This window comes from Aegilops tauschii, chromosome 7, assembly GCF_002575655.3.
Source record: "Aegilops tauschii subsp. strangulata cultivar AL8/78 chromosome 7, Aet v6.0, whole genome shotgun sequence".
Taxonomy (NCBI): domain Eukaryota; kingdom Viridiplantae; phylum Streptophyta; class Magnoliopsida; order Poales; family Poaceae; genus Aegilops; species Aegilops tauschii.
In genome coordinates this window covers 44738133-44810221 of record NC_053041.3, presented here as the reverse complement: position 1 = coordinate 44810221, position 72089 = coordinate 44738133, and the positions used below count along the sequence as shown (strand labels likewise).

The 72089-nt window shown below is 46.4% G+C and overlaps 1 protein-coding gene across 1 annotated transcript; it reads right to left on the bottom strand.

Moving 5' to 3' along the window:
* Positions 1-28151: 28151 nt before the first annotated feature.
* On the bottom strand, positions 28152-31899 carry LOC109735037 (ATP-dependent Clp protease proteolytic subunit-related protein 2, chloroplastic). The gene is made up of 9 exons (XM_020294229.4): positions 31729-31899; positions 31582-31628; positions 31413-31485; positions 30370-30490; positions 30158-30295; positions 29276-29392; positions 29110-29178; positions 28902-28997; positions 28152-28601 (listed from the first exon to the last, which is right to left on the bottom strand). The coding sequence occupies exons 1-9, from the start codon at positions 31806-31808 to the stop codon at positions 28446-28448; spliced, it is 897 nt and encodes a 298-aa protein (XP_020149818.1). The 5' UTR covers positions 31809-31899; the 3' UTR covers positions 28152-28445.
* Positions 31900-72089: the final 40190 nt, after the last annotated feature.

Sequence of the window (72089 nt, the reverse complement as noted above, 5' to 3'; positions counted from 1 at the left end):
TAAGACGCATAAAAGATAAACATCACATGCAATCAATATAAGTGATATGATATGGCCATCATCATCTTGTGCTTGTGATCTCCATCTCCGAAGCAACGTCATGATCACCATCGTCACCGGCGCGACACCTTGATCTCCAGCGTAGCATCGTTGTCGTCTCGCCAACTATTGCTTCTACGACTATCAGTACCGCTTAGTGATAAAGTAAAGCAATTACAGGGCGATTTCATTGCATACAATAAAGCGACAACCATATGGCTCCTGCCAGTTGCCGATAACTCGGTTACAAAACATGATCATCTCATACAATAAAATATAGCATCATGCCTTGACCATATCACATCACAACATGCCCTGCAAAAACAAGTTAGACGTCCTCTACTTTGTTGTTGCAAGTTTTTACGTGGCTGCTACGGGCTGAGCAAGAACCGTTCTTACCTACGCATCAAAACCACAATGATAGTTCGTCAAGTTAGTGTTGTTTTAACCTTCTCAAGGACCGGGCGTAGCCACACTCGGTACAACTAAAGTTGGAGAAACTGACACCCGCTAGTCACCTGTGTGCAAAGCATGGTGGTAAAACCAGTCTCGCGTAAGCGTACGCGTAATGTCGGTCCGGGCCGCTTCATCCAACAATACCGCCGAACCAAAGTGTGACATGCTGGTAAGCAGTATGACTTGAATCGCCCACAACTCACTTGTGTTCTACTCTTGCATATAACATCAACGCATAAAATCAGGCTCGGATGCCACTGTTGGGGAACGTAGTAATTTCAAAAAAAGTCCTACGCACACGCAAGATCATGGTGATGCATAGCAACGAGCGGGGAGAGTGTGTCCACATACCCTCGTAGACCGAAAGCCGAAGCGTTAGCACAACACGGTTGATGTAGTCGTACGTCTTCACGATCCGACCGATCTAGTACCGAACGCATGGCACCTCCGAGTTCAGCACACGTTCAACTCGATGACGTCCCTCGAACTCCGATCCAGCCGAGCTTTGAGGGAGAGTTCCGTCAGCACGACGGCGTGGTGACGATGATGATGTTGCTACCGACACAGGGCTTCGCCTAAGCACCGCTATGATATTATCGAGGTGGATTATGGTTGAGGGGGGCACCGCACAGGGCTAAGAGATCCAAGAGATCAATTGTTGTGTCTATGGGGTGCCCCCCTCCTCCTTATATAAAGGAGGGGAGGAGAGGGCCGGCCAAGGGGAGGAGGCGCGCCCAAGGGGGGAGTCCTACTCCCATCGGGAGTAGGACTCCTCCTTTTCCTATTTGGAGAGGGAGAGGGAAGGAAGAGGAAGGAGGGAGGAAGGAAAGGGTGGCCGGCCCCCCTCCCAATTCAAATTGGGCTTGGGGGGCCCCTCCCATGCTCCTTTCCCCTCCTTTCCACTAAAGCCCATTAAGGCCCATATACCACCCGGGGGGTTCCGATAACCTCCCGGTGCTCCGGTATTATCCCGATCTCACCCGGAACCATTCCGGTGTCCAAATATAGTCATCCAATATATCGATCTTTATGTCTCGACCATTTCGAGACTCCTCGTCATGTCTGTGATCATATCCGGGACTCCGAACTACCTTCGGTACATCAAAACACATAAACTCATAATATAATCGTCATCGAACTTTAAGCGTGCGGACCCTACGGGTTCGAGAACTATGTAGACATGACCGAGACACGTCTCCGGTCAATAACCAATAGCGGAACCTGGATGCTCATATTGGCTCCTACATATTCTACGAAGATCTTTATCGGTCAAACCGCATAACAACATACGTTGTTCCCTTTGTCATCGGTATGTTACTTGCCCGAGATTCGATCATCGGTATCTCAATACCTAGTTCAATCTCGTTACCGGCAAGTCTCTTTACTCGTTCCGTAATACATCATCCCGCAACTAACTCACTAGTTACAATGCTTGCAAGGCTTATAGTGATGTGCATTACCGAGTGGGCCCAGAGATACCTCTCCGACAATCGGAGTGACAAATCCTAATCTCGAAATACGCCAACCCAACAAGTACCTTCGGAGACACCTGTAGAGCACCTTTATAATCACCCAGTTACGTTGTGACGTTTGGTAGCACACAAAGTGTTCCTCCGGTAAACGTGAGTTGCATAATCTCATAGTCATAGGAACTTGTATAAGTCATGAAGAAAGCAATAGCAGAATACTAAACGATCAAGTGCTAAGCTAACGGGATGGGTCAAGTCAATCACATCATTCTCCTAATGATGTGATCCCGTTAATCAAATGACAACTCATGTCTATGGCTAGGAAACATAACCATCTTTGATCAACGAGCTAGTCTACGCATACTAGTGACACTCTGTTTGTCTATGTATTCACACAAGTATTATGTTTCCGGTTAATACAGTTCTAGCATGAATAATAAACATTTATCATGATATAAGGAAATAAATAATAACTTTATTATTGCCTCTAGGGCATATTTCCTTCATAGTATGCAATACGGTAGATGGCTTGATCTCACTAGCCATGAAGCATTGCATGCTAACCCGACAACATGGACTTGATCGGATACGAGTTCGGATAAGGGTAAACGGATCCGGGCTTGGATGGATATGAGGTCGGATAGACCCAACGATTAGATGCAGCGATAGGGCGCCTCTAAGTCTTTACTACAACATACGTTTTATGTCCTAAAACCCGATCAGCTGGCGCATGGACTAGGGGTGGTGACCGACCTAATTTGGGCAGACCAAACGTCGATTCATAACTGGTTAGTTACAAAGGTCAGTTTCGGGCTTGTCTAGATCCATGCCGCGAGACATGGTCGAGTAAGATAGCATTTTTGCCCCTATACTCTAGGCCCTTTGTGTGATCCGACCTGGATAAGCATGGGCATGCGATGAGATGACCCGATTTTGAGGGTCGGCATCACTGGAACGAGAAAGAGACCGGGCTGCAACAAGGATGACCAATTCGCCTTGAGCCTGACAACATATATCGTGATGCAAAACGAACAGAAGTGTGACACCTTGTACATGTTCGTCAAACCGGCCTCATTGTCTACTTGATGGTCGGCACACTTTCCTGGAGGCCGCTAGCAACCAAGCAGGTCGAATGTGACCGAACCTGCGGACCAAGCCGACTTGAACTTAAAAGGTCGCACGCTTAAGGCAAGGAACATGTGAGGTCAGCTCCGACTTCACTGGTCGAATGTTGTCCGACCTGAACTTTGATCTGCGCCGAGTAGACTTATGAAGCCAAAATTCGGAACTTATAGAAAATTTTATTTAGAAAATTAGATAGATAACTTAACCATATCTGATATGTTGTCGAAGGCGTAAACGGCCTATACGCCTCCAACGAAGCGGAGAGCTCGCACAGGTTATCCTCCTATGGGCAGCTGGAAGGTGGGGCTTGGCTAGTTTAAACGAAGGGTTATGCCTAACTAAAAATAGAACGGCGGCGGGAGCTCATCGGCGGGGCTTTTGCCGGTGGTGGAGGACGAGCGCGAGGTCAGGGACGTGCAAATAAAATTGAGGCGGGGGCGACGAGAGCTGCAGAACATTGGGTCGCACTGCACTGGAGCTTGACGGGAGGCTCGGCGGCTTCGTCACTGGCGTCGGTGGTGAAGGGTTTGGTCTGACGTTCTGATACACAAAGCAATAGCGGGGAAGAGGCCTCGCATCAGCTTCCTGGTGCCGGGAGGACCTCACGACTGGGCTGAATCAAAGAGGGAAGCAGTGGAGATCATCGCGGCATAGCTGAGCTCCCCTGGCTCGTTGCAGTGAAACCTCGGTACTCTCTCCTGTGTAGAACTTTGAGGAGATCATCGCGGCGTAGCCATGGCCGTGGAGAACCGACCGCGCAGGTGGTGCATTCAAGGCGTCGGAGCTGCCCCTGGGAGTAGCTTCTAATTAGGTAAGCTAGGCTACTGACGGTGCACTGTGGGAAAGCGACTGTGGACGTGCTGTTCAGACGCGTGTCCACGGCGGATCTCATGACATCGACGACGACGGCGGCCTGGGCGCAGGACTGGGAGGAGAGTGAGAGCGGAAGGGCATGGGGAGTCTCACGGGGTTAACCTCGCAGCGACGGCGTAGCTACATGCCTGGTACTTTTCAGGGTCTGAAGTAAACCCTTCAATCTTTCCATAGGCTGCCTTGATTTGCTGACATATGTTGCAACATTTGACAAATTCGGCGATCTCTCTGCCATCAGAAATCGGACTTGACATCGCGGTACATTTTTGACCCTCCTGGGTGGATGGAGTAGGAGGATTTACGAGCTTCTTTCAGTACTTTTTGTTTCAGCTTGGAGTGGTCAGGTATGCATAATTGGTTGCTGTACCACGGGTTTTTTTCTTCGTCAAGGGCAGGAGTATTTGACTGTTCCATCCCAAACCTTCTTCTTAGTCCCCTCTAAACTCACGTGGTTCACTTGTGCAACCTTGGCTTGACTTATTAGGGTGGGTTCCACCTTCAAGGTACCCAAATAACCGGGTGTGTGTCCAGGGTCATGTTGAGCTGGTCAAACTCAACGAGCAGGGTGGGTTTGTGTTGGATAAGAGTAGATTTAGAATATATTTTTTGCGAGAAAAACTTTCAATCTATTCATCAAACATAAAGATAGTACAGAGAACACCAGAAGCAACAAGAATTACACTCAGGTCTGCAGAGCACCTAACGACGACTACAAGCACTGGGCGGATCCGAAGGCGCGCCACCGTCATCGCCCCTCCGTTACCGGAGCCGGGCGAACCTTGCTGTAGTAGACAGTTAGAAAGTCGTCATGCTAAGGCCCTACAGTACCAGCACACCAGAACAGCAACCGTCGTCGATAATGAGAAGCGTAGATCAAAAAAATCCAACATGTAGACACACGAGCATAGACGGACGAAGATCGAATCCAATTGGATCCACCAAAGACAAACACTGAACGCATCCCTTGAGATCAGCCGGAGACACACCTCCACACGCCCTCCGACGATGCTAGACACACCACCGAAACAAACGTTAACCCATCTTCAGGGAGGCGCCACCGGTTCACCTTCCTGAGTAGGACACAAACCCTAATCAAATTCAGAAAACACCTGAAAACGGAGCCTTCCCGCCGCAGGGACCGAGATCAACCGCGCCTCCATGGCCCTAAGACCACAAAAGACGAGGTTAGATCGGTGGCGGCGCCGACGGGAGGCAGGGAAACCCTATCGCCTCTTGTCTCACCTCGCGAGGGATACAAGCGAAGGAGTAGAGTTAGAATTGATTGCTTTCTACTCAAGGCATCAGCTACCATGTTGGCTTTACTCAAGCTATAATGAATTCCCAAGTTATAGTCGTTGATTATCTCAATCCACCTCTGCCGTAGGTTGACGCGGGTCGGGTGAAAATATATTTCAGGCTCTTGGTGTAGGCTCCTTCCTCCCTCTGCCGCCAATCAAAACTCTTCAAGTTGCCCCACCACTTAAAAATCAAGGGGGCCAATTAGATTAGCCATGTTCTCTGCCCGTGAAAGTCCGTTGGAACTGGTCTGTGAATGTAGTAATGTCGTAAATATTATATTATATAGGTCTTGCATTATTCATGATGGAACCCGGTCCTGTCTTGGGATGGTGTGAAACTGTTTTAACCCACGGTGCCAATATTTTTAAAGATCTGAACGGTGGCAACTGATGTATCCTAAACCATAAAGTAGTTATTCGCTGGTTTACTTTAGACTCTATAAACGTCCAAAACGAACTGTCTCAAAGAAGAAAATGTCAGTCGGGACTGCCGTGCTGAAGAAAACGCATTCAAAAACATAACCATTTCCTTATGATGTATACGTACGTGACCAGTGACCAGTCAACCCAAGCTATCCGAGCCATCAAACATGCATGATCTACGCATCATCCTCTGACCCTCATATATATAATCACAATTACTTAAATATTGCTGGTGACAGTAGTACGTGTACGTGTTCCACCGTGATGTGAATCGCCTGTTGGCTAACTGTTTGCAGATGGATCTTAGCGGATGGATGCGTCCGCGTACACGTGCGTGTGTTGCAGATTCATATTCTCGAGATCTGAGCGTCTGAAGCTAGTTAAAGCTCAAGGACCAGGGAGCCCAAATCTAAGCCGTACGTACGTACAACTACTACGTACTGGACCACTTGTTATGTGGAGTATACCCTCGTTGCTTCGTGCACCAGAAACACAATTCAGCGGTCTATAAAATTTCCACAGGATTTTCTCAGTGTGTCTCTCTCTCAAGTCTCAAGTGAGGACGTTCTGGTCCGTAGCAACAAGCGAGATTACGGTGGTGACTTTGTGAGTGCGTCGGTATGATGATGTGCACTGGTGGAGCTTAGGCTAGGCAGAATGGGCTATGGCCCGCCCAACTCTGGAACTTCTCCTCTATTATATATAGTTGGGTCACAAAATACCAGTCAGTAGCAATCCTTACGGCCTCGCTTGCAAGCTCCACCATTGATGATGTGAATGTGTGTGCGCGCGCGCATCTAAGTTGAGCTCGACTCTAATTGAATACCGTTTTTCGGGCTAATCAGAAGAGTATGGCTTTACCAGCGTGTCCTTCGCCCCATCGAGCTCGACTTCACGGTATGATTTGGGTCATGTACTCCCTTCGTTTATTTTACTTGGTATATAAGATTTGTTTGAAGTCAAACTTTGCAAAGTTTAAAGAAATTTATACTGAAAAATATCAACGTTTACAATACTAAAGACATATAATAATGAAATTAATTTCATGATGCATCTAGTGATATTGATTTGGCATTGTGAATATTGATACTTTTGTCTATAAATTGGTCAAACATTATGGTGTTTGATTTTAGACAAATCTTATATTCGGAAAAAAGAAGAAGCGGGGAGAGTATGTATATCAGCAGCACAACCAATATGCCTATGCATGTATAAGTTCGCAGAGCACAACAAATATGCATGCATGCATCAGATCGCGGATGTGACTTGGGCAGCAAATCTGTAGGCCTACCAGTGACATATTTATATATCCTCCAGAATCGATATCGAGTAGGCGTAGCTACTTGGCCGGCCATGGCCGACCCCACGGTGAGTGATGGATCGACGGGGAGCACAGCATATGCATGAAGTGAAGTGAACCATTCCATCGGCGGCCCGGACCCCTACCCCTCCCTACCTGGCACAGGCACGCACGCACGTACCCAGGCCATGCATGCAACGCCACACGCTACCTAGCAGCTCTCCCATATCTACAGCGCCCGCTGCACGTACACTACAGTCTCAACTTTCGGGCGCCGGCCGGCCTGCCATAGTCCATAGAGACGACGATCGCTAGCTGCACACGGAAGAGGGAGAGCTAGCTGGAGCTATGTGGAGCAGTAGTAGCTACTAGCTGCTAGCTGCACTGGTCGATCGGTGGATGGAGACAGCGTGAGCGCGTCGTTCTCGAGCTTATATATAGGGTGCTACGTGCTTTCGTCAGTGGCCGGCCGGAACTGATAGATCAGATCAGACGGACGACGTGCGCGTCTGCGTTCGCCGCCGCCGGCAGGCCAGATGCGTGCATGCCTGCGTGCGGGCGTGCGGGCAGAGGCCTCGTGCTCCGCGCCGTATGTCGTCGGCGGCGTCGTCTTGTCGGTGCACCTGCAGCTGCATCCGCATGCATGCATGCATGCATGCCGCGAGGAGTATGTAATTTTGTTCCGGACCGGAGATGAACGCTGCCGCCGCGGATGCATGCAGATCCTCGCGGTCGATCGGTGCCGCCGCTGACCGGCCATTAAATGACCCGCCGTTGATTATGACCGACCGGCGGCAAGTACCACCATTAATCGTGTTTGGATGGATCAGCGAGGCCGTACAGCGAAATGCAGGCCAAATAGGGACGCCATTCATGCCACTGTCCACCGATCGGCACTGTTGCACGTAGAGACAACGATAAGCTGATGGCGATACATGTGGGACGCCGGGGCATGCATTTGATCCATCAGAGCATCGGCGCGCCGTGCCGGTGGCGCCGCCACTGAAGAGGAGCTGTGCACCATTTTGGGTATTGCATGCTCTAAAATAGTGCTTACTCAAATAATTGGCTATCGTACATCCCCCCTCCCTCTACAATGCTCCGGTCTTTGGGGTGGCAGCAACATTGTCTGGAGAGACTTCCTTCTCGCCGTGTAGGCAGCTCGGGAGAAACCCTAACCGCCACTGAAACCTCCCCCGCCACCCCTCCCCTCGCCGCCGCTGGAGGGCATCGTTGGGAAAGCCCACACGACAACAGTGTTGATGGGGACAGCTCTCCCTCCTCTTGTCCGGGCGGGGCGGCGGCGGGGCGCTTGTCTGGCGGAGGGGACTCATGCGAGCAGTGGCGGCGCCAGGAATTAGACAAGCCCCAGGCCGACCCAGGCAGCCTTCGTTCACTGCAGCTTACTATAGCATTATACGTACAATAATCGGTACAGTCAACGAAGCAAACAACCATCACACCCCAGGCAGCCGCCCGGGCTGCCTGGGGCCTATCTCCGCCACTGCGTGCGTGTCTAGGGGCACGCACCGGGCGGGGTCGCGCAGTGAAGCGTGCATGCGTCTTAGTCGTCCGGGAGATTCGACGCCACTCAGTCCGGGGGAACTCCAGCGCCAGATCTTGCTCCCTTCGGGTGACGGTTGACTCGCTCGGCCGGTGGTCCCCATGGTCGCGAGTGTGGGGGCTGGTGGTGCGGGGCGGAGGGAATGAACTGTCATGCCCGGTCTAGCACTAGTGCAGAAAACGTTAATGGTGGCGAGCCAAAAACAACGGTGGTGTGTGTCGGACCCACGCCATCAATATGGCACCATTGATAAAATTATACTGATGGCGTGTTGGCCCGACGCCATCAATAACAGATATAGTGGTGGTATGTCGTGTATGGGTTCACGCCACCAGTAATATTCATCAATATTGGCATGTCATGATGGAGTCACGCCACTAACTAGATTTTTACACATAATAAAAGCTGCACAGCAATGTTTTCCCGGCAAATGGCATCATTTTTCAGTTAATAGCAACAGTAAAATCATATAACACTTAAAGTTTGACATTACTAAATACAGCCAAATGAAAAAAAATCAACAAAGTACTAATTAAAATAATATGACTAGTACTTAGTGTATAACACGTCTTCAACAAATTTCAATGACACATTATGACTAGATATTATGCCTACTAACTAGATTCTTTGGCTATGCTAATCAGGGTCGTAGTCTGGATGATCGGAACCAAAGGTGCTGAACGAAATATGCCCTAGAGGCAATAATAAAGTTGTTATTTATATTTTCTTATATCATGATAAATGTTTATTACTCATGCTAGAATTGTATTAACCGGAAATTAGTACATGTGTGAATACATAGACAAACAGAGTGTCACTAGTATGCCTCTACTTGACTAGCTCGTTGAATCAAAGATGGTTAAGTTTCCTAGCCATAGACATGAGTTGTCATTTGATTAACGGGATCACATCATTAGAAAATGATGTGATTGACTTGACCCATTCCGTTAGCTTAGCACTTGATCGTTTAGTATGTTGCTATTGCTTTCTTCATGACTTATACATGTTCCTATGACTATGAGATTATGCAACTCCCGAATACCGGAGGAACACTTTGTGTGCTACCAAATGTCACAACGTAACTGAGTGGTTATAAAGGTGCTCTACAGGTGTCTCCGAAGGTACTTGTTGAGTTGGCATAGATCAAGATTAGGATTTGTCACTCCGATTGTCGGAGAGGTATCTCTGGGCCCTCTCGGTAATGCACATCACTATAAGCCTTGCAAGAATTGTAACTAATGAGTTAGTTGCGGGATGATGTATTACGGAACGAGTAAAGAGACTTGCCGGTAACGAGATTTAACTAGGTATTGAGATACCGACGATCGAATCTCGGGCAAGTAACATACCGATGACAAAGGGAACAACGTATGTTGTTATGCGGTTTGACCGATAAAGATCTTCGTAGAATATGTAGGAGCCAATATGAGCATCCAGGTTCCACTATTAGTTATTGACCGGAGACGTGTCTCGGTCATGTCTACATAGTTCTCGAACCCGTAGGGTCCGCACGCTTAAAGTTCGGTGACGATCGGTATTATGAGTTTTTGTCTTTTGATGTACCGAAGGTAGTTCGGAGTCCCGGATATGATCATGGACATGACGAGGAGTCTCGAAATGGTCGAGACGTAAAGATCGATATATTGGACGACTATGTTTGGACACCGGAAGGGTTCCGGGAGGTTTCGGGCATATACCGGAGTACCGGGGGGTTACCGGAACCCCCCGGGGAGTTTATTGGGCCTCATGGGCCCTAGTGGGAGAAGAGGAGGGGCGGCCAGGGCAGCCGCGCGCCCCCTCCCCCTCTAGTCCGAATTGGACAAGGAGGGGGGCGGCGCCCCCCCCCCTTTTTCCTTCTCTTCCTCTCTCCCTTCCTTCCCTTCTCCTACTCCTACTTGGAAGGGGGGAGTCCTACTCCTGGTGGGGGAGTAGGACTCCTCATGGGGAGCTCCTAGGGAGGCCCGCCTCCTCCCCCTCCTCCACTCCTTTATATATGGGGAGGGGGGCACCCCTTGAAGACAAAACAATTGATCTGTTGATCTCTTAGCCGTGTGCGGTGCCCCCCTCCACCATAATCCACCTCGATAATATCATAGCGGTGCTTAGGCGAAGCCCTGCGTCTGTAGCATCATCATCACCGTCATCAAGCCGTCGTGCTGGATCGGAGCTCGCGGGACGTCATCAAGTTGAACGTGTGTTGAACTCGGAGGTGCCGTGCGTTCGGTACTTGGATCGGTCGGATCGTGAAGACGTACGACTACATCAACCACGTTGTTCTAACGCTTCCGCTTTCGGTCTACAAGGGTACGTGGACACACTCTCCCCTCTTGTTGCTATGCATCACCATGATCTTGCGTGTGCGTAAGAATTTTTTTGAAATTACTATGTTCCCCTACAGTGGCATCAGAGCCAGGTTTATGCGTAGATGTTATATGCATGAGTAGAACACAAGTGAGTTGTGGGCGATACAAGTCATACTGCTTACCAGCATGTCATACTTTGATTCAGCGGTATTGTTGGATGAAGCGGCCCAGACCGACATTACGCGTACGCTTACGCGAGACTGGTTCTACCGACGTGCTTAGCACACAGGTGGCTGGCGGGTGTCAGTTTCTCCAACTTTAGTTGAATCGAGTGTGGCTACGCCCGGTCCTTGTGAATGTTAAAACATCACATACTTGACGAAATATCGTTGTGGTTTTGATGCGTAGGTAAGAACGGTTCTTGCTCAGCCCGTAGCATCCACGTAAACTTGCAACAACAAAGTAGAGGACGTCTAACTTGTTTTTGCTGGGCATATTGTGATGTGATATGGTCAAGACATGATGCTAAATTTTATTATATGAGATGATCATGTTTTGTAACCGAGTTATCGGCAACTGGCAGGAGCCATATGGTTGTCGCTTTATTGTATGAAATGCAATCGCCATGTAATTACTTTACTTTATCACTAAGCAGTAGCGATAGTCGTAGAAGCAATAGTTGGCGAGACGACAACGATGCTACGATGGAGATCAAGGTGTCGCGCCGGTGACGATGGTGATCATGATGGTGCTTTGGAGATGGAGATCAAAGGCACAAGATGATGATGGCCATAGCATAACACTTATATTGATTGCATGTGATGTTTATCTTTTATGCATCTTATTTTGCTTAGATCGACGGTAGCATTATAAGATGATCTCTCACTAAATTTCAAGATATAAGTGTTCTCCCTGAGTATGCACCGTTGCGAAAGTTCGTCGTGCCAAGACACCATGTGATGATCGGGTGTGATAAGCTCTACGTTCATATACAACGGGTGCAAGCCAGTTTTGCACACGCAGAATACTCGGGTTAAACTTGACGAGCCTTACATATGCAGATATGGCCTCGGAACACTGAGACTGAAAGGTCGAGCGTGAATCATATAGTAGATATGATCAACATAGTGATGTTCACCATTGAAAACTACTCCATCTCACGTGATGATCGGACATGGTTTAGTTGATATGGATCACGTGATCACTTAGATGATTAGAGGGATGTCTATCTAAGTGGGAGTTCTTAAGTAATATGATTATATTGAACTTTAATTTATCATGAACTTAGTCCTGATAGTATTTGCATAACTATGTTGTAGATCAATAGCTCGCGATATAGCTCCCCGTTTATTTTTGATATGTTCCTAGAGAAAACTAAGTTGAAAGATGATAGTAGCAAAGTTGCGTACTTGGTCCATGATCTAAGGATTATCCTCATTGTTTCACAGAAGAATTATGTCCTTGATGCACCGCTAGGTGACAGACCTATTGCAGGAGCAGATGCAGACCTTATGAACGTTTGACAAAGCTCGGTATGATGACTACTTGATAGTTTAATGCACCATGCTTTACGGCTTAGAACCGGGACTTCAAAAATGTTTTGAATGCCACGGAGCATGTAAGATGTTCCAAGAGTTGAAATTGGTATTTCATACTCATGCCCGTGTCGAGAGGTATGAGACCTCTCACAGTACTTTGCCTACAAGATGGAGGAGAATAGCTCAACCAGTGAGCATGTACTCAGATTGTCTGGGTACTACAATTGCTTGAATCAAGCGGGAGTTAATCTTCCAGATAAGATAGTAATTGACAAGTTTCACTATCACCAAGTTACTAGAACTTCGTGATGAACTATAATATGCAAGGGATGACGAAAACAATTCCCAAGCTCTTCGCGATGCTAAAATCAGCGAAGGTAGAAATAAAGAAAAACATCAAGTGTTGATGGTTGACAAGACCATTAGTTTCAAGAAAAAGGGCAAAGGGAAGAAGGGGAACTTCAAGAAGAACGGCAAGCAAGTTGCTGCTCAAGTGAAGAAGCCCAAGTCTTGACCTAAGCCTGAGACTAAGTGCTTCTACTGCAAAGGGACTGGTCACTGGAAGCGGAACTACCCCAAGTATTTGGCGGATAAGAAGGATGGCAAAGTGAACAAGCTATATTTGATATACATGTTATTGATGTGTACTTTACTAGTGTTTATAGCAACCCCTCGGTATTTGATACTGGTTCAGTTGCTAAGAGAAGTAACTCGAAACAGGAGTTGTAGAATGAACAGAGACTAGTTAAGGGTGAAGTGACGATGTGTGTTGGAAGTGGTTCCAAGATTGATATGATCATCATCGCACACTCCCTATACTTTCGGGATTAGTGTTGAACCTAAATAAATGTTATTTGGTGTTTGCGTTAAGCATGAATATGATTTGATCATGTTTATTGCAATACGGTTATTCATTTAAAGTCAGAGAATAATTGTCGTTCTGTTTACATGAATAAAACCTTCAATGGTCATACACCCAAGGTGAATGGTTTATTGGATCTCGATCGTAGTGATACACATATTCATAATATTGAAGCCAAAAGATGCAAAGTTAATAATGACAGTGCAACTTATTTGTGGCACTGTCGTTTAGGTCATATTGGTGTAAAGCGCATGAAGAAACTCCATGCTGATGGGCTTTTGGAATCACTTGATTATGAATCACTTGATGCTTGCGAACCATGCCTCATGGGCAAGATGACTAAGACTCCGTTCTCCGGAACAATGGAGCAAGCAACAAACTTGTTGGAAATAATACATACTGATGTATACGGTCCGATGAGTGTTGAGGCTCGCGGCGGGTATCGTTATTTTCTGACCTTCACAGATGATTTGAGCGGATATGGGCATATCTACTTGATGAAACATAAGTCTGAAACATTTGAAAAGTTCAAAGAAATTTCAGAGTGAAGTGGAAAATCATCGTAACAAGAAAATAAAGTTTCTACGATATGATCACAGAAACGAATATTTGAGTTACAAGTTTGGTCTTCAATTAAAACAATGTGGAATAGTTTCACAAACTCATGCCACCTGGAACGCCATAGCGTAATGGTGTGTCCGAACGTCATAACAGTACTTTATTAAGATATGGTACAATCTATGATGTCTCTTACCGATTTACCACTATCGTTTTGGGGTTATGCATTAGAGACAGCTACATTCACGATTAAATTGGGCACCGTCGAAATCCGTTGAGACGACACCGTATGAACTGTGGTTTGGCAACAAACTAAGTTGTCGTTTCTTAAAGTTTGGGGCTGCGATGCTTATGTGAAAAAAGCTTCAACCTGATAAGCTCGAACCCAAATCGGAGAAGTGCGTCTTCATAGGATACCCAAAGGAAACTGTTGGGTACACCTTCTATCACAGATCGGAAGGCAAAACATTTGTTCCTAAGAGTGGATCCTTTCTAGAGAAAGAGTTTTTTCTCGAAAGAAGTGAGTGGAAGGAAAGTAGAACTTGATGAGGTAATTGAACCTTCTCCCGAATTGGAAGTTCATCACAGAAATCAGTTTCAATGACACCTACACCAATTAGTGAGGAAGTTAATGATGATGATCATGAAACTTCAGATCAAGTTACAACCGAACCTCGTAGGTCAACCAGAGTACGTTCCGCACCAGAGTGGTACGGTAATCCTGTTCTGGAGGCCATGTTACTTGACCATGACGAACCTACGAACTATGAGGAAGCGATGATGAGCCCAGATTCCGCAAAATGGCTTGAGGCCATGAAATCTGAGATGGGATCCATGTATGAGAACAAAGTGTGGACTTTGGTTGACTTGCCCGATGATCGGCAAGCCATAGAAAATAAATGGATCTTCAAAAGGAAGACGAACACTGATAGTAGTGTTACTATCTACAAATCTAGACTTGTCGAAAAAGGTTTTTGACAAAGTTCAAGGTGTTGACTACGATGAGATTTTCTCACTCGTAGCGATGCTTAAGTCTGTCCGAATCATGTTAGCAAATTGCCATATTTTATGAAATCTGGCAAATGGATGTCAAAACTACATTCCTTAATGGATTTCTTAAAGAAGAGTTGTATATGATGCAACCAGAAGGTTTTGTCGATCCTAAAGGTGCTAACAAAATTTGCAAGCTCCAGCGATCCATCTATGGACTGGTGCAAGCATCTCGGAGTTGGAATATACGCTTTGATGAGTTGATCAAAGCATATAGTTTTATACAGACTTGCGGTGAAGCCTGTATTTACAAGAAAGTGAGTGGGAGCATACAACATTTCTGGTAAATATATGTAAATGACATATTGTTGATCGGAAATAATGTAGAATTTTCTGGAAAGCCTAAAGGAGTATTTGAAAGGAGTTTTTCAAAGAAAGACCTCGGTGAAGCTGCTTACATATTGAGCATCAAGATCTATAGAGATAGATCAAGACGCTTGATAATTTTTTTTCAATGAGTACATACCTTGACTAGATTTTGAAGTAGTTCAAAATGGAACAGTCAAAGAAAGAGTTCTTGCCTGTGTTGCAAGGTGTGAAATTGAGTAATACTCAAAGCCCGACCACGACAGAAGATAGAAAGAGAATGAAAGTCATTCCCTATGCCTCAGACATAGGTTCTATAAAGTATGCCATGCTGTGTACCAGATCTACTGTATACCCTACACTGAGTTTGGCAAGGGAGTACAATAGTGATCTAGGAGTAGATCACTGGACAGCGGTCAAAATTATCCTTAGTGGAATAAGGATATGTTTCTCGATTATGGAGGTGACAAAAAGTTCGTCGTAAAGAGTTACGTCGATGCAAGCTTTGACACAGATCTGGATAACTCCAAGTCTCGATCTAGATACATATTGAAAGTGGGAGCAATTAGCTAGAGTAGCTCCGTGCAGAGCATTGTTGACATAGAAATTTGCATAATACATACGGATCTGAATTTGGCAGACCCATTGACTAAATTTCTCTCACAAGCAAAACATGATCACACCTTAGTACTCTTTGGGTGTTAATCACATGGCGATGTGAACTAGATTACTGACTCTAGTAAATCCTTTGAGTGTTGGTCACATGACGATGTGAACTATGGGTGCTAATCACATGGTGATGTGAACTATTGGTGTTAAATCACATGGCGATGTGAACTAGATTATTGACTCTAGTGCAAGTGGGAGACTGAAGGAAATATGCCCTAGAGGCAATAATAAAGTTGTTATTTATATTTCCTTATATCATGATAAATGTTTATTATTCATGCTAGAATTGTATTAACCGGAAACTTAGTACATGTGTGAGTACATAGACAAACAGAGTGTCACTAGTATGTCTCTACTTGACTAGCTCGTTGAACCAAAGATGGTTAAGTTTCCTAGCCATAGACATGAGTTGTCATTTTATTAACGAGATCACATCATTAGAGAATGATGTGATTGACTTGACCCATTCCGTTAGCTTAGCACTTGATCGTTTAGTATGTTGCTATTGCTTTCTTCATGACTTATACATGTTCCTATGACTATGAGATTATGCAACTCCTGAATACCGGAGGAACACTTTGTGTGCTACCAAACGTCACAACGCCACTTACTAACTTATGCCTGGTCAGGACACTTAGTACCACATACTTGTGGCATGTGAAAATGCAGACACGCCATCAGTAACCTATTACTGGCATCTGCGGAGATAACCGGGATGTGATGCTTCGGCCGAAAGCCTAGTGCCAACCTCGATCGTCGACAACGATGATGGCGCAACATTTGGACCTTGTTTCCCTTCATGAAGATGTCATTGGGGAGCTACTATTGCCCACTATTTCTTGTGATTCCGGTGAAAGCCACGAATACTTGTCTGAATCGGACAACGACGACATATTCGATGTTGTATCTCCCCTTGGGGGAATTATTTTTAGAGTCGGAGGTCTGCGGTTGTTTGATGTCTGGGTTGAAGTGTTTTCCTGGGTTGTCGGAATATAGGGTGGTGGCGTGGAGGTGCGCTGTGGTAGCTACCATTGCCTTGGTCATCCTGCACTGAGGGTTGACCTCTCTTCTTGGGGCTCATGGCGGCGGTGGGGTCTTGGTGTTCGGTGCCCTTGGACGTCACCTTAGGTTAGGTTGCCTCTCATAGTGCTCTTGTTCTCTCTTTTTATGATGACGAGCATGGTGTGGCCCAGAGGAGGTGCAGGGCCATCTTGACGGAACATTGCCCTTCGCCACGATCTGTGGGCCCTCTGCCACGACGTAGCTAGGCAGTGGGATGCCCTTTGATAGTGGCTGTGACTTCCTAGCTCTTCAAGGTGCAGAGTGATGGTAGGGTAGCGGGCAACTTCTTCTCTACGTCGTCTCAGTGGCAGATGTCTTTTAGACTAGTCGAATAATGCTAGGCCTCACTCTTCTTGGACCGCATGGTGGTGATGAGCACTAAGTTCTCGGTGTTGGATGCTTGTCGTAGCTCACTTATGGTTCTCCTTCTGTTGTTTCTTGTTCCTTGTGCATGTCGGGTGCTTCCTACTGTAACTATTTTGTTGTATCTCGCTCTTACTTAAGATAATGAAGATGGTTCAGGCTGACATAAGCCTATTGTAGCATCATTAAAAACATTTGTTGGGTCAATCGATAATAGCTATCGGTTTCCGTTGCATGGCGGTAGACTTTGGGACAAAGTCGGAGAGCTCGGGGAAGTACATTCCTCATGTTCATTGCGACGGAGCTATGGTGCCAACTTCAGCCCTTGTCTGACAATAGTCGATTGTCAACCTTCGAATCCATGCGGGTGGCTCTTCTAGCTGACAGACGGCCTTGTGATTCATCCCAACCTCAGTTGCCAAAAGGTGGTAGTGTTTCCCCAATATATAGTCCCTGGTGTCCCTCTCTAGTGAGCTCGATTACTTGGGCGGCGGCAACAATGAAGGTTGCGTCAAACCAGGTTCGTCCCCCGCCACGGTGCAGTTGGTTCTAAGTTGGGTTGCTTTCCGACCTGATCTTTTACTTCTAGCAAAGATTCAGTTAATGATGATGGTACGGTGTGTTTTCCACCCTTCATTTCTTGCTATCAGATCTGCATCTAATGCATGGGAGTTATTTTGGTAAAAATACACCGCCACTCTTCTCTTGCAGAAAATACCTTAATCTCTTTAGACTAGATCGACCATCACTCCCCTGCCTCATCCAAACCAATAGAGGAATAAATTTGTGCAAAACCTAAGGTATTTCTAGTGATATAAACCCCAAAAAAGGTTATATAAACAAAATATTATTCTATTTTGGATATGTTGCAATGAATGGACACATTACTAATGTAATCTAGTTTCTCTATTATGAGTCCTTGATGAAAAGTTCTGGGAATGCGTTGTATTTTATCTTTATTCTGCGTCTTCTTGTGAGCATTGAACTACAACATTTTTTAATATATGTTTGCTATGGGTCCTTCTGGACCCTTCTTTTGTAAAAAAAAAAAAGAGTTGCTTCCACCAGCTGGTACAGTGAGGCTATTATGTGAAGGTGTCTATATAGTCTCTTCACCAAATTGATAATATAATAGGAAGATAGTTGAATTATTATTTCTGGTTTTAAATGAGTGTTTATGGTAGGGAGAGAAGTGCCGATATTATTCGATTTACAAATCGACACAAATCTAAGTGCTAAATTTAAAGATTTGAAGCCTCCCATACTTGTTGGGTTCCACCTTACACCTGATGCATCTTTGTAAGTGGAGAATGTCTCTTCACCAAATTGATAATATAATAGGTAGAGGGTTGAAATATCATTTATTTTGTTTTGGGAGTTTTTATGATAGGGACAGATGTGCAGATATTGTTCGATTTACAAATCCACTCAAATCTAAGTGCTAAAATTGAAGATTTGAAGCCTCCCATACTTGTTGGGTTCCACCTTACACCTGATGCATCTTTGTAAGTGGAGAATGTCTCTTCACCAAATTGATAATATAATAGGTAGAGAGTTGAAATATCATTTATTTTGTTTTGGGAGTTTTTATGATAGGGACAGATGTGCAGATATTGTTCGATTTACAAATCCACTCAAATCTAAGTGCTAAAATTGAAGATTTGAAGCCTCCCATACTTGTTGGCTTCCACCTTATATCTGATGCTTCTTTGTAATTGAAGAATGCTTATGGATGATTATTTTCCCTGCAAGGGGTTTCCACGTCAATTGGTGTGTCACCCCTTGATTTGCCATTCTACTTGTCATATGTGTTGCTCGCTTGTTGCTCAAGTTCCATATTTACCAGTGGCACCTATTGGCCAAGTTTGGTATTGTTAAATGCTGATGATTAGTGGGGAGGCGAGGGCATTGATGTTGTAATTTTTTAATTCATGCTCCAGCCAATTCATCGAAAAGTTTGAATTGATGGAGAGAGGTGGATAATATATTTCAGCACCCCACCCCATGCCTAGGCTATTTTAGTCATTGACGTGGGATTGACGTAGGCTGCAAATTTTTAATGTTGCGTTGGTAGGGACTTGAACTCGAGACCTCTTGGCTCTGTTATGATATTGGGTTCATGCTTCAGCCAATTCATCTAAAATTTTAAACTAATGAAGAGAGGCGGGCAATATATTTCAACAGTCATAAACTACTCTCACAAGTATATGGTCATTGTTGTGAAGATTGGACTTCTTGTAGCCTGTGAATTTCTTGCCAGGGGCAAAGGTTTGTCATGTTGCATGTGTCAATTTATTTATTTGTTGATATACTTGTGAAGAACTAGTTGGCATCAGCCACTTCTGCTAACCCTTTCGGCTCATATATCGAGTATTTTTCAATATGTATGTGTATATATACACATGGGGATGTAAACTTGTAGCATGCCCTGAGGTTAATCTAAGTAAAGAGGAGGGAAAGAGGCTGTTGGAAATATGCCCTAGAGGCAAAGTGATTATTATTATATTTTCTTCATCGTGCTAAAGGTTTATTATTCATGCTATAATTGTATTGATCGGAAACTTAAATACATGTGTGAATACATAAACAAATACCAAGTTCCTAGTAAGCCTCTACTAGACTAGCTCGTTGATCAAAAGATGGTTAAGGTTTCCTGACCATAGACATGAGTTGTCATTTGATAACGGGATCACATCATTAGGAGAATGATGTGATGGACAAGACCCATCCGTTAGCATAGCATATGATTGTTCAGTTTATTGCTACTCCTTTCTTAATGTCAAATACATGTTCCTTTGACCATGAGATCATGCAACTCCCGGACTCCGGAGGAATGCCTTGTGTGTATCAAACACCACTTCGTAACTGGGTGATCATAAAGGTGCTCTACTGGTATCTCCAAAGGTGTCTGTTGAGTTGGCATGGATCGAGATTGGGATTTTTCATTCCGTTTGATGGAAAGGTATCTCTGGGCCCTCTCGGTAATACAGCATCACAAGAAGCTTGCAAGCAAAGTGACTAAGGAGTTAGTTACAAGATGATGTATTACGGAACGAGTAAAGAGACTTACCGGTAACGAGATTGAACTAGGTATGGAGATACCGATGATCGAATCTCGGGTAAGTAATATTGGGGAACGTAGCGGAAATTCAAAATTTTCTGCGCATCACCAAGATCAATCTATGGAGTAATCTAGCAACGAGGGGAAGGGGAGTGCATCTACATACCCTTGTAGATCGCGATGCAGAAGCGTTGCAAGAACGCGGATGAAGGAGTCGTACTCGTAGCGATTCAGATCGCGGTTGATTCCGATCTAAGCGTCGAACCACGGCGCCTCCGCGTTCACACACGTGCAGCCCGGTGACGTCTCCCACGCCTTGATCCAGCAAGGAGAGAGGGAGAGGTTGGGGAAGACTCCGTCCAGCAGCAGCACAACGGCATGGTGGTGATGGAGGAGCGTGGCACTCCAGCAGGGCTTCGCCAAGCACCGCAAGAGACGAGGAGGGAGAGGGGTAGGGCTGCACCATGAGGGAGAGGTTCTCGTGTGTATGGCAGCCCCAAAACCTCAAGTATATATAGGGGAGGGGGAGGGGCTGGGCCCCCATCTAGGGTTTCCCCCCCAAGGGGTGCGGCCAGCCCTAGATGGGAGTTGGAGGGGCGGCCAAGGGGGGAGAGAGGGGGGCGCCCCACTAGATGGGCCTTAGGCCCATCTGAGCCTAGGGTTTCCCCTTTCCCCCCCTTCCTGCGCCCTGGGCCCCTTGTGGGAGGCGCACCAGCCCACCTAGGGGCTGGTCCCTTCCCACACTTAGCCCACGCAGCCCTCTGGGGCCGGTGGCCCCACTTGGTGGACCCCCGGGACCCTCCCGGTGGTCCCGGTACGTTACCGATAGCACCCGAAACTTTTCCGGTGACCAAAACAGGACTTCCCATATATAAATCTTTACCTCCGGACCATTCCGGAACTCCTCGTGACGTCCGGGATCTCATCCGGGACTCCGAGCAACATTCGGTAACCACGTATATCTATTCCCTATAACCCTAGCGTCATCGAACCTTAAGTGTGTAGACCCTACGGGTTCGGGAACCATGCAGACATGACCGAGACGTTCTCCGGTCAATAACCAACAGCGGGATCTGGATACCCATGTTGGCTCCCACATGTTCCACGATGATCTCATCGGATGAACCACGATGTCGGGGATTCAATCAATCCCGTATTCAATTCCCTTTGTCCAGCGGTATAGTACTTGCCCGAGATTCGATCGCCGGTATCCTGATACCTTGTTCAATCTCGTTACCGGCAAGTCTCTTTACTCGTTCCGTAACACATCATCCCGTGATCAACTCCTTGGTCACATTGTGCACATTATGATGATGTCCTACCGAGTGGGCCCAGAGATACCTCTCCGTTTACACGGAGTGACAAATCCCAATCTCGATTCGTGCCAACCCAACAGACACTTTCGGAGATACCTGTAGTGCACCTTTATAGCCACCCAGTTACGTTGTGACGTTTGGTACACCCAAAGCATTCCTACGGTATCCGGGAGTTGCACAATCTCATGGTCTAAGGAAATGTTACTTGACATTAGAAAAGCTCTTAGCAAACGAACTACACGATCTTGTGCTAGGCTTAGGATTGGGTCTTGTCCATCACATCATTCTCCTAATGATGTGATCCCGTTATCAACGACATCCAATGTCCATGGTCAGGAAACCGTAACCATCTATTGATCAACGAGCTAGTCAACTAGAGGCTTACTAGGGACATGGTGTTGTCTATGTATCCACACATGTATTTGAGTTTCCTATCAATACAATTCTAGCATGGATAATAAACGATTATCATGAACAAGGAAATATAATAATAACCAATTTATTATTGCCTCTAGGGCATATTTCCAACAAGTAACATACCGACGGACAAAGGGAACTACGTATGTTGTCATAAAGGTTCAACCGATAAAGATCTTCATAGAATATATAGGAACCAATATGGGCATCCAGGCCCCGCTATTGGTTATTGACCGGAGAAGCGTCTCGGTCATGTCTACATCATTCTCGAACACGTAGGGTCCGCACGCTTAAACATTCATTGACGATATAGGATTATATGAGTTATGTATGTTGGTGACCGAATGTTGTTCAAAGTCCCAGATGAGATCACGGACATGATGGTTGCCCTGGAATGGTCTGGAGGTAAAGATTGATATATAGGATGATAGTGTTTGGTCTCGAGAAGGGTTCCGGAATTCATCATAAGGGTTTCGGATGTTTCCAGAAATGTTCTGGTGCGTGGACACTTTGGTTGGGCCAAGGGGTAAGGCCCACGAGGTTTTAGGTCGGTGCAAAAAGAAGTTTTGCGGAGGTCGGGGACCAGACGCCAGGGACCCTAGGGTCTGGCCCTGGGCCAGACGCCGAGGACCATGGCGTCTGGGCCAGACGCCGAGGACCGTGGCGTCTGGTGCTGGAACCCGAGAAGGACTCTTCCTTGCGTTCCAAACCGACTTTGGGGAGACCCTCTCTCCATGTAACGACCCCAGGGCTCAACACATAAAGAGGGGCAGGGCTAGCCCCTAGAACACACCACGATTCACCAGGCCGTGTGTCGGCGCCCCTCTCCCTCTAGTTCATCCTCTGCTCTAAATCCGTTGTGCTTGGCGAAGGCCTGCGTAAATAGTTTCACCACGCCGTCGTGCTGCCGAAACTCATCTACTACTTCGCCTTTCTTGCTGGATCAAGAAGGAGAGGACGTCATCGAGTTGAATGTGTGTTGAACGCGAAGGTGCCGTACATTCGGTGCTTGATCGAAACGGATCGTGAAGGTGTATGACTACATCAACCGCGTTGATAAACGCTTCCGCTTAGCGATCTACAAGGGTATGTAGATGCTCTCCCGCTCTTGTAGTTATGCATCTCCATGGATAGATCTTGCGTGTGCATAGAATTTTTTTTGTTTTCCATGCAACGTTTCCCAACAGAGACAGGGTATATGCTTTTATAGAAACACAATATAGACCAGACACTCATACCACGCACGCACACCGACCGCTATGAACACATGCACCCATACGTACTCGCATGAGCACCTCCAAGAGACTAAGTCGGTAGATCTGAGATAGACCTTGTAATTGATGGCATGCCATACCACTGAAAGTTTAGCACCGAAGAGCATGAAAATGTATATATACCTTTGAGCTCATATATCGAGTATTTTGCAAGTATATATACACACGGGGATGAAAATGTTGGAAATATGCCCTAGAGGCAATAATAAATTGGTTATAATCATATTTCCCGTTAATGATAAATGTTTATTATTCATGCTAGAATTGTATTGACCGGAAACTTAAATACATGTCTGAATACATAAACTACACCGTGTCCCTAGTAAGCCTCTACTATACTAGCTCGTTGATCAAAAGATGGTTATGGTTTCCTAACCATAGACATGAGTTGTCATTTGATAACGGGATCACATCATTAGGGGAATGATGTGATGGACAGACCCACTCGTAAGCTTAGCATCAGATCGTTTAGTTATTTGCCATAGCTTTCTTCATGTCAAGTATTTGTTCCTTCGATCATGCTACTCCCGGATATCAGAGGAATGCCTTGTGTGCTATCAAACGTCACTTCGTAACTGGGTGATCATAAAGGTGATCCATAGGTATCTCCGAAGTTGTCTGTTGGGTTGCATGGATCGAGACTGGGATTTGTCACTCCGTGTGATAGAGAGATATCTCTGGGCCTCTCGGTAATACAACATCATAAGAAGCTTCATGTGACTAATGAGTTTAGTCACGGGATCTTGTATTACGGAACAAGTAAAGAGACTTGCCGATAACGAGATTGAACTAGATATGGAAGTACCGACGATCGAATCTTGGGCAAGTAACATATCACCGGACAAAGGGAACTGCATACAGGATTGACTGAATCCTTGACATCGTGGTTCAACCGATAAAGATTTTCGCTGAATATGTAGGAATCAATATGGGCATCCAAGTCCCGCTATTGGTTATTGACCGGAGAGGAGTCCCGGTCATGTCTGCATCATTCTCGAACCCGTAGGGTCGCACGCTTAACGTTCGGTAGTGCTAGGGTAGTATTGAGATATTAATAGTGGAAAGTCTGAAGGTTGTTCAAAGTCCTGGATGGGATCCGGGACATCACGAGGAGCTTCGTAATGGTTAGGAGGTAAAGATTTATATATGAAAAGTTGTTGTCGGGGTTCCGAGAAAAAGTCTGGTTTTTCGGTATTGTACTGGGAAGGACCGGAATGTTCCAGAGGGGTCCGGAGTGGTCCGGAAGTCCTCGAAGGGTTCCACCATGTCCCATACAGTAGCGTGGGCTGTAGGGGGCGCCCTGGCCTTAATGGCCAGAGGACTAGCCCCTACAAGGCCCATGCGCATGGGGAGGGGAAACAGTAAGGGGGAGGGCCTCCACTTGGCTTGGAGGGCACTCCTCCCCCCTTGGCCACAACCCCCCTTCCTTGGGGAGGGGGCTAGGACTGCCGCGCCCCTTCCTCACCCCTATATATAGTCGGGAGGTGCAGGGGCATCCAACCATTCCGCGCTTGCCCCGTCTCCCTCCCGTTACTCCTCCTCCACGTTCTGTGAGCGCTTCGTGAAGCCCTCCCGGAATTCCACTACCACCACCACCACCATGCCGTCGTGTTGGTTCAGATCTCTTCTACCTCCTCTCGATCGCTTGCTGGATCAAGAAGAAGGGGGCGCTGCCGAGCCGTACATGTGCTACACTCGGAGGTGCCGTCCGTTCGGCACTAGATAGGATTGGATCGTGACGAGTACGACTACATCAACCGCGTTACAATGCTAACGCTTTCGGCCTACAAGGGTACGTAGTCACACTCCCCTCTCGTTGGTATACATCTCCTAGATTGAATCTTGGGTGTTTCGTAGGACCTTTTTGCTTCGTTCCCCATCAGAAAACTTGTAGCATGTCGTGAGGTTAATCTATGTAAAGAGGAGGGAAAGAGGCATGATATATGTTTTTATAGAAACACAATATAGACGCAGACGCTCATACCACACATGCACACCGACCGCTATGAACACATGCACGCGTACCTACTTGTATGAGCATCTCCAAGAGACTGAGCTAGTAGATCTGAGATCGACCTCGTAATTTATGGGCTCGTCATACCACTGAAAGATTAGTGCCGAAGAGGTTGAAATAAATCTAGAGATAGGAAGTTCCTCTGGAGGTCGAGCTACATGGAACCCCTTATCCTCACCCTCCAACATTGCTTTGAGATCTGTGCTCTTCAACTAATTTACTACATCAAAATTTCTCATTTTTGTTTCTCTCAAATGAAACAACATATGGACTTCAAACTTTGCAGATCGAACAAACTTTCGAACTTCAATGTGTGATTTTTTTGCCAGATTTTTTGGTCCGACACACATATACAAAATGAGATTTTGTTTGATTAAAATAATTATTTAAGTATTTAAATACTTGAAAAAATCTGAAAGTTTTTCTCACCTTGTGGTTAGAATGTTTTGTTGTCCTGCAAAGTTTGAAGTTTATATGTTATTTCGTTTGAGAGAAACAAAAAACACAAATGTGTCTGTACGGATCACGATGCAAAAATGGATGGCCAAGATAATTAAAGGGAACCATCTAGCTCAACCTACAGAAACAGATCCAGAAAATATGGGAGCATATGTGTCTGGGTGGGCTTGTTCCACCACGAGAAACCTAACCTTCTAGGGTAGGCTTAGTTTGCGGCATGATACATGTTTCAATCGTGCATGTTGTTGATATTTTTACGCAAACGACCCTTTGGCTAAATTCAACATTTGGAACCATAGAGAGGACCTGCTCCTTGTAGTGCCATGACAGATGACAAATGTGTCAGAAGTTTTTCTTGCAGAAAAGAAAAAAAAGAGGTCCAAGATTTTTGCCATGTAATCGGTCTCGGCTCTTGCTGGGCGGCCGTGACCTGTTCCGGCCGGTTGAACTTTGGCTCCGCCCGTTCGTGGGCGAGCTAGCTAGGTAGAAGATGATGAAGACGGGGAACGTGAGGATGGGCCAAAGTTGCCATTTGAGTTTTTCTTTTATATATATCGACCGAATACCACTCCGTTCGGTCGTGTGTGCGGGTGTGTGTGTGTGTGTGTGTGAGGCCGCCGGCGGCGACGCATGTCGTATGTCGTGCCGACAGCGCCAGCCATCCCGCGGCGCGTGCGTGCTCGGCTCAGCCAGGGGCCGTGTCGTCCTTCCGGTGGTTGGGGCCAGCCGGCGGGGCGACCGAATCTTTGTCGTGCGTGCTCAGACGCGGGCGCGCGCGCGATCAACAACTGCCATGCCAGGGCATGGCAACCACCGGCCCGCCCGATCGCCTGCGTGCGTGCGTGACCAGGCGCCCAGATCGAAGGCAGGGGAAGGGTGACCTGTCGCTTCCGTCGATGATCCGGCGATCCTTCCCCTGAACCGCAGAGGCAGAGCAGCCACCGGCCATGCCTCATGCCTGGCGTGCTGCGCGACGGGCGACCACCGGCCCTGCCGCGCCGCTCGGCCAGAGCAAGGCCTCCACCGATCGACCGCCACCCCTGCCAACAGCTGGTCAGCTGCCCGCACGCCGCACGATCTCGCACGCACCTGATAGAAGTACTCCCTCCGTCCCAGAATGTAAGACGTTTTCTGACATAGTGTAGTGTCAAAAAAACGTCTTACGTTATGAGACCAGGGAGTAGATACTAGACATGCTCATACTATGACGGATCGATGCTCTCCTCCGTGCGCGACCCACGCTCGTCGGGTGCCATCCGTCTACCTCTCTGGGAAGTTTCTGCCGCGACTGGCACACGCCTCACGCACGCGTATGCCAGTGACCGATCGATCCATGTAGGCGCGCATGGACGGATCACCGCCCCGACGAACAGTGGCTGCTGCGCTCCAGCCTGAGACCGACCGACCGACCGAGCCAAGGAAGCTCCCAGGCCCCGGCCGGGTCGTAGCACTTGTGGACGTACCGTGGGAACAGCGCAGGAGCTCGGCGTCCGGCTTCTTTTTCTGCATATACTACGCCGTACGCTTCATGTGATCTTGGGGCAGATGGTACCAGTTGACCTTTTCGGTGGCAAATACTCACATATCAGATGTAATAAGATCTTATATTATACTCTTATATTATACCAGTAAGACGGAGGGAGTAATAACTGTTCACAGACATGTCGGTCGTCGATCCATCCGTCGGGCTGCCGAGATTGGCGGCACGGCGTTTCTCACCGGCACCGCACCCTTCTGTGACAGCCATGTATGTACGGAGTATCATGTATGTAGAGGACATGCTACCAATCATGCATGATTGCAATTGCATGTTTCCTTTTATACGTGCATCTATCTGAGCTTGCACCGGGAACCAACCAACCGATCTTCACCCACCAATCATCACCATCATCAGATCATCATCATCATCTACTTATTCTACGCGTAGAACCGTAAGGTGGCCTGTCTCCAGGGCCGCCGGCCGAGAGCTTGCAGCTCTGGTCGCCTTGCCTTGCCGCCCCAATGGAAGCCCAATGATAGCCCTCCAAGCGGTTGACCAAACGTGGGCACCTGATAGACAGTACAATCATTTCAATCATTGGCGCGAGCGATTCCACAGCTAAGGCATCGGCGATTCGCTCCTCCTGGTCTCTCACGTCCACGCTCGCTACCACCGCTCCTCAATTATCCAGCGACAGTTGCGTTCCACCACTACTATAATCTGCATACACGGTGAGAGTATCAGTTGGCAGTTAGCATGTTGCAGGCAGGCCACGACTAGCGCCCTCCCTGAAAGATCAAAAAACAAAGCTTCAGACAGCCCGCCGCAACCTCCCTGAAGAGAAGATAAGGAAAAGAAAGACGGCAACCAACTATCAGAAATTCCCGCAAAATAAAATAAAATAAACAAAAACTAGTATCAGACAGCGTCTTGCCGGACCACTGACTCAACAAGAACATTAATGTCGCGCGAAATCATCAAACGTGCGCGGCGTTTCTCAGTGTGCTATCGCTCTGTCTTAAAAGTCTGGGGATACCGGAGAGACAAGCTAAATCTCGTACATCCGCATGAACCGATGAAAGGAAGCGTCGAGATTTCGAAGCAGGACTAGACGTGGAAAAACTGTGGCGGTCTACGGCTAACTCTGGTGCGCTGACATCTAAAGATTAGCCGAGTCCCAGATTCCGCAGCTCCTTCTTCTGACCGGTGGTCGAGCCGCCCTCTTTCTTGATCCGGGAAGGCCTGACGATACGGTCGATGATCCCGTATTCGAGGGCTCCTTCGGCGTCAAAGCGCTTCGACCTCGATAGGTCCTCATGAACCTGCCAAAGTAAGCAAATACTTGAGATGAGAGGAATGCAGCTAGGACTATACTTTCAGAGATCAACCTTGCTGAATCATGAGAATGGTGCGCTTATAGGGAAACTGGAAATATGGCATTTCACATCAGATTATTCTTGTTAGTATGATATAGGAGAAAACAAGAACAAATCAAAGCCTAGTTACACATAGTGAAAGTAAGCAGGAAACGCTAAAAGGGGTTTCGACAGTAACTGAAAGCTAAGTATAACTGCAGGTGATGAGGGAGAAAGTGACTGCAACATGCGACAGAAAATGCTGACCTTTTCAACAGAATGGCCCGTGTGTTCTGCTAGCTTGCCATAAAGATAGTTCTTGATCCGATTAAGTTCGTTTGATTCATTTTCTATATCATCAGCCTGTAGGACAAAAGAAGTGTTCGATAAGGCACTTCAGCAATAACAATAATAACTGTAAACCATAGGGATTTTTAACAACAAACTGATCAGTAAGCTTCTGCTATGCCCAGACCTGGCCTCGAGCTGCTCCAGCAGGTGACTGAAGTGAAACACGGCAAAGAGGCATACCCGTACGTGAACCCTACATAGTAGTATAAAAGAGCAGCAAAACAAGCATTATAGCAGGCACAAAGAACCAAACAAGTTCCAGAACGAAGTTGGTATTTAAGTGCCAATACCTTTTGACCAGCTGCAAGAATGAATCCTGCCAAGTTGAATGCAAAGCCCAGGCAATGAGTACCAATTGGACTCTTTAGGCTTAGCATGGTATCATATAACGCCATGCATGGTGTAAGCTGCAATATCAGTAGAGAACACAAAAATTAGAAAGGCTCTCCTTGGCAAATTTGGGTTAGCTATTGGGGGAGAAGCTTTTGTAGCTCTGTACCCATTTTGGAACATTGAAACAAACATCACAAGCCATAAGGTACACTGAAAAACGGATTACAAAATATCCCTGTTGCATTTATCGATGGGACTCACCGTCAATAAAATGGTGCCATGCCCGCACCAATTTACAATGAACTTAAATTCCCAGTGAGCTTTCCAACCAATTAGAATGACTACATTTGCAATATTTGTTATACTGACATCGCTTAATTTTTCCTCCAAGATTATCACGATAGAGATTCTCTCTTTCCAGAATGAGTATTTCCATTTCATAGCGATACAAGTTTTTGCAACAGTTTTGTCCCATAAGAGTAGGACAGCATACCCAACTCAGAACAAAATACTAAGGTTCAGACAATCCCTCACTAAACTGCAGAGTAGCATTGGCAACCAGTCAGATCCACTCAGTTCATCCCAGTATAACTCAGCACAAGATACTAAAGTTCAGGCAATCACTCACTTACTAAGCTACAGAATAGAATTGGCAGCCCTTAGATCCGATCAGTTCAACCCAGTTGTCTTTTTCAAGATATAAACTATGGGGACATCACCTTGGTTTGTGAATTCTTTAGAAGATCGACTTACGGGACACAAGAACAGGACCCAAAAAAAAGTGACATAAAAGAAGGCCAACCAACAAGAACACAAGGGTAGTGTTGTTGAGTTCTTACATCTCCTCCTGGACCATTGATGTATAGAAGAATCTTTTTTGTGTCATCGACACTGTCAAGATACAGCATGCTTGCCAGTACTTGGTTACTGAATTCTTCATCAATAGTGTCCCCGATGAAGATAATCCGTTCACGATACTGTATACAGCAAATAAAAATTAGGCGCCGGTGCAACAGAATTAGTCATTTTATTAGGTATTGCAAGGTCTTACTAAAGCATTCCATATGTCAAGCCACTGCCAGGTTCCTTCACCAGGTGTTCTGTAAGGTACCCGTGGTGTGCCGACAGGCATCATTGAAATACGTGCCCTGGTAGCCCTTTTGTTTGACAACCTAATATGTGTAAATATGAGTAGACTGTCATGCTTAAGGTAACAATGTTTCCAGCAAACCACAGAAAAATTTACTGATACAATCGGCTACCATGAATGTCAACAAATGTGTGGACCTAGCTAGAACAATAACAGATGAACAATAACAGTTGCAGGGTCTGGAATTATCTTCAAGTGTGCTGGCCGCATGGTGATAATATGACTGTCATTGCATATGCTGCTAGAAGGGACTTTCAAAAACCATTCTTTGCAGAAGTGGTCTTCTTGGCTTGCTGGAACATTTGGGCTGTGAGAAATGACAGAGTCTTCAGGAACATAAAGCCTTCCTTTAGAAGGTGGAGAGCATGCTTCATTCATGACATCTCTCTCCTAGCTCATAGGATTAAAGCTAAATATAAGGATAATCTTCTTAGATGGATTTCTTTCTTGCCACCTTGAGGTGAGCTTTGTATTTTTTCCTAGCTCTTAGTTTTTTCCTTTGGTGTGTATACTTTGTAATTATTGTACAGTGTTGAAATAAAAGCAAGAGTTGCGGGGTGGTTGCCCTACAGTACCAGGTCAAAAAAATAAAAAAAATAACAGAAGAAGCATCTCGTTGATACTTGACTGTTACAAGCTCTCATCTTGGTTTGTGCAGAAAACAATTTTGTTGATGAAATGAACATATTCTGAACATTCCACATCCATCGGAAAGCTATATAGATAGAGATCACTAATGTACAGAGCCACTCGACGCAATCATCCATCTATTCGTACGCAGACAGCGATAATTACATGAACAAGCACAGCAGGTAAAACTAGTCAACTACCACCCGAAATGGAGACTGAACAAACACCTGACGAATGTGCAGCAACACACTACACATATCGATACAGCAAGCAAAACAGAGGCTACGCATATGGATGGGCGCGCGCGCACGTACCCCAGGGAGACCCTCCGGTTGACGGCGGTGTAGAACCGGGCGTTGACATTCGGGCACGACGACTCGGACGAGCCTGCTCAGCAATCCAGCCACCAAAACCGAAATCAGCCACCGGAAGAACGAACCCCAGAGTAAAATTCGAACGGTTTGGTTCGGTTTTCGTGCTCACCGAGCCTGGTCTGGGCCTTCAACCCGACGAAGACCTTGGTGCCGACGCTGCGAAAGGGGAAACAGAGACAGAGGCGAGAAGATTGGGGAGGGTCAGCTAGGGTTTCAGGAGAGGGGGCGGCGGAGGGAGACGGAGGAGGAGGCTGACCTGAGAGAGGAGGGCGAGCTGGCGACGGCGCGGGGGTGGAAGCAGGAGGAGTTGGCGGGCGCCGTCCGGCACAGCGCCATTGGAGCAGGGCTGCGGAGTGGCTCGGGAGTGAACAGTGGCGGAACGGATAACGGAGGGAGGAAGAGGGTAGATGTGCGCCAAGATTCGTGCGCCTCCTGATCAAACACATCTTTTACAGCTCCTGGCATCTAAGGCCAACTCCACCGCGCGCGACCCAAATCGTCCGCGGACATCCGTTTGGGGCGAAACAGGGCCCAACAGGCGTACCTAAACGGACAAAGCTGTCCGCAAAGGTCCGGCCCGACCTCAAACGCGGAGCAACTCTGGACGACAAATGCGTCTGAAACGGACGAAAGCGGACGCTCTCGTCGTCCGCCCGTGGACCACATATCAGTGACTACAATAAACGCACGGAGCGCTCCGAGCTCCTCGTGGTTGCCGCCCGCCACCCGCCGCTGTCCTCCGCCAGTCGTCCCGTAGCGCGTCGGGGCCGCCGTGCGGCCCGATATCACCACGGCCGTCGCGCTCCCCCAGCCGTCTCGTAGCACGCCGCCACTGGATCTACTGCTGCTGGAGCTGGCCCTCCTCGCCGACTCCGCCGGCAGCGGGCTGCTGCTACTGGAGCTACCCCTCCTCGCCGACTCCGTCGCCGGCGGGCTGCTGCTGCATGGATCCTCCTCCGCCGGTGTAGCTCTCACCGCGCACGCGGGGGGCGGCAGGAGCAGGCTGCGTGCGCGGCCGAGCGCGCAGCGGGCGGGGAGGGGCGCGCGGCGCGGCCTGATACGTTTCCAACGTATCTATGATTTATGAAGTATTCATGCTGTTATATTATCATTCTTGGATGTTTTACAATCATTTTATAGCAACTTTATATTTTTTTGGGACTAACCTATTGACATAGTGCCCAGTGCCAGTTGCTGTTTTTTTGCTTGTTTTTACATCGCAGAAAATCAATACCAAACGGAGTCCAAACGCAGCGAAACTATTTGGAGAATTTTATGGACCAGAAGACACAACTTGGGCCAATGAAGTACCAGAGGGGTGCCCCGAGGGGGGCACAACCCACCTGTGCTCGCCTGGGGGGCAGGCGCGTCCTGGTGGGTTGTGCCCACCTCGGTGGCCTCCCGCACCGCCTCTTCGCACTATAAATTCCCAAATATTTCAAAAACCCTAGGGGAGTGGATAGATGAGAAGTTCCGCCGCCGCAAACGTCTGTAGCCACGAAAAAACAATCTAGACCCCGTTCTGGCACTCCGGCAGAGGGGGAAATCATCACCGGTGGCCATCTTCGTCATCCCTATGGTCACCATGATGAGGAGGGAGTAGTCCACCCTCGGGGTAGAGGGTTTGTACCAGTAGCTATGTGTTTAATCTCTCTCTCTCTCATGTTCTTGATGGCACGATCTTGATGTATCGCGGGCTTTGTTAATATAGTTGGATCATATGGTGTTTCTCCCTCTATATCTTGTTGTGACGAATTGAGTTTTCCCTTTGAGATTTCGTTTTATCGGATTGAATATTTTTATGAATTTGAGAGCACTTGATATATGCCTTGCATGAATACACGTGGTGACAATGGGGTATTATATTGATTCACTTGATATATGTTTTGGCACTCAACTCGCGGATTTCCGAGGTGACATTGGGGTAATCTATGCATAGGGGTTGATGCATGTTTTCGTCCTTGTTTCTTCGGTAGAAATCTTGGGGCACTCTTTGAGGTTCTTCGTGTTAGATCAAGTATTATGAATCTGAAATTGTTTGATATGTATCGTATAATTAAGAGGTAATATCACCCTAGTCACAAAACTTGCGTTGGATGTGCAGTTTGGTGCTAAAACTTTAAAAACACGGGTTTCTAGTCATGTAACTTGTATTTAGGTGCAAATACGGTCACTTCGGTTGTCTACGCGCGTATGCCCCGCTGATGTGGCATGCCATGAATGCATGGACCCACTATCAGCAACAAATGTCGCTTCAGGATGATATGCGCACGCATTTTTTTGCACAGAACCCCTCAAATTTATTTAATTACGAATAAAGGCCCTAAAATAAAATAAAATAAAATGTTGCGGCTGATGGTTTCGAACCCACGACCACCTAATAATAATACACCCGCACATGAGCAACCTAAATCAAGTACCTATTTGTGTTCATAAAGAGAAACACTGAGTTTTATATTTTTACAATGACGACTACTCATATCCAAATAATTTTTCTCAGACCGAATTTCCATTAAGAGAAAAATTTGTTAGCGCCCAACTTTTTTGAATTTAAACGAGAGAAACTAGTCTAACAATACATGGACAAGTTAATCCTATATAAGCATACAATATCATACCTTCTTTTGGGAAATATTATTCTTTTGGTATTCACGTTCATTTTAAAAAAATCATGTTATTTAAAATATTGTTCTTGGAGCCGCAACAATGAATTGGACTAGTGACTTTCTATAAGAAAGAAGTCGGGCTGACCACGGTACATGAAGCACTTATTTAAATTAATGTGTTAAACTAAATATATTTAGACTCTAAAAAAATTGAATTCAAAATTTCGGGCGAAAAAGAACAAGAATTGATGAGATATTTCGAAAATCGGATTTTGCAGCCCCTTCAAAAAAAACGGAACCGAAAAAATGCTTGCTCATGAACAAGTTTATGTATGTTTTTTGTTAAACATTAAAAAATTTAACGTGTTCTCAAAATTTGAATTTCATTTGAAAAAATTTGGCAAAAAAGATTTTTTGGAAACCTATTTTCTTGGCCGAAGCCGAGAAAGAGGGAAAAAATGTGTCCAGTATAAATGTAAATGTATCTCAACAAAGGCATGAAATTGTGCTTGGGGGGAGTGGTTCGCTAGTGCATGTGCGCATATGTAGTCGTCAGTTCAAACCCCGCCGTGTGCTTTTTATTCCTCATTTCTTGCACCGACATCATGCTGATAAGTGGGACACATATGTGCTGATGGGGGACTTATGTGTGTTTAAATATAGAGGGAGGGTGTTTTGTGAAAAGGCACACGGCGTGTTGAACCAATTTGATTCTGTCACTGATGGTGGGTCATAGCCCTGCTGGCATGCCACGTAAGCACGGGATACGTACGAAGTGACCGTATTTATATGAGATGACAAGTTATGTGACTACAATTCCCTATTTTATAAGTGTTGTAACCAAATTGAACATCAAACGCAGGTTGTATGACTTCCGGTGATATTACCTCTATAATTAACTCATGGATACTTGTGGTGACATTGGAGTATCTAGGTGACAATAGAGTTGGTTGATGCGTATCATATGGTGTTATTTTAGTACGAACTCTTGGATAGATCGAACGGAAAGAATAACTTTGCGTCATTTTAGTACAAACGCTTGAATAGATCGAACGGAAAGAATAACTTTAATGTGGTTTCGTACCCTACAAACAATTTCTTCTTATGTTCTCCACTGGATACGAACTTTGGAGTGATTCTTCATGGCACGTTGAGGGATGGTTATATGATCCAACTAGATTATCATTGTTGAGAGATTGCACTAGCGAAAGTACAGACCCTAGGCCTCATTTTCAAGCATTGCAATACCGTTTGTGCTCCGTTTTATCAATTGCTACCTTGCTATTTTTTATTGTTCCTATTGCAAAAATCAATATCTACTATCATTACTCCATTTGTATCACCATCTCTTCGCCAAACTAGTGCACCTATACAATTTACCATTGTATTTGGTGTGTTAGGGACACAAGAGACTCTTTGCTATTTGGTTGCAGGGTTATTTGAGAGAGACCATATTCATCCTACGCCTTCCACGGATTGATAAATCTTAGGTCATCCACTTGAGGGAAAATTGCTACTGTCCTACAAAACTCTGCGCTTGGAGGCCCAACACGAGTCTACAAGAATAAAGTTGCGTAGTAGAATCAAGCTCTTTTCTGGCGCCGTTGTCGGGAGGTGAGTGCTTGAAGGTATATCTTTAGATCTTGTAACTGAATCTTTTAGTTTCTTGTTTTATCACTAGTTTGGTTTATACAAGAAAACTACAAAAATGGAATTGAGGTTGTATCATATTATTCATCATTATAATGTCTTTCGTGAAAATGATGGAAAGAAAAATTGTTCTCAATTGATAGAAGAAGAATTCAATAAAATGTTTGGCATAAAATATTTCAATGATGAGCATGATTGCAATTTTATTACTATTAATTCTTTGAATATCCATGATGCTAATGATATGCAGAGGTACAAGCTTGGGGATGCTATATTTGATGAAGATGATATTTTTACTCCCTCAAGTTTTGATGAGAAAATTTATTATGATGAAAGCATGCCTCCTATTTATGATGATTATATTGATGAAAGTGGGTTTGGAAGAGTGTCAACTCTAGGTACTAATGATCCCACTATTTTGGAGGGTGTTGAATCTTATTGTTATAATTACGAAAGTGGATTTGGAGATGTCATAACTTCATTTGATTATGAAAACAAAGTTGTTATCTATGATGATTATGGTGATGACATGTATGCTATAAAGAATTATGATAACCATGAAACTTGTCATCATGATTTTAATTTTCAATGTCATGATAGTTATTTTGTTGAGTTTGCTCCCACTACTATTCATGAGAATAAATTTGCTTACACTAGTAGAAAAATGGCCTAATGTGAAGCACATTAGTCCTGGTTTGTAACTGAACCAACACTAATGTGACCATTAGTGCCGGTTCCAACGGCTAGGCGGACGACGCTCATTAGTACCGGTTCGTGGCTAACCTCACGAACCGGTACTAAAGAGGAGGTGGCAGGCTGGTGTTAGGCTGTGGCCCACCAACACCTTTAGTACCGGTTCATGCCACAAACCGATACTAGAGTTTTTTAGTTGATTCTTTCTGCAGCGGCTTTTTAGTCCCACCTCGCTCCACTAACAGGGTTTTTACCACCTTAAATATGTTACTTCTCAAACTATCACGAGCACTTGGTCTTCACTGAACTCTCTGGGTAGGATATGTGGCCGCAATAGGAATCTTCACATAGCAGTAGCGCGTTTTGGCTGAAAGGCGCTACTGATCAATGTATTTTTGATATATATTTTTACATGTTTACACAATCTCTTTCGAAGTATTAGGGTTTCGGACGAAAACTCATCTGTTCCAAAGGCATTTCATTTTTTAAACTTATTGCAACTCCAGACTTTTTGTGTGTTCATTATGCACCATTCAAAGCCACGTCATCAACTTTCAACCCTTTCTGCCTTCATTTTTTATTTTTCTCATGCATATACTGATTTGTTTTGAGCTAAATGACCCTGAAATTGAAAAGCACTATAAATGAACTCTGAAAAGGTTGGAAGTTGGCATGGTATCATCATTTCACCCACATAGCATGTGCAAAAAAGTTAAGAGGGTTACGGCAAAAACTGGATGCACTTCGTGCACAAACTGGATAATCTCTTTCGAAGTATCAGGGTTTCGGACGAAAACTCATCTATTACAAAGGCATTTCATTTTTTAAAACTCATTACAACTCCACACTTTTTGTGTGTTCATTATGCACCATTCAAAGCCACGTCATCAACTTTCAACCCTTTCTGCCTTCATTTTCTATTTTTCATCCATATACTGATTTGTTTTGAGCTAAATGACCCTGAAATTGAAAAGCACTACAAATGAACTCTGAAAAGGTTGAAAGTTGGCATGGTATCATCATTTTACCCACATAGCATGTGCAAAAAGGTTGAGAGGGTTACGGCAAAAACTGGATGCACTTCGTGTACAAACTGGATAATCTCATTCGAAGTATCAGGGTTTCGGACGAAAACTCATCTGTTACAAAGGCACTTCATTTTTTAAACTTATTACAACTCCAGACTTTTTGTGCGTTCAGTATGCACCATTCAATGCCATGTCATCAATTTTCAACCCTTTCTGCCTTTATTTTCTATTTTTCATGCATATACTGATTTTTTGAGCTAAATGACCCTGAAATTGAAAAGCACTACAAATGAACTCTGAAAAGGTTGAAAGTTGGCATGGTATCATCATTTCACCCACATAGCATGTGCAAAAATGTTTAGAGGGTTACGGCAAAAACTGGATGCACTTCGTGTACAAACTGGACAATCTCTTTCAAAGTATCAGGGTTTCGGACGAAAAATCATCTGTTACAAAGGCATTTTATTTTTTAAAACTTATTACAACTCTAGACTTTTTGTGTGTTCATTATGCACCATTCAAAGCCACTTCATCAACTTTCAACCCTTTCTGCCTTCATTTTCTATTTTTCATGCATATACTGATTTGTTTTGAGCTAAATGACCCTAAAATTGAAAAGCACTACAAATGAACTCTGAAAAGGTTGAAAGTTGGCATGGTATCATCATTTCACCCACATAGCATGTGCAAAAATGTTAAGAGGGTTACGGCAAAAACTGGATGCACTTCGTGTACAAACTGGACAATCACTTTCGAAGTATTAGGGTTTCGGACGAAAACTCATCTGTTACAAAGGCATTTCATTTTTTATATTTATTACAACTCCAGACTTTTTGTGCGTTCATTATGCACCATTCAAAGCCACGTCATCAACTTTCAACCCTTTCTGCCTTCATTTTCTATTTTTCATGCAGCGCACCCCCTTTAGTACCAGTTCGTGGCTCCAAACTAGTGATAAAACACACTAATATTAAACATAAGAAAAAAAATCACTGAAAAATCTATTTTTACAGTTAAGTTATTCACAAACTAGTGATTCACACAAATTTCAAATAATTCAAATTTAAACTATTCAAATTTGAAAACTACTGGCACTAACAGAAAGTTTGTAATTTTTTGTACCTAAAACAAAAATATTCACAAAGAAACTCTAAATACAGCAAAAAACAACTCAGAAATAAATAAAAGAAAATAAATAAAGCATAAAAAAACTACATAAAAAACTCCGCGCGCTGCCCAGTGGGCCTGCTTGGCCTTGGGCCAGGAAGCAGGCCCATAAGGCCCAGCAGGCCCACAGGGCAGCGCGGCAAAGTTAGGCCCAGAAGCCTGCTATAGAGAGGAGCTCGAGAGAGCTACCGCATTGGGGCTTATAAACCAGTGCGGACGCCCCTCGGCTAGCGAGGTGGGACTAAACTTGCCGCACCGGTCCTGCGCCAGCGCACCCCTTTAGTACCGGGTCGTGGCTCCAACCGGTACTAAAGGGGTGGTCTTTAGTACCGGTTGGAGCCACGACCCGGTACTAAAGGGGGTCGCTTCCCGCCGTTTGGCCTGGCCAAATTTGACCTTTAGTACCGGTTGGTGGCTCCAACCGGTACTAAAGGCCCCTCCTATATATATAGCACTTACGAAAATTTCAGTTAGTTTCTTCTTCATCTGCTTCGTCGTCGTGCCCGTCCCCGTCCGCCGCGCCCGTCCCCGTCGCGCACGCCTGTCGCCGCCCCCGTCCCCGTCGCGCACGCCTGTCGCCGCCCCCGTCGCGCGCGCCCGTCCCAGCCCCCGTCGTCGCGCGCGCCGCCCCCGGCCCGTTCCGTACGTCGCCGCCCGTCGCCTCGCATCCCCGGCCGTCGCCCCGCTGTAAGACCGCCCCCTGCCACGCGCGCCATGGCGACCCTCACACACACACACACACACACACACACACACTAGTACACACAGTACACACACACACACAGAGATAGATTTTTCTTAATTATTTTCTATTTTCTGTTTTCCAGTTTTATACTTTTAGTTTATATAAATGTTAGATTAATGTCAGTTGTTAGATGATTATATATAGAAATGTTAGATATTAATGTCAAATGTTAGATGAATTAGATAGAAAATGTAGATATTAATGTCAAATGTTAGATGAATTAGCTAGATATTAATGTTAGATGAGTTAGTTTTTTATACTTTTAGTTATAGATGAATTAGATATATTAATGTTAGATGAATTAGATATATTAAATTTAGGTATATGAGATTTGATGATCTAATAATTAATTAAATTTTTACTATAGAACTAGTTTATTTTTAGTAAGAAGCTTAATAGAACTAGTTTATTTTCAGTAAGTGCTTAGTTAAATTAGTTGAATTAATAGAACTAGTTGAATTAATAGAACTAGTAAGTGTTTATCAATTAATGTTTCAACTATGAACATAGGAAATGTTTGATGACGAAAAGGATTTCCTTATTTGCGAATACTGCGAAGACGAGCGCGGCCTGTGTGATAGAAATTTCCTAGTTGATGGTAGGCGCTTCAGCATCAAGCTGGATGAGACCTTCGAAGTGGATACAGTAAGTCGCAACGAAAAGTCTTTTTTCGTAATTAAGCATTACTTATGCTTCATTTGCTTCAACTTATAATTTTAGTTTTTTACTATTCTACTAGCGTATCCCCTGCCATGCAAGAATTTTTGTCTGGGATAAGATAGGTTTCAGTCCTATGAAAACTCTAGAGGTAAATAGAGTTTACTTGAAGACCGAGCATGGTAATACTTTCGACGCAAAATTATACAATGCAGACACCTACACCTATTTTGAATGCAAAACTTGGCAAGCACTATGCAAGGCTTATGCATTTGAGCCTGATATGGTTATCACCTTTGATATTCATCCGGAAGATGATATTGAAGGTAATATCGACATCTGGTTCGATGTGCAGACGCCTCCAGTTCTACCATTATGTGAGTTTCTCAACCATATTTATGTCTTCGATATTGTTTATTCAAAAATAGTTGACAACTAATTTCTATTGACAACTTATTTCCATTCAAGCAAACATGTCCGACGCTTGGTAGACAGGACCGTCCACTGTCCCGGGGCTGAACTAAACTGCGAGGAGATAAGTCATTATGTTTCATGGCTTGAGGATCTTGATGCTGTCAAGAGAAATTATTTTCCTGAACTTGAAAATCTTAGTACTCAAAACGTGCGTCCAATAGTGTTCATATTGAACTACGGTCACATCTATTTAGGAAAGATGGTAAGATTTTTACTATTTGTCCTCAGTGCATCTTTTGCATACATTATTTTTTAAGCTAAACTTCATTGCTAAGTATGTTACTATACGATGTTCTTCAACAGGGACTCCCGATGATAGTTGTGCCTCAGTGGATCGAGACTAACGGTCGCATGTCAATGGTTAGCTTACGGCCAAGACATCCTGCATTGCACATGAGTGCATTCAGGATTTCTAAAACCGAGGAATGCTTAATAGTGAAAGACTGGAGCAAAATTGTGAAGGATCGCAGAGAAGTACTAGGGGGCAGCAATCAGAAGCACAGCCCACGATTAGGAGACAGGTTCATCTGCATGCTCCAATATGATGAATCAGGAGTAGCAGGAGTGATTAGCTAGTTCCTGCTCCTGGTACTTGTCCTCTCATGTCCGTGTTATTCATCCTGAACTTAATCTCAAAGTGATTTGCTTTTGTGGTCTTATGAACGCTTATAATCTCATGACCATGTTGAAGTCGATGATATCTTTGCTTTTTGTACAAGTGAATGTTTCTTCTTTAAGCTAGTGTTGGTGGTGATTAGATAATGATGTTTAAAATAGTGGTAATGACTATATATATGATGATTATTAGCTAGTGTTGTTGGTGATGATATGATGCAAGAGTTTTTATATTAATATGATGATGACGATGATGAGTTATTATATCATTTATGAAAGGGAAAATAAATGGAAAACAATCTCTAAATTAAATGGAAAACACAAAATTAAAGGGAAAATAAATAATAAAACCAAAACCCCTAAACCTTTTAGTACCGGTTGGTGTTAGAAACCGGTACTAAAGGTCTCGCCACCCCCGGCGCTGGCTCGTACCACGTGGTGGCCCTTTAGTGCCGGATCGTGTTGAACCGGTACTAAGGGGGGGACCTTTAGTCCCCACCCTTTAGTGCCGGTTATAGAACCGGCACTAAAGGGCCTTACGAACCGGTGATAATGCCCGGTTCTGCACTAGTGTTATGTGGAGAGTAAGAAAATTTCAATGCTTATGGATCATGAAAAGAATGCTTTATGTGATAGTTATATTATTGAGTTCATTCATGATGCTACTGAAAATCATTATGAGAGAGGAATATATTCTTCTACATATAGCAATAATATCAAGTTTCCTCTCTATGTGTTGAAAATCTTGAAGTTTTGCTTGCTTTGCCTTCCTATGCTAGTTGATTCTTGCTCCCATAAATTGTTTGCTCACAAAATCCCTGTGCATAGAAAGAATCTTAGGCTTAAATGTGCTTGCCATGTGATTCATGATGCTCTCTTTGTGTTTCAATTCTTATCTTTTATGTGAGCATCATTGAAATCATCATGCCTAGCTAAAAAGGCATTAAAGAAAAGCGCTTGTTGGGAGACAACCCAACACTTTTACCTACTATTTTTGTGTGTTCACATGATTAAGATACTGTATTAATCATGTGTTATAGCTTTTGCTTCAATAAAGTGCCAAGTAAAGCCTTTGGGATAGTCTGGATGATAGTTGACTTGATTCTATGCAAAATAGAAACTTTTGCTTCTAGTAACATAATTGTTTAAATTCACTGGAACGTGATAAAATTCTGATTTTTACAGATTATTGATATACAAATTTTCTATGTTGTCCTACTTTTTCAGAATTTTTGAGTAGTAGAAGTGTGGTAGTTGTCCAGATCATTACAGACTGATCTGTTTTTGACAGATTCTGTTTTCAATGCATAGTTTGCTTGTTTCCTAGTTTCTATGGCTTATATTGCTCAATATAAATTGTGATGATAAGGTATAGTAGGTATTGTGTGCGAACAATTATGAATCTTGTATTTGACAGTACCAAAAGTGAATGGTTTGCTCTTTATCATACTAACCTATCTCACGAAGTTCCATTAAGTTTTGTGTGATTGAAGTTTTCAAGTTTTGGGTGAGATATCGATATGAGGAGAAGGAGTGAAGGAGTGACAAGACCCTAAGCTTGGGGATGCCCAAGGCACCCCAAGGTAATATTCAAGGAAGATCCCAGCAATTAAGCTTGGGGATGCCCCGGAAGGCATCCCCTCTTTCGTCTCCAACATTATCGGTAACTAAGGGAGTCCTGGACTAAGGGGTCCTCGGGCGTCCGGCCTATTAGCCATGGGCCAGACTGATGGGTTGTGAAGATACGAAGACCGAACACTCCACCCGTGTCCGGATGGGACTCTCCTTGGCGTGGAAGGCAAGCTTGGCGACCAAATATGAAGATTCCTTTCTCTGTAACCGACCTTATGTAACCCTAGATCCCTCCGGTGCCTATATAAACCGAAGGGCTTAGTCCGGATCGAGAGACTCATAACCATAGTCATACAGGCTAGACTTCTAGGGTTTAGCCATTACGATCTCGTGGTAGATCAACTCTTGTAACACTCATATTCGTCAAGATCAATCAAGCAGGAAGTAAGGTATTACCTCTAGAGAGGGCCCAAACCTGGGTAAACATTGTGTCCCCCGTCTCCTGTTACCATCGATCCTAGATGCACGGTTTGGGACCCCCTACCCGAGATCCGCCGGTTTTGACACCAACATTGGTGCTTTCATTGAGAGTTCCACTGTGCCGTCGTCAAGAGGTTTGATAGGCCCTTCGATCATCTACAACGATGTTGTCCAAAGGGAAGTCTTCCTGCCGGACAGATCTTCGTATTCGGCGGCTTCGCACTGTGGGCCAACTCGCTTGGCCATCTGGAGCAGGTCGAAAGCTATGCCCCTGGCCGTCAGGTCAGATTCGGGAGCTTGAATTACATCGCGGACATCCGCGGAGACTTGATCTTCGACGGTTCGAGACCGCAGCAGCCGCTCCCTGTCACCTCGATGAACATGACTTAAATCTGTCATCGGACCACATCCAGGAGATAGCTCCTGTAACTATTCTGGCCTTAGATCCGGAGCAGATCGTGCCATCCGAGGACGGGAAGCTCAACCCCGCCACAGAGGCCACAGATTCCGCAGCGTTGGAGCCGCACACAGACTTAGCCTCATGTGATATCTGTGTCACCGGAACTCTGGACTCGTTTCCGGCTATAAGCTCCAAACCATATGCGTCCACGGACGTCGAGCTCGATCGGTTATTGATCTTCGAATTCAGCGCCGCAGACATCTTCCGACACTCACCTTTCGGCGATGTGTTAAACTCATTAAAAAATCTGTCCTTGGCGGAAGACTCACAGCCAAATTATGTCCGGCTCGAACTGGAGGCTGACGACAGAGAATTTCGCTTCCCACCCACCACCCACTTCATAGCCACTGTCGATGACTTAACTGACACACTCGATTACGACTCCGAAGACATCAACGCTATGGACGATGATGCCGGAGAAGAGGAGGCCCAAGCCACGCCGTTCACCGGACGATGGACGGCCACTTCCTCATATGACGTATACATGGTGGATACGCCAAAAGATAATAGCGGTGATGACAAGGAAAACCCAGTGGAGGGTGACCCCCCTAAGACACAACCAAAGTGTCGGCGTCAGCGGCGCCGCTCTAAACCATGCCGCAGCAAGGACAGCAACACCGGCACAGGAGACGACAACACTCCGGACGGTGCCGAAGACATAAAAGACCACGACGAACAAACTGCCGAACAGGACAATCAGGAGGATGGGCAAGTCAGCCCTGACGAAAAGGCCATAAATGAAGACTCGGAGGACGGTCGTTATCATCCGCTCTCCGAGGAGGAGGTGAGCCTCGGCAACGAGGACTTTATCGTGCCTGAGGAACCCCTCGAGCAGGAGCGCTTTAAGCGCTAGCTAATAGCCACTGCAAGGAGCCTGAAAAAAAAAGCAGCAGCAGCTTCAAGCTGACCAAGATCTGCTCAATGATAGATGGACTGATGTCCTGGCAGCCGAAGAATACGACCTTAAGCGCCCAGCCAAAAGCTACCCGCAGTGCAAATTGCTACCTCAGTTTGACAATGAGGCGTTGGAGCCCATACCATCATCGCGCAATGTGGCTGACCGACCACCACGGGGTCGGGACAAGGCGACAACTCAAGCCGAACACCAGCCCGCCCCACCTCACCATAAAGGTAGAGATAAAACAGCTCAGGGGCAGACCTACGACCTGCGGCAAAAAATGGATAATAATGCAGGACATACTAGATCGATCTACGGATCGCGAGGGCGTGCCCCGACACGTGACGATGGCCACCTATTCGAACGCAACAAGCCTAGTCACGCTCGGGCCGAACTCCGCAGACGGACTCCATCGGAGCTACGTCGCGATGTGGCCCGATATAGAGGCGCCGCACACCCTCTTTGCTTCACTGATGAAGTAATGGATCATGAATTCCCAGAAGGGTTTAAACCCGTAAACATTGAATCATATGATGGGACAACAGACCCCGCGGTCTGGATCGAGGATTTTCTCCTCCATATTCTCCTCCATATTCATATGGCTCATGGTGATGATCTCCACGCCATCAAATATCTCCCACTAAAACTCAAAGGACCAGCCCGGTACTGGTTGAACAGCCTGCCAGAAAACTCTATCGGCAGCTGGGAAGATTTGGAAGAAGCCTTCTTGGACAACTTCCAAGGAACATACCTCCGGCCTCCGGATGCAGATGATTTAAGTCATATAGTACAACAGCCTGGGGAATCAACCAGGAAATTCTGGACTAGGTTCTTAACTAAAAAGGACTAGATAGTCGACTGTCCGGATGCGGAAGCCCTAGCAGCCTTTAAGCATAGCATCCGGGACGAATGGCTCGCCTGACATCTCGGGCAGGAAAAGCTGAAGTCCATGGCGGCTCTTACGGCACTTATGACCCGCTTTTGCACGGGCAAAGATAGTTGGCTAGCCCGTTGCATCAATAATGCAAGCGATCCTGGCACCGCTGAAGCCAAGGACAGCAGCGGCAAGCTCCGACGCAATAGGCACAAGCGTCGAAACAATGGCAACCACACCGATGACATGACGGTCAACGCCGGATTCAGTGGCTCCAAGTCCGGTCAGCGGAAGAAGCCGTACAATAAGAACAATTTAGGCCCATCCAGCCTGGACCGCATACTCGATCATCCATGCCAGATACATGGCACCCTAGAAAAACTAGCCAACCACACCAACAGAGATTGTTGGGTCTTCAAACAGGTCGGCAAGTTAAATGCTGAGAACAAGGAGAAGGGGTCGCAAAGCGAGGATGATGACGAGGATACCCGGCCACCGAACACTGGGGCACAGTAGAAGTTTCCCCCTCAGGTCAAAACGGTGAACATGATATACGCTACCCACATCCCCAAAAGGGAACGCAAGCGCGCACTCAGGGACGTCTACGTGATGGAGCCTGTCGCCCCAAAATTCAACCCATGGTCCTCCTTCCCGATCACATTTGATCGCCGAGACCATCCGACCAGTATCCGTCACGGCGGGTCGGCCGCACTGGTTCTCGATCCAATCATCGACGGATTCCACCTCACGCGGGTCCTGATGGACGGTGGCAGCAGTCTCAACCTGCTTTATCAGGATACAGTGCGCAAAATGGGCATTAACCCATCACGGATTAAGCCCACAAAGACTACCTTTAAAGGAGTCATACCAGGTGTAGAGGCCCATTGTACGGGCTCAATCACACTAGAGGTTGTCTTTGGATCTCCGGACAACTTTCGAAGTGAAGAGCTAATCTTCGATATCGCCCCCTTCCGCAGCGGCTATCACGCACTGCTTGGACGAACCGCATTTGCTCGATTCAACGCGGTGCCACACTATGCTTATCTTAAGCTCAAGATGCCCGGACCACCACTACAAAAAAAATACACTTCCGTGATGATACGTGTTTGTCACAGTAGGTCGCGTTTTTTGTCATGCATGTACATCCATGACAAATTTATGATAGAATCAAGATAGTCATACCTGTGCTGTCGTAGAAGTGTTCCATGACATTACCAAAATTATCATCACGGAAGTGTCCAGTTCCATGACGATAAATCGCGCGTCACATAAGTGCTTTCGTCAAGGGTGACCGACATGTGGCATCCACCGTAACGGAATGCCGTTAAGCTATCGGGTCGGGTTTTGGATCCGATAACCCGTTAACAGCCCCGACCAATGGGGGTTTTCCATGTGTAAAATCATCATTGGCTGGAGGAAACACGTGTCGGCTCACCGTTGGGATAGATGTCATCCGCTCATTGGACCGAAGGCGCCTATGATACGGTGACACGTGGCACGGCCCAACAGAGGCCCATTCCTGCGAAAAGGCCGGCCCGTTTGACTTGGTCAAAAGGTGAAACTGACCCGTAATGAACAGTGTATCACTTTATACCCATTAACGGCCTGTTATTCCATTGGGCCGTTTCCAGCCCAAGTTATCTTTCGGCCTTCTTAGGGCCCATTGATTCTTGGGCTCATTTGCAGCATTCGATTACATATGGCCCATTACTGTCATTTTCTGCTTGTGGGCCAAATTCAGCCCTTCGTTACAGTCGGCCCGTTTGCGGACCGTTAATACGTTGGGCTGTTTTCATGTCAAAAAAACCCGTTGGGCTGTTTTCATAGAGTTGTCAAATACGGCCTATTAACGGCCCGTTATGGTCCACGAATAGTACGGCCCATGATTGGTGAAATGATGATACGCCCCGTAGAAGGCCCATGGATCCTACGGCCCGTATGAGGCCCATGGATAGTACGGCCCGTAGAAGGCCCATGGATCGTACGGCCCGTAGAAGGCCCATGGACCCTACGGCCCGTAGAAGGCCCATGGACCCTAAGGCCCGTATAGAAGGCCGATGGATCCTACGGCCGGACGAAGGCCCATGGATCATATGGCCTGCAGGAGGCCCATGGTTACAACAGTCCGTGTGTTGCCACGATTATTTTGGCCTAGTTACCAAAAATAGGCTATTGTGGCCACTAGAAAAAAACAGAAAAAGAACTGCAGTGACTACAAGCAAACAACTAAACAAGACAATAAGGAAATAAATAAGCAAGCAATTAACGCTAGCCTATCACCGCTATTACACATATTACATCCACTGGGCATCAAAGTTCGCCACCAGTGCAAATATAGGGAACAAAGCAGCACATTACATACACTGGCCGTCAAAATTGGCCACCAGTGCAAATAAACGCGGCAGCAAAACAAGAGCATAACTGAAACAACTTGAGAAGAGCTCAAGAAACGTTATCCTGGGTATCCACCATGCTGGCAATAAGCTTAGCAAGCTGATTAGCTTTGTCCTGTTTGGCGCTAAAATCCTCCAACGCTTGCTGTTGCACCAGAAAGTATGCATTTGAATGCTCCAGGGACTTCCGCGGTCCTTCCGCTTCTTGTCGCAGCATAGATGATCGATGTCTGTCAGCTTGTAGTTGAGACTCAAGAAACCGAACTGATTCAGACAGTGAGTTTGAATAGCTTGTGCAAGCGGTAGTGGCCAGTAACTCGAACACTAAACCAAGACAGGACTTTGGGGTTGTCTCGCTGTCTTCAAGATAGTCTTCCTTAGCTGTTTTATCAGCTTTGTTGGAGACCAACAAGGATGTGTCACTATCCTGAACCTTATCTGCATTACTTCCTTTACCATTGCTTAATAAGGCACTCTTCCCCAATATTCTGTCAGCATTCTAAAAGAAGAAACAAGCAGACACATAACAAGTTTAGCATGTACTAGTATATGAAACTCATTTCGGTGAACCAGTTCATTAGTAAGGTGAACAGGATTAAACTACCAAGTCTTCTATTGCCAAGTACTAGTACATAATAAAAGCATCAAACAAACATATATCTATGTCCTATGGTCACTGCATTGTCTTGCCAAATCAAAATAGAGACATGGTTCAAATCATATCAGTTCAAGACAAAGCAGCAGTGAAAGAATACAAAGTGTGGGAAACTACACGGCACAACAAGATTTCAGATGGGTACCACGGGTCTACATGTACAACAACACTATTGGCTCTGTTGTGATGCTAGTAATGTGCATGATATGAAAGTCAACTGTATACACAATTGAAATTGAAATCAACAGAGCTATTGATAAGAGCAAAACTGTTAAAGGAACATGCGTGAACATACCTGCTGTGCCATTGGAGTTTCGATTGGATCCTTCAATTTAAAAATAAGTTTGTATGAGTAAATACAGTGATACAAGAGCAAAGCAATCATAGTTAAAAAAGGCGCGCCTAAGCGAGTGCTTAAGCGTGCCTAGGCTCTAGGCGTTGGCAAAACGCATTGCGCATAACTACGCATAATCTGTGCATAACTGCGCATAAGCATGCGCTTTGGTCAGTAAAGCGCAAGGCAGTGGCAAAACGCACAATTAACGCCTAGCGCTTTTCTGAACTATGATAGCAATGGAATCTTAAATTAGAACAGTTGTTCTTCAGGTTTAGGCACTTGTTCTACATGAACAGAGTACAGTAAGACGCAAGAATATAATACTAAAAAATAGAAAATGAGCTCATAGACCTTACCACATTCTTGGTTCGGGGCCAGTACAGAACAAGGCGTTCCCAGTCATCGTCCAGTAAATGTGTCTCAGGAGAACGTAAGGGAATTTGATGAGTTTCTTTGCCGGTGAAGTACGTTTTCTTCAGGTAATTCCGATACTGCCACCAAGCATTCTTGAAGATAGCAGAGGTATTAGCATAGGTTACCTCATCCTGAGTTTCCAAATCGGTCCTTCTCTATAGAGAAAAATGGGAAAATTTGCTGTATTATAACCATCATGGAGGTAGGATGTATGGGACGAAGCAAAGTAATTGCCATGAATAACATTACTTACACATAACTCCTGGACAAACACCTGCAACTGGCATTTTCCTTCATCTTCAGTATAATATTTCCAAGATGGGAAGATACGCACATACGATTTAACAACATCAAATGCGATAGATGCTAAACTACGACTAGCTGGTTGTGCTTCCTCCACAAGAATAGGCGTACTAACTGGTGGAGTTGGGGTTCGCCGTGATAGTACTGGCCCTTTGGGCGCTGGAGCTGCCTTACTAACTGCTCTTGTTTGGGAGCTCTGTGGTGGAGATGGTGCTGTGTCAACAGGAACTGGGTTACTATCGGCTGGGGTTGGGGTTAGATTGGGTGAAGCTGGTTCTCTGTCCATCGCAGTAGGGGTACAATCTGCGAGAGTTTGGGTTATGTGTGGTAGGGCTGGTTCTTGTGCATGTACAACCGGGGTGCTATCTCCACCAAGAGGTAGCACTATTTTATTTGAAGACCGTGTTTTTAGTCCGCTAGATACTGGCATCACCCACTCCAATTCAAATGGCTGACAAACAGGAAACATAGTTGAATGTACAGACATTGTATGAGAGACAGATACAATAGATAGTGTGGAAAAAAGAGGGCATGAAATAGTTGACATGTATATTGTTTAACTAAAACGGATAGCATGACATAATTTCACATATATGATGTCTATCTAAACTGGATAGCATAGCATAACATAATTCAAAGATATGATGAATAACTAAATATGATCGCATGACATAATTCACCTACATGTTATCTAAGTAATCGGGATCGCATCATTTAATTCACATATGTGATTTATATGCTAAATAGAGGGCATTCGATATGATGTCTGAACTAAGAACATGGTGTTGAATATTGTGTATATGATGTCTAAACTATGCAATGCAAGACACCGTATGCATGATATGAGCAGTATAACCGTGCCAAGTTAGAGCATACACCTCAGTGGGGGAATAGGACTGGTCATCTGTCTCTGAATCCATCTCTGAGGAGCTATCGGGACCCAACAAGAGATCTGCTTCGACAGGTAGCACTGTCTGCTCTGAAGGCCTTGTTTTCACTCTAGATGTTTCCATCTCCCACCCAAATGGCTGATTCATAGGAAGAGTAGTTTAATGTACAAACATTGTCGACAAATGGAAATGTAATGAAGAAAAGGATGGGCAAGATATCATTCAAATATATGATGCCTGGTTAAACAGGATGGCATTGCACATTTCACATATATTATGGCTGGCTAAAAGACATGAGACTGCATAATTCCCATATATGATATAGAAACTAAACAGGTGGCATTACAGAACATGTCTAAACTAAGCAGATGACATATATGATGTCAAAAGTAGGCACTGCAAGGCAACATATGCATGATATGACTAACATCATCATGCCAAGGTAGAGCAAACACCTTGGGGGTAAATAGGAGTGGTCAGCGGCGTCTGAATCCGCCTCAGAACAGATATCTTCCTCTGGATTACAATCTGGAGAGGGGTGGGGAGGGTTTGCCATTGAACCCACCATGGAGCGATGTCTGCATGACATTGTATTGCCGCGCAAAACTCTTCTCTTTTTCTCTACATGTTCAACATGACTGTGTACAATATCTGACATGCATACGAAAAAAATATGGTGTGATTATGTAAGGAGAGCATGCAGAAATTTAGAGTGATGGTAACAACCAGTGGATCGACGTTTTTCCGTTGAACCAAAATAGCCCTAATGGATCGATGTGAATGTATAGTAATAAGTGATGCAACAAGTGTACAACCTCTTTGCCGTAGCCGTGTCGACCTCAGCATCATTGGGTTGGTCACTGAAGCAGTTGAGGCAGAGGTGGCTGTCGGAGGTGTGGAGGGAGATCTGAGGAATCTGTAGACGGCGTCCAGGGCACTGCTCTGTTGTGATGGATCGTTCTGTCGTTGGAGCAGCTCCGGTGAGCCGTAAGACGTCAAGGCTGAAGCAGCACAAGACAGACATCGTCAATCTCAAGTGGGATTCTAATAGCATCTCCAATAGATGATGTAAAATGGATGTAAAATTAACATCACCAAAAACCACCTGACTACAACAGATGAGGTAAAAACTGTTGACTCTGAACTTAACTGTCGAAATTGAAATTTACCGTGGAATCTGAATGCTACTGTCGAAACTGAATGCAATGGTAGCTGAGAGGCACTTCACATGTAGTTTAGGGAGGGCCTACAGTTCATCTTCAACCTGCACCCCCCTGAGCCGCCAGCCACCACCGGCCGAACCACCGGCCCTAGCGCCGCCCCAAAACAACTCTCCACCGCCGCCCCGGCCAGCCCTCTAGGCCCCCCGCCCCCCACCCTGAACCCTAAGATAGAAAGTGACCTCTCCGGCGAGCCCCCGTCCCCGCTGCAGGTGGTTCTTCCTTAACTCCGGCGAGCCCCCCCAACCCCAGAAAATCGACTGACCCAAAAGTCGATTCAGTCGACTGAAGTGTGGCTTAATCGGAGCAGAGCAGCAACACGAGCGAGGGGGAGAGCAGCAGCAGCAGCTGGGCGAGCGAGCGAGAGCCGGAGCAGCAGCAGCAGCGCGAGCGAGCGAGTGAGAGCCGGAGCAGCAGCAGATCCGGCTGGTATGGACGCCGCCGCCGAAGGGGCCTCGCACTGGGGGAGAGCCGCCGTGGAGATGTCGCCTGCGGCGCCGGCTTCAAGGTAGCCGCTCCATGGGGGTGCGAGATGGAGCACCGTCGGCGCCGGGAGGTCGAGTTAAGGAGAAGGTGCGATGCGATGAGTGTACAACCTCTTTGGTGGCACCAGGTAGGCCTCGGCTTCGTCCGAGGAGTCGGTGAGGATGCTGCGGTTCCAGTGGAGCAGGTTAAGGCGTCGCTGTGGGGATGGAGCAGCCGCGATAGACAAGGCGATCATCGGAGCAGCTCCTTGGAGGTGGAGGATGGGGCGGCTGAACCGGCGGGGCGGCGAGATGGACGACGGATCCTCATCCGGGGAGGTGGACGAGGGACGTCGAGCTGTTGCGGTGGATGACGTCGTCGGGGAAGAGGTCCGACTGGGCAGCGGTGATGTGGCGGACGGAGGAGGGTGGGGTTTCGCGGCTGGAGCGGAGAGGTTATGGCGGCCTGGGATTTCGAATGGCGAAAAGGGGGCGATGGGAGGGGGTGAAGCATGACTGGGACGCGCTTGTCCAAAATGTAGGGTGTGTTACAAAAGTACCCCCCCCCACCGATTTGAACTAGCGGCCCTTTCGGCTCAGGGTTAGAAGGGGGATTTCGCGTGTCGGGATTTGGCAGCTGGAGGGAGTTTTCGTGCGCGTTGTAATTTCGGGATAGCAAGGCGCGGGTTGTGAAGGCGCCAGTTTTGGGAGCACGATATCTGAATTTTCGGGATATAACAAGACGCGGGTTGAATTTTAGGGACAAGCCTAACATGTAGTAATATTGTACTTGTACGTACCAAATTAGTTCGCACTTCCCTCAACCAAAAAGAAAACGAAAAAAATAAAACTATTCACACCACACAAAGAGATAGTCTTGCCCCATTTTACTATACAAATGCTATTCAAAGCTACTCCCTCCTTCCATCTATATAGAGCCTAATGCGTTTTTCGATGCTAACTTTGACCAAATATTGAGCAATGATATATGACATGCAACTTACATAAATCACACCGTTAAGTTCGTCTGTGAAAGGTTCTTTCAATGATATAATTTTCACATTGTGCATGTCATGTACTATTAATCTTGTCAATAGTCAAAGGCGGTCTTAAAAATCTCATTACGCCCTATATAGATGGAAGGAGGGAGTATGAGTCCATGTTATGTCCGATTAAAAAATTTCGCTTGCTGTATAATGCATGTAACCTACTCATACCAACATTTTAGTGCATTCCAAATGTCTATACTACCGCTGCAATTCAAACTAAATTTGAATTCGTTTCTCTATTTCAATAAGATTCTACAATCATGATTGTTGCCAACTTCAACCATCATAGTTTCCTTGCTATCCGCCAGATATAAATCAGACGGCCTATAATGCAGGATGGCGGGCACACCATCATCAACAACTCCGTTTTTTTATAAGAGTGGAGATAAAATATATTAAATGTAGTATAACATGTTCATAACCACACCATGTGTATCACCGTTATATATGTTCACATATGCGTCGGTTTGAAACACTATGATAAATTCTTCAAATATCCGAATTCGCTTTTTATAATGAAGTATATATGATCTATATTCGTCTTTTACACCCACACAACCCTCTTATCTTTGTAGCTAGCGCTAACTTTCTCTTGTGCATGCACACGCCCGCATCCCTCTCACCCTCCCTCAGCATTCTCTAGCTCCATCGCGCAAATTCGTCTTTTCATTTTAGGTCGTTCACCCACGGTGTGTGTAGGCCCCCCAGCTCCTTCTTTACGGCACACATCGATCGATATGCCTCTCTAGCCAGGTGTGCCTAGCACAAACACAAGCTTCCCCTCTTCTCTTGTCACCGTCCATGCCTCACTCCCACCACTCTTTTCATCGTTCTCGTACTCGCACACTCCTCCCCCCTCGATATAGTATGCCTCTCGTACCACCTCCTACATGCATCCCTCTCTCTCTATCCTTCTCCTCGTGCCTCATTTGCTTCTAACACACACATGCATGTATACCAATCAATCTCCCAACATATACCTAGATTGACTTTAACTACCCCCCCCATCGATCGACGTACCTCACAAGTTATGTCTCTCCTTTCTCTAACAAAGGGCGATTGATCTTCCTATGTAGTTACGTTTGCTTACCTCAGCCACATCGTCCCCCTCATCATTCGTGCATGCCTCCTGACCCGTCTCTCACACGCACGTGCACAGACAACAAGCAGCCATCTCCTCTCTTATTGATATTGCGGGCGTGCCCTCCGTTTGTCTAGCAAGCCTATCCCACCATTTGTTAGAAGTAACTCCACTACCACCCCCTCCAACACTCTAGCTCTGTCTCTCTCCCAACCTTATTCCTCTCCTGCACATATGCATGGATGCCGATCGATCTCCCTTAATACATGAGGCAGATCGATCTCCTTAATACATGAGGTAGGCCTCTCTCCTCCTCCACACATATACCAGCCATTGTACCTCTATAGTTAATTGGGCCTCCCTCTTCCCCCACCACACACGGATAGTCGAGCGCTGCAGGTAGGTATCCATGCCACAGAGACAAACTGCACATGTCCCATCTCACGTTCCAGTAGGCCAGCCACTCTATATCTTTGACGTGGGCACACACAAATTCTATGGCACTCTTTATCGATCGCGCGCGCACACACACACACATCATCCCTCTCTTCGATTCTATGGACACCTCAAGCCGATGATACCTCCACTCTCTTCTCGTGGACCGCCCCCTCTATATATATGTTATATCCAGGACTCTATTTCACACACATTGCATATGTTACATTTTTTGATTGACCCCCCCCCCCCAAAACTATCAATAACCCACACACTATATCTCTCTAGGTTTGTATCTCTCTCACATAACCCCACGTAGGTGGTGTACGTATACAAGAAGAGAATAGGTGCACCGTGCACGTACTCACGCTTCGTGCCCAGCCACACCCGCGCGGGTACACGGTGGAGCTCATTTCTTTACGAAATGGCAGCCCACGTGCTAATTTGAACGCCTGTAGCGGTTGTTTACCTAGGGAGGTCGTGTACCACGCGTGCACGAAACAAAGTTCGACTTGACGCGTTGCCGCGTTATTTTTAAATAAAGTTATAGCGCTCAATGGCACGTACACAGAATATAAAACGATTTTTATGGAGAAAAAGGTAGTCCGCTCACTATATACAATGGAGCCTGCCTGCCTGGTTTGTCGCTCTTCAGAGTATCTCACACAAGGCTGCGGTGGCCTCTCTCTCTCACCATTGGTCACTAATCCGGCCGCATCCCGTCCGCCAGGGGAAAGGGATTACGGTGGCCTCTCTCTCTCTCACCGTTGGTCACTGATCCGGCCGCATCCCGTCCGCCGGGGGAAAGGGAGTGCGGTGGCCTCTCTCTCTCTCTCACCGTTGGTCACTGATCCGGCCGCATCCCGTCCACCGGGGGAAAGGGAGGAAGTGCATCGTTTCTCCGTTTGACGGCGCCAAGGCAGCATGTCCCGATCTGTGGTACACGCCGTTCTCTCTGACCAAGCTCCGGCGCGGCAGGGCCTACGCCACCTGCTCGCAGATTCCGCCCGCCGCCGCTCACCTAGTTACATCCCGACGACCTCGAGGTATCCCCTCCGGCCTTGCTCCACTGCCCGTCTTCCCACGTCGCTGCATGTGGATCTTCCATAGTTCTTTCCCCAAAACGTAGCTCGTCCGTTGTACTTTCCATATTGCATTCTCGTCCTCACACCGTTTTAGACAAACACAACCGTGTTGTTATCGTCCCTTAGGACAAGGAATATGCTTCTTTTTTATCGTCGCATGTGTCATCAACTGTTATTGGCCAGTAATTGTTTCCTTTCTACTCGTTGCTATTGCGACCTTTTGGTGAACTGCACAAATCACTTTTTACTTAAGAGTGTTTTGTGCAGTTGTACTAAAATGTCACACGGGCAACGTCTCTACATTTCAGTGCGACTTCACAAAGGGAGATTGGTTTTGCTCTATCCTCCTCATCCAACTCCGAGCCTAATCTTCTCCAACTAGTTAGTCTTAAGAGAGACTGCAAAGGTGACCGGCTTCTATTTGTGTGTTTATTGTTTCATCAGCAGTTCTCTATTATCGTAATCACACTTAATATCTTTGGAACAGGGACGCTCAGCTCTATTTTAGTGGAACTGCACAAAATGATCGGAATGTTGCATGCTCCAGACAGCTACTTTTTCCCCAACATGCCTTGTTGATTTAGACAGAGCTGGGGGGACGTTGCTGCCAATGAAAGCATGGATCAATTTTAATTTAACACCTTCTCACAACTCTGTCTTCAGTTGTGATGTAATTATTAGCTCTGATCTGCTAATAATTGACATGCATTAGCAAGGAAGTTAGTTTTTTATTGTTTCTGAAAGAGCATCGATGGCAAGACACGCGAAACAAAAGCTGAAAGCTCACACCATTGTACAATTTAATGTTGCTAGAAAATTATTTGTATAGTACGTCAATTATGTAAACAAATGATGGAAGCTTGATAGCATTGCCAGAAGCCTCTTCATCATCCGGGTCCATGTGCCATGCACAAAATTATACTCCTTCGTTCCTCAATATTTGTCTTTTTACAAATTTCAAACGGGCATATTTTAGAGTGTAGATTCACTCATTTTGCTTCGTATGTGTACTCCCTCCGTTCCTAAATATTCTATTCGTCTTTCTAGAGATTTCAACAAGTGACTACATACGGAGCAAAATGAGTGAATCTACACTCTAAAATATGTCTATATACATCCGTATGTGCCAGTCCATTTGAAATCTCTAAAAAGACAAATATTTGAGTAGTCACTCGTTGAAATCTCTAGAAAGACAAATACTCCGGAGTATATTTAAGAACCGAGGGGGTAGTGCACAACCGCATGGGAGACTCAGCCCGGTCGTTGCGCCGCATTAATAGTGAGTAATGAGCAGTCAAATCATAAGCCCCACCTTTCCCACTGTAAGTTGCTCTGAAGAAGCAACCATCAATACGCTCTTCTTTGAATCCGCTGATACTACTCCATCCATCACTGTTTATACAGTGCGCTTCAGAAAAGAAAATCTGTGGGACCAAGGCGACTAGCGATCGGCCTGAAAAATAGCATTGGTAGTTATAGCACGACGTCTATTACTAGACGGAATAATGCGTACACACATGCATGCAGTGCTTCCACCCCGGGTACACACATGCATGCACTTACTCCACTCCGTAGTAGTACAGTACATGGAGAGAAAATTGTGGACTTGATTGCGGTTACCACGCCCTAATTAATTGAGCATTAAACCAAACGCGTCTAAAGTCTCTCTGGTGGTGGAAATGCATTGAGAGAAATGCATCATAATGAAGCGCGCCCTGTAAACTGTGACGGAGGGAGGAGTAGTATGAAGGTGCAAAACCAAGTACGCATATGGCCAGTCGGTCAACGCACCTCCTCTTGGCATATCACTGACATGTGGGACAGGAGTGTGAGCAAACCGATCTCAATTGACGGAAAGAGCCAACCCGCCGTTCCTTGAGAGAGACGAGGAGCGAGAACACACAGACGGGCTCGCATGGAGGCCAAGATATATTCGAGCATGGTTGGTTGATCGATATCATTCATTACATGTTGGGCTGCCGTTTTCCGCCCTTCTCCGGAATAAACATGTACTTTATCAGAGATAAAAAAAATAAGAGTACAGACGCTCCACCATGCGGTTCTAGTAGTAGTACTACTCGTACTACTGCGCTTGGCTCTTCGCCTCTTCGTGAAGTCGAACAATGATGGTACTCCGCATGTTGGGTACTACAGTGTATGCCTCTGACAATCTGACACCGAATGGACTGATGCATGTCCACCGAGAGTAGGTTGCATTAGTCAAAAGGCGTAAGCGAGCTTCACCTTGTCCTGCAAGCTTCTGCTCGTTCTGCGAGTTGACGGGACACACCAAAAAGTAGTGCTAGTCCATACTCCCTCCTTTCCGGTTAATATGGCTTAATCTTTTTTGCGGGTAAATGAGAGAGCTTTATTCATATATAAGCATTCTTAGGACGATCAGCCAAGACACTGGTCACTAGGAAGCGAGGTACCCCACAAAAAAAGAAGTAGGAAGTGAGGTGTTTCATCAAGCCAGCTCTCGGCCACATTCAAAGTGCAGCAAGCACGGTTCGCACGAAGATGCGCCGCACGGTTCGCACAAAGATGTGCCGCAAGGTTTGCTGACTTGTCTACTTTGCGCTTGGCTGTTCGCCTATTCGGGAAGTCGAACAATAATAGCACTAGTAGTATAGTGTATGCTTCTGGCAATCAGACACCGAATTAACTGTTGCACGTCCACCGCCTGAGCGAGGGAGAGCTTGCATTAGTCAAAAGTTTCTCCTTGTCCTGCGAGCCACCGTGCGCAAGCTTCTCCCGTCCTGCAACCTTCTCCTCGTTCGGCAAGTTGACGGGACACAGCAAAGTAATGCTAGTCCATACTGCCTCCTCTCCGGTTAATATTGTCTTAATTTCAAACGAGATAAATACACTGTATGTCACTGTATATTTGTAAAAATACGGTTAGTGGACTTCATAATACGCTCATTGGGCTCAATATATATATTTTCTGGTGTTTATACGGTCACTAGCTCACCCTGACTGAGTATGTGTGTGCATGCACGTGTAGGTTAAGCACTTGAGCGTGACCGTGTGTGTTCCGTCGTGTGCTCGGACATGCATGCATTAGGGCGTCGCGCGCGTTTTTGCGTCCATGTGTACGTGTGACTGTTGCATACACGTAGGGGGAGTACGTGTAGGGGCCACTAAGGAGCAGTCAAATCACACAGTAAGTTAGTCGGAAGAAGCAAGCATCATTTCACTCTTGAATGACACGTACGCAATATAAAATGGTTGATATGGAGAGAAAAAGAAAACCACTATATATACACTAGTAGGAGCCTAAGCTACAAGCCTGTTTGCTTAGGTTGCTCTCTTCACAAGCATAGAATGACGGGCCTGATCCCGCAGCTGGGGGAAGGGAACAATGTTCTGCGTAGACGCGGTCGACATCGGCGAGGGAGAAAACCCACAGTCGGTGCGTCCCAATCGGGGGTCACCGCGGTATGGGCCGATGCCGCATCCCAACCGCCCTTCTAGCTACAGCCCGACGTCCCAGGTAGTCCATCTTCCTTTTGGAGCCGGCTTGCTCCACTGCCGTAGCTCCATCTCCATGTCGATCTTTCTCTACTTCTACCGGCTTCTACTTGTGATGAGTTTATGTCTCATGAACTAGTGCCAGTACTATTATTCTAATCACACTTCTTCAATATCTTTGCCATCAGGGATGCTCAGGTCGATTTTAGTGGAACTGCACAAAAGCATCGTATGATCCAAGGGTGCCAGCCGTCTTTCCTTCGACAGGTTCTACCTGGCCAGGAAATTAAATCATGTTTAGGGTTTAGGGTTTAAGTCGTAGTGACCCCATCAGTAGTTTTTCTTTCGTACACGCTCTCACAACTTTTTTCTTTAGTTGTGAAGTAAATATTGGCTATGATCTGTGAATCATTGAGATGCATCAGCATGCATGTTAGTTTTCCTTTGTATTTGATGGAATGTTGTAACGGGGCAACCTTGGAATAGGAATGAAAATGGAGTCGAAAGTTCCCGTTTTTCCGGAGAAAAAATGGAAACGGAGAGAAACCAACGTTTCGTTTCGTTGGATCGCGCCATCGAGCAAAACCAACGTTTAAATCACGCCTGTCATGTTTGTGTCTCACCCTCCTCCACGGCTCGACCCCACACGGTCGCTCGGCATGCCACTCACCGCAAACCGAGTATACGATAACTTTCCCGCCTGCTTGTCGATGGATCGCGCCATGGAGTACTAGCACTACTGGAAGAGATTGACGAGTTGGGGGAGGACAACTAGCTGTAGCACGGACTCCCAAGAACTTTTTACATGCATGTTGTAGCCGGCTATTGCGGCCTTTGAACGCGGAGCAGCCGCGTGCACCCGGAAGCGGCGCGGGGGACGCTCTCTCGGCCGGCGCGCCGCTTCAATGCCGGCACCAGTGAGAGGTCGTGTCCGCTCTGGCCGGGCATGAATGCGGCACTGACCGTTTTGGGCGGGAAGCACGGGCGGGTGATGAAGAGGGTTCGGGTTGGTCAGGACCGGCCGTGGCAGCGGTCCGGACGTGCGCAAACAAGAGATGATGTACGTTAATATTGCTGCGTACATAATTAACAACGTAAATAATGTGCCAGTTGGACAAATATGATTGGAGATGGAGATGGAAATGGAATTTTACGTAAACACGGATATGCATGTCTATGTCTATGTGTGTGTGCGCGACGACTCTCGCGACCTGGAAGCGGGGGTGTGTTTTTGATCGAGTTTTCTTTCTTGGTACGTTAGAAAAATTGTCCGCCAGTTTTCGTTTCTTTTTTCCGGGAACGCGCGTATTCTATTTAAAACCACTGCTATGGAGAGATTTTTTTACTCCATTATAGCCTCTTGTTTGATAGAGTTTCTCGCGTCTCGCTCTCTCACCCTCTCCATATCAAAACAAGATGACAATGTCCACTCTATCTCTCTCCTCACCGGTGGTCACAGATCCGGCCGAATCCCGTCCGCTGCGGGAGGTGAGGAGGTGCAGCGTTGACGTTGTCGCCGTCGGCGACGGAGGAAGCCGATGCGCACCGTCCTCTCGGAGCCGGCGCTGGCGCGGACGAAGATCCTCAGCGCCCTTGTTCGCTGCCGTCGTGTGGGCAGATCCCGCCCGCCCGCCTAAACGACATCTCGCCCACCTGAGGTATAACTTCTTGTACTGGTCCAGCTCCCCAGGTCGCTGCGTGCGGGTTTTCTTCTATGCGACTACTCCCCAGCTCCCCATGCATAGTAGCTAGGGTTCGTCGGCTGGTCCAACATCACCTACTAGTACTATTATAGAGGAAATGCCACTCGAAAAGTTGTCCTGATTTATGCCTCGGTGGAGGTATACATGTTGTTTCGACAAAAAGTACATGGTGGTTGTGCGGTCATTGTCCATATGGTGGTAGTACTATCACTGGTTAAATGAAGAAATGCTTTTTTTTCTCGGGTATCCTGGTTTAGTTCCCATCAAGATAATTATGATGCTTCTGTTTGTTGGTGTACTTTTCATTAATTCTTATTGACAATTGAGATGTCGTTGCTAACCCTTTTTTATATTTTTGGAAACAGCGATGCGTGTCTCCATACCCGGGCATGTCTTCCTCAATTTTAGTGGAACTGCACAAAATTGGATGGCCATTGTTGTTCCGCCTCACTGTCCTCTGCCACGTGGTTCTTCCTTCCTCGAGCTTGATTACTGAGAAGAAACAGACCACAGTGAGGATTTGTCGAACTTCAGAGGTGCCTCACCCAAACTTGATGCCAAATGGATGATGCATCACCACGATGACCTATCGATGCTCATGGTTGCGCCTCATGGTTGCGTCGGCTGGTGAAGCTGATCGATTTTCAATGAAAAACAACCTGTCTTCCATCAGTGCTCTTTGCTTGTTATGCACAAAGATGATATCCTTCGTCAGTTCACCTTGGTTGCGTTGGAGACGCAGTCGTCTTTCACGTTGGTGCAATTTTATCACATATTGGCTATGAACCAAATGTTTCCTCGAAGAAGGATCGACGTTGGTACTAGGAGCATAAGTTTTGTATTGATTTCTAAGCCTTCTCACAACTTTGTCTGCAGCTCCCCTGTAATTTTATTTGTCCAGCTATTAACTTTGATTTAAAAAATGGTGTGGACTAAAAACCCGGATGGACGTAGTAGCCCTCCATTTTTATTTACTCCGCATATTAGATTTGACTGAAGTCAAACTTTGTAATACTCTCAAACCTTTCCGATAATTGAAATTAAAATTCTTTATTTGTACACACTCTCACACGTTTCCCATAATTTGGCACATGTGTGGTTGTTCACTTAAGGGAGGGTAGTGTACCACACGTGAAGGACAGGAAGTGCGACCAGGACGCGTGGGCGTGGATCGTTAGTTCATCGGAAGTAGTAATAGTTTTCTTCACTGTACATTAAATGAAGAGTTCGTTTCATACTTACACAATTTAAAACGATTGTTATGGAGAGAATAAGAAAATCACTCCACTATATATTAGTCGTATACACGAGAGTACTATATGGACGCAACTCCATTGACTTAGTGCACCTGCCTTTGGATTTATGACAGGTGGGCCCAAAATGTGGCTGGCTCACCTGTCATACAGCCAAAAGCAGGTGCAGTGAAGGCACCGGAGCTCAGTCCGTACTACAGTAGTATATATATAAGCGGGAGCATCAGCGCTTGTTCGCTAGGGTTTGCACTCTCCACACGCTCGCCGCACTACATATATGTTACACGCTGGAGGCTCAGCGTTCATTTGCTAGGGTTTGCTATATTCACAGTCTCTCACCCTCTCTTCACCAGATCTAAACAAGACTACGTTGGCCTCTTGTCTCTCTCTCCCCCCTCACAGCTGGTGAAGGAGGCGTCCATATCCCGTCACACCGGGAAGGGGAGGAGGTGCAGCGTTCACTCGATCGCCTTCGGTGAGGGAGGCAATCCACTGCCAGCTGCGCTATTCTCTTTCACCCAGCGCCTGTGCGGGAGGGCCACCGACCCCTTCTTCCTCGCTGTCGTACGTAGTGTGGGTAGATCTGGCCTCCCGCCGCACGCCTTGCCACATCCCGACGACCCTAAGGTATAAGTTTCTTTGAAACCGTCGTTGCTCTAGCTGCATGTGGATCTTCTTCGATCTGTAGTCGAATCTAGGTCTTGGTTCAAAGAGGAAAGAAGGGTGCGGTGGGCTGGAGCAAGAATCTAGGACGTGGTTCAATGAGGAAAGGAGGGGCGGAAAGTAGTATAGACTGGCTATCCAGCCGCTTTGTAGGTCGAAAAGGGAAAAAAGGGGTAACCCAGTACACACATCTGTAAGGAACCGATCTCTTTGTTGAAAAGGGAAAGAAACTGGGGGGTCGGGTAGTTTGTGCAGGACTAGATTTGCTGCCCTCACATAGGAAGAAGGTTCAAAGAGAACAAATATGGGACCAGCGCATATATGCTGCTTGGCTACATACTCTGCATCACCCATTTATACGTGTGGACGCACATGGTGCTGGCATGTCCCATACAGCTATTTTGATGTTGTTAATCTAAGAATGCCGCCGGAAAATTGAAGCAATGCCACTGTTAAAAGTAAATTACATTTTTTAACGAATGTTGTTTCAAGAGAATGTCTCTGTTAATTTGAATCAATGCAACCGTTTTAGAAATGCTACTGTCCTACTTTGTTTTCCATCCAAGATAAGTTAGATGCTTCTTTCTGTCACCATTTGTTTCATCCTCCTTTATCGGCAAGTAATTGTTTCCTTTTTTGCATCTGTTAAAACAGGGCTATCGATTCAACTTGTTGCTATTGCGACATTTTGCTTCGCTACTCGAAACACTTAAGTTTTAAGAGTGTTTTGTGTAGTTCAACTTGAATGTCACACCGGTGACTTTGCTTAATTTTGGTGGAACTGCACAAAAGGAGATCGAGATTCGTATTTTACCTTTGTCGGTCTCATGAAAGGTCAGTACATGCCTTCATCCACATGATTGTGCAGTGTGCTTTGAGATGTTGTGCTACTTGTATTGGTACTGTTTTAAATAAATGTTGAATTGAAGATATTGTATTGCTGTCTTTTCCCATTAAGTAGTGAACAAAAATGGGACCAACCCAGACATGATGCTTGTTGCTTTGTTACAACAAACTCTGCATCACCCCCTTTATAAGTAGATGGAAGCACATACTGTTGTTGCGCCCACTCTCCCCTGGAACTGTTTATGCTGTTCGTTAATATAATGCCGCTGGTAAAATTAAGCAATGCCACTCTCAGAATTAATTAACTACTGAATCTTAGTTCAAAACTGCAACACTTGTTAGGAATGGTACTATCCTGCTTTGTAGTTCTTTCTACATGTTTAACCAAGGTATTGTTAAGATAATGTCTCTGTTAAAATGAATCAGTTGCACTGTTTTAGGAATGGTACTTTTCTGCTTTGTCGTTCTTTATACATGTTGAAACAAGGCATTGTTAAGATAATGTCTCAGTCAATATGAATGAATCACACTGATGGAGAATTGCTACTCTCCTGCTTTGTTTCCCATTAAGATAAAGTAGATCAGTAGATGCTTTTCTTCTGGGAGTACAAGTCATCAACCGTTATTTCTCAGTAATTGTTTCCCTTATACCTATTGTCGCTTACAGGGATATCAAAATTAAAGCTCGGTTTTATTCCGACTTTGATTTTAGTTGAACTGCACAAAAGGAGCCAATGTGTCCAAGGCAAACTGCTGCATTACTGGGTCCAGTTGGTCGTTCCACTTTGCAGAAAGAAGCAGTCACTGTTTGCGCTACATTACAGAAGGAATGACTGAGAAGCTTTACAAAGTATTATTAGACACCGGTGACATGACTAGTCTGCAGAGACCATTGGGAATTTAACAACACGTGGAGTGCCCTGGGCAAAAAGTGCCCAAACAAGTACAAGAAGCTACGACAGGACTCCACGATCATAGGCATTACATATTTTGAATGGGAAAAGCTTGTCAAAGTTTAATCATTGATGTTAGCAAGAAGACGTTAGTTTAATATATTGGAATTGGGAAACCTTGTCAAAATTTGCTCATTGATGTTAGCCAGAAGACATGCATTTGATATTTTTGAGTGGGACGCCCTTGCTGTGAGCAGCGTCGAGTGTTTTTTCCTATTCCTGTGTTCAGTTTAGAAGTAAATAGTTACTCTGCTGAGATATTCTTGTGTTAAGAGTTTGTTCTGAATATTGTCTATGTAATGCCAGGCCTTGTGTTTGATTGCAAAGTTGAGCTTGGAATGTTGTGGCATGCGGCATCACGAGCTATTCACCGTGCCTCCTGAGAATAATGCTTCGTATTGTTTTGCATGTCGATCTAATGCCAGTGATTTGCTTGTTAAGAAGATCATCCTCTTCTGTTGTTTCCGTGCTTAAGAAGTTCATCGTCTGATGTTTCATTCATAGCCTATACGACAAGTCAGGTAGGTTAGATGTGAAACCATATGATCTTCCAACCAACTCATGATATTAGGCCGTGATTGGATCGTCGTTTTCCAACCAAAACCGCTTGTAAAACTGACGCTTGTAAATTAAAGCAGATGGTCTCGGGCGAAGGCGCTTGGTTGGTCGATTTCGACTATTAAAATATCGGAAGTACTTCACACACGATAAAAACGCTGAACGACACTCGGATGATTGCTAATCCAGCCGTTAGCTGCTGTTTCAGCCTTGCCCATGGATGGCATGATACGCACGTCGTGCATGTATCGTCTGGTAATGTCGTCCATATAGCAGTGCTCGTAAAATATACACTGGTCTCTCAAATTACACGCGTAACCCGCCGGTTTTACTTACAGACCTCGGGCCCTCGGTTTCATTACGCCTGTATTTTACGCGTTGTTTCCGATGACGAGTAAATTACACTTGTATGTTAATACAGGTTTGAAATAAACCAGAGCTCCCAAGCGCGGCCTTACCGTTTCATGCCGTCTCAGTTTCTCGAAGGTGCTCATAGGTGTCCGATGATCCTGGCTTCCTGAATGAGCAGCGGGCGCTGTATCAGACCATCCGTAGGGCCCACGAGGCCCTCTCCGTTGTCCTTCGAGTTGTTGCGCTCGCCGTGGCGCCGAGCATTGTTAACATCGTCAACGAACATGAGGATTCAGGAGATGACTTTATTTTGACTGGATGACACTAGGGACCCACTAGGGCCATAGCCGTACGTACGCAAGTGCCTCCTTATTATGTACAACTATATATATTTTTGCTTTCTCCTGGTTTCCTGACATCACGGTCCCACACCATTGTCAACCTATGTAGTCAATATAAACGAGAGAATTGCACAAGGTGCGGCCGACAGCTGGGACCAAGCAGCTCGAGCAGTATTTGTGTTTTTGAGGCGTGAGCACTGCAGAGTTTTTCTTGGCGATGATTTCGTTGTTGTTCAGAGGAGAGCAGGGTATTAACTGGGCAGGCTGTGGCCCGTCTAGCCCAGGCCAGATATCCAGCCCAGATACTAATTTTTTCAAGATGAAAATGTCTAGCCCAGCTATACGTCTTTTTGAGGAATACCCAGGCAAGGTCAACTTGTTATTCTCCGCCCCGCTGGGCTGCAAATCTTTCCTAGGAGGGATGCATTAGGCTTAACAGGAAAATGGGCTTTAAAACATAATAAATGGGATGTAATTATAAAAACTGGGCAGTAACTATAAAAAAATGCACCAAACACGAAATTAGTTTATAAAATATTATTTATGGATTTTGAAAATCTTAAATTTTCATTGTTGCGCACGATATAAATTTATATTTAATCTGACTAGAAATTTCGGGATAAAAATATTTCGGATCCCATCAAAATGCGGGAAATTTTATTGAATTCTGTCTTCAACGGTTGGTTGAAATTATTAATCGTTGTCCTAGCTAGAAAATGGGTTGTACTAATAACAAACTGTAAATGGGCTGTTGTAAATTCCATTAGAATTCAAAAATGGGTTGTACATTCTTACAAAACGCAAATGGGCTATAAGTTCTCTGCCACACACTTGTGGGCCTACTATGTGACGCGTCCCCTAAAAAAATAAGTTGACGCGTATGCAAGGCTTTGTCAACTTATTATAGTCAACACACGGTTCTAGCAGCAGTGGCCGTTGGATGTCTATCCAACGGATGTCGTGCTTCTTCTTCAATCTCGGATATTCTTAGCTTCGGCCGACAAAAAATGATTCCTCCCCCTGACATCTGGGGCACACCGTTTCGGAGGCTGACCTGTGGGCCTACTAAGTTGGAGCGTACCAAGGGCTTTGTCAACTTAGTCAATATAAACGATTCTAGCTTCAGTGACCGTACGATGTCCATCCAATGGCCGTAGTGCTTCTTCAACCTCTGGTCTTCTTGGTCCAGCTGCCCAAAGCAGCGCCGGTCATGCCGCCTGCTCCTGCCTCCCGTGGCCGGCTGTGCTGCCACGGAGGCCTCACCGCCCCCATACTACTCCCACCGCTGGCCAGGCCATCCCTCTGTTATTCTGCGGCGACGGCAGCCTCACACCGCAGCCGAACCAGTGAACCCTCGTACTCCTCTCCGCGCGGGCTTCCACTGCTGTGTCTTCCCCGGCTCCGCGTCGTCCCCTTCCTAGGCCTCGCCGTCGTCCACCGCCCTGGTGCTCTCGGCGCGGCGTGGTCAACATGGTCAACGACCGACTTCCATCGGAAGAGTACTGTACGTGGAGAGGCTGACAGCTAGGTCCACGGCGGCCGCAAGGAAGTGCCTCCTTATTACGCGCAAAATAATTATTCCTCCACCTGACAGCGGGGACCCACCGGACAGGCCACCAGTATTTTGCGAAAAAAATCATTTCCCCCTGACTGCTGGGACCCACCGGACGGGCCACCGTATTTCACGAAAAAAACGTTCCCCCCGCTGTCAGCTTGGACCCACCGGAAGTGCCTCCTTATTACGCACAAAAAAATGAATACTCCCCCGGCTAGCTGGGACCCACCTTGATGGGAGGCTGACTTGTGGGCCTACTAAGTTGACGGGGACGAAGGGCTTTGTCAACTTAGTCAATATGAACGATTCTAGCTCCAGTGACCGTACGATGTCCATCCAACGGCCGTAGTGCTTCTTCAACCTCTGGTCTTCTTGCTCATGCCGCCCAAAGCAGCGCCGGTCGTGTCGCATGCTCGTGCCTCCCGTGGCCGGCTGTGCTGCTGCAGAGGCCTCACCGCCCCCTACTATTCCTACCGCTGGCCAGGCCCTGCGGCGACGGCAGCCTCACACCGCAGCCGAACCAGTGAACCCTCGTACTCCTCTCCGCGCGGGCTTCCACTGCCGCGTCTTCCCCGGCTCCGCGTCGTCCCCTTCCTAGGCCTCGCCGCGTCCACCGCCGTGGTGCTCTCCGCGCGGCGTGGTCAACGTGGTCAAGGAACGACTTCCATCGGAAGAGTACTGTACGTGGAGAGGCTGACAGCTGGGTCCATGGCCACAGCCCAGTTTTTTGTGATTTGCCAAGTAAGTCTCTTTGTCAGGCCTGTTGGGCTACAAATCTTTCAAGACGAGGAGAGCTTTCATTCGGCTGGCCGAGAAAATGGCCCATCAGTAATGAGAAATGGGTTGTACATTTTTAAAACACATCAAACCGGCAATTAGTTTCAAATATCTTTTTTTTCATTTCAAGATTTTAAATTACATTAATTTTTATGCGTGGAGAATTTGTTGGATTTTATATTGATATACATTTATTTTTAAAATCAGTTTGAATGTGATTCGAAATTTCGGGATTAAAAACAATTCGGACCGCACCAAAATATGCAAAATTTCGTATAATTTTTTAACTGTGGCCACAATATGGGCTGTAATGCTAACAAAAAGAATATGGGCTCCAAAAAAACCTTAAGAATTAGCAAATGGGCTGTAAATTATTAGAAATAATGGCAGATGGGCTGTATGTTGTTTTCCACAGATTTGAGGCTTTCCTAAAAAAAGGTTGACGCACAAGCACTGACTGTTGGATGTCCATCCAACGGCCGTCGTGCTTCTTCAATCTCTGCTCTTCCTGCTCCAGCCGCTCAAACAAGCGCCGGCGGGACTGCCTGCTCCCTCCTCCCCGCGGCCGGCTGTGCTGCCGCGCAGGCCTCACCGCCCCACCGTACTCCCATCGCTGGCCTAGCCATCCCTCTACTCACCCACACCTGCTGTTATTCTCCGGCGACGGCAGACGAACCAGTAAACCCTCGTACAGTCGTACTCCCCTCCGCGTGGGAAACAACTGCCGAGTCTTCCCTGCCTCCGTGTCGTCCCCTTCCTAGGCCTCGCCGTCGTCCACCGCCGTGGTGCTCTCGGCGCGGCGTGGTCAATGTGGTCAACGACCGACTTCCATCGGAAGAGTACTGTGCATGGAGACGCTGACAGCTGGATCCACGGCCGCAGCAAGGAAGTGGCTCCTTATTACGCGCAAAATAATTATTCCTCCACCTGACAACGGGGACCCACCGGACGGGCCACCGTATTTCGCGAAAAAAAACATTTCCCCCCTGACTACTGGGACCCATCAGCTACACCTTCGCACGCAAGGAAGTGCGTCCGGGCAAAAAAAAAGATTCGCCCCCTGACTGCTGGGACCCACCAGCTACATCTTCGCACGCAAGGAAGTGCCTGACAGTCGGGACCCACCTGGTCGAAGCGTATGTAGCGTTGTCATTCTGGTCACGAACGTGTACGTACATATATACTGGTGGATGTAGAGGCGCGCACGTGTCGTAGTAGAGGCGCGCACGTAGCATGTACACGTACGTACAGCGGCCAGGGTGCAAGAAAGAAAATACGGCCACGTATGTGTACATACGGGCGGGGTCTCGAACGCCTACTCGCGCATACATACGGCGAGGGCTAGTTGACATGGCTGGGTCGGAACAGAGAAACAGCGTCGTCGTCGTGTTCATGGGGAGGCAACGGAATGCGTCGTGTTCATGGGGAGGCAACGGAATGCGTCGTGTTCATCGGGAGGCAACGGAACGCATGGGAGCCAACCGGCTGGGTCGGAACGAAATGTGTGGTCGTGTTCATCGGGAGGGCTTGGACGGAACAGGCGATGGAAACGAGACCTGGCGTACCGCACAACGGAGGAAACAGACCTCCTACGTTTGGAACGGGGTCCTGTTGATCGGGAGGGGTGTGGCGTACCGCAAAACGGAGGAAACGGACCTCCTACGGTCGAAACGGGGGTCCTGTTGATCGGGAGGGGTGTGGCGTACCACAAAACGGATGAAACGGACCTCCTACGGTCGAAACAGGGGTCTTGTTGATCGGGAGGGGTGTGGCGTACCGCAAAACGGACGAAACGGACCTCCTACGATCGAAACGGGGGTCCTGTTCATCGGGAGGGGTGTGGCGTACCGCAAAACGGGACTCCACGGGATACTGTTCATCTCCACCGTCGACCTCCTCCAGCCTCCACGGGCTACTGTCGACCTCCTCCAGCCTCCACGGGCTCCTGTTCATCCAGCCTCCACCGTGCGCTACTCCACCGGCTACTGTTCAACCACCCCTCCACGGGCACCCCTCCACCGTCTACTGTTCATCCAGCCCTCCACACCACGGGGTCCTGTTCAACCACCCCTCCACGGGCACCCCTCCACCGTCTACTGTTCATCCAGCCCTCCACACCACGGGGTCCTATTCAACCACCCCTCCACGGGCACCCCTCCACTGTCTACTGTTCATCCAGCCCTCCACCACACCACGGGGTCCTGTTCATCCAGAGGCAATGCCACCGCTCACTGTTCATCCAACCCCCCCCCCCCCCGCAACGCTCATTGTTCATCCCAGAGGCAGCATCGATCGGCTTCAGTTAGCAGCAGTAGTGAAGGAATTGCTCGATCGGGTTCAGTTAACAGCCATCGATCGATCGCTCGGGTTCAGTAACGCGTAGCCTGCAGTGCAATCGCTCGGGTTCAGTTAGAGCCAACGCCTCGCACACACGCGCATATGTGTACGAGAGAAACGCGCATCGCTCAGCCCGCGACCTCCTACCGTAACCGGGAACTCCCCGAAATTTTCCTCGCCCTCGCTTCTACCACGGTTTTTTCCGTCATGGACGGCCCAAAGAATGTCATGCAGCTGCGTCTCCGGCCCGCCCAGGACGGAAAGCCCATTTTCTGTCATGATTTTTTGTCATAGAAGTAGGAGCCCACCACATCTATGATGATACCGGGTTTTGTCACAATTATCGTCATAGAAGTGTCATATGTATGACAGAAAAAAATTCGTTCGGCCCAAAATGTCATGGATGTGTCTTTTTTTTGTAGTGCACGCGGCATCATAACAGTCAATGGAAACACGGAACGCTCCCTCCGTACCGAAGAGCAAACCGCTGCCCTAGCAGCAGAAGTACAGAGCGGCCTCTTCAAGCAGAACCTCAATTCGGCGGCCGAGCTCCCGGACACCACTAAAAGGGTCCGGACTATTCTGCAGCAGGACAGCTCGGCTCATCGAGAGCTCGACTAGCAATTCGGCCTCCGTCCCATCCCAAATCAAGTGGCGGCATTCGTACCACGCGTACATAACTACGCACTCAAAATACCATGGGCATAGATGGAGGCATACCCACCTTGTGATCCATAGTACGGCTCGACCGCTCCCGGACACATATACTTTCACTATCTACTTTTTCTCCTTTTCAGGTTTCTTTTCCACAGGCCCTCCCCGACGGCCTGATCACTGGTCCCGTCAATGGATCAATACACCAAGATGGCAAGAAGCACAGACGCACGAGGGAATTCCTAGGTGGTTTCTTTAACGATCACTCTACCTATCTTCAGGACCCACATGCTGCTCTCCCTTGGTTTTGGCATGTTAAATAGCATGTTGCTTATCGCACCATTTGTATCAATACACCTTGACGTATTTATCAAATTATAATGGAAACAGCTCGCGGCCCAAAATTTTAAGGTCCCAGCTTATTACCTTTGCTTTCTTTCTGTTCTCCTTTGTTTTTTGCTGATAATTTCATCACATAGCACCCGTACACTTTGGTACGTTTCATAATTGCCAGGGGCTTCATAGCGCCCCGCACTACGGCAGCAAAGTCCGAACACTTTTACAGTACAGTTCGGCACCCCGAATTTAGCATTATATGCATTGGCTCCGAATCATGTCTTTGGTCAATAGTTGGGTTGCCCGGCTCCTGTGCTTACTACCTTACGTTCCGCTATATCGGCTAGGGTAGTAAAGGGAGAACTACTGCGATTGTGTCCCGGTTTATCCAGATGAGCACCTCAGTAGAGAAAGCCGAAAACTGACTGTCATGATGCGGCGAGAGCCGGTCAGCTGTTCGGAGGTTTCAAATCGCTAGAGGTTTTTTCCCACATCACGCGACGGATCAGTACTTACCCGATCAGGTGTTTACAGTACCTCGCCAGTTCAGACTTCCGAATACCAGGGGCTG

Coding starts and splice junctions, on each gene's coding strand:
- LOC109735037 (XM_020294229.4), bottom strand. CDS start 31,808: ATGGCGCTGTGCCGGACGGCGCCCGCCAACTCCTCCTGCTTCCACCCC. Junction 31,629..31,728: donor AGCTCGCCCTCCTCTCTCAG/GTCAGCCTCCTC, acceptor CCCCTTTCGCAG/CGTCGGCACCAAGGTCTTCG. Junction 30,296..30,369: donor TTGACATATGGAATGCTTTA/GTAAGACCTTGC, acceptor TGCTGTATACAG/TATCGTGAACGGATTATCTT.